The following is a 72,089-nucleotide window of genomic DNA, read 5'->3' on the forward strand; positions in this document are numbered from 1 at the left end:
ATATCGGGATCGGAATGGATTTCCAAAAATTGGAGTAGGTCTGTTGTGTCATTTGCGACCTGTGTGTAAAATTTCAGGTCATTTAGATGAGGTTTGATAAGTTTTTGGATCAATTGCGGAATTTGAAAGTTTTGGAATCCTTAGGCTTGAATCCGATGGTGATTTGGTGTTTCGATGTTAGTTTGAGTGTTCTGAGGGTTTGTGCGAGTTGGAATGATGATATGTGACTTATTTGTGTTTTTGGATGAGGTCCCGGGGGCCTCGAGATGATTTCGGATGGTTATCGGAAAGTTTAAAAATTTGAGAATGCAGCTGAAGCTGTTGGTTCTGTCATAACCGCACCTGCGGTTAGGGGACCATAGGTGCAACGTCCACAAGAGCGAGGAAGCAGCCGCAGATGTGGCCACAAGTGAAAAGGGCAGAAGTCGCAGGTGCGGGTAGGGAGTCGTAGATGCGATTCCAGGGAAATAAGTGTAAACCGCATATACGGTTGGTTAGATCGCAGAAGCGGTACCGCAGGAGCGAGAAACGGACCGCAGGTGCGGAATCCCTGGGTCAGAAAGTATATAAGTTCCCCTTCGCGAAATTTGGGTTGTTTTCCACCATTTTTATCCGGAGTTGAAGCTTTTTAGAGGGTTTTGAAGAGGGAATTAAGGGGTTCTTCATTGAGGTGAGTTTCTTGAATCTAAAACTCGATTCTATGTTGATTTTCAGCTTTTTAAGCATGAAAATTTATGAGAGTAAAGGTGAAAAATTGGGAAGTTAGGGCTTGAAATTGGAGAGGTAAAATTAGAGATTTGAGGGACCATTTGAGGTCCGATTTTGATGTTCTTGGTATGTATGGACTCGTGGGAGGATAAGGATTCTATTGATGTGATTTTTATGGCATTCCGAGTTGTGGGTCCGGGGGTCGGGTTGGACAAATTTTGGAATTTTTTATGTAATTTGATTATTTTCGCATGGGCTTCGTTCCCTTAGCATATATTGATGTTATGATTCTGATTTTGGATAGATTCGACGCGAGTTGAGGCCGAGTCGAGAGGCAAGGGCATCGCGGAGTAGGATTTCATCCGGTTTAAGGTAAGTAACGATTGTAAATCTAGACCTGAGGGTATGAAACCCCGGAATTTCGTACTGTTTTGATAAATGAGGTGACGCACATGCTAGATGACGGGCGTGTGGTCATGCACCCGAAGGGATTGTGACTTGGTCCGTCCCTTGGCGACTGTATAGTTGCATATTTTGGTATACTGTATATGATATCCATGTGTTTTAGCAATGAGTGTGTTAACTTGGGTTGAATGCCATGTTTGGGGCCTTTGGGGAGAACTGTTTAGACCCTTAGGGGTATTTTACTACTTTCCTCATACTGTTTTGATTTAAAAGCATATCCTCAGTCATATTTTACTTGTTCATTATTTAATCTGGTTTCATTAATCTACTTTTTATTATATGAAAACTGTTTGGGCTGAGTTTTTCTGATTTTCACTGAAATGCCCGAGTGGCTGTGAGGTTTAATGACTGAGAGAGGTTGAAAACCTAATGGTGAGGATTATATACATATTATGGATCGGGTTGCATACCGCAGCGATATTTATATATATATATATATATATATAGATCGGGCTGCACGCCGCAGCGATATGTATTGGATCGGGCTTCACGCCACAGCGATATGACACTTGGGTTGTAGGAGCCCCTCCGGAGTCTGTACACCCCTAGTGAGCATAGTCGACTATATATTATGGATCGGGCTGCACGCCACAGCGGTTATGATTATGAGATATCTACTGAGCTAGAGGGTTGAGTGTGAGTACTGATTGACGAAAGTTGAGTCACGAGTGACTAAGAGGCTTGCCCGAGAGGCTATACTTATGAGTGATACTTTGCCCGAGGGGCTTGTTTATGAGATTTTCTATTTTCACTCTTTTTTATAACTAATCCTCTACTGAAAACTGTTGAATAAATGCCTTAAATGATTTTCATTGAAACTAGAGTTTTTACGAGGTATTTGGTTGTTGAACTGCAGATTTTGACTTTGATATTTCTGTTGAGATTCTTGATAAAATATGCATATGATTTTAAATAATCGTCACTGCACTCAGACTTTTTTTACTTTGGTTACTTACTAAGTTAGCATACTCACGTTACTCCATGCACCTTGTGTGCAGATCCAGGTGCTAGAGCATCAGAGTGAGAGCCTTTAGCTCCTTCAGAGTCTTATCCGGAGATTAAGGTAGCTGCACGACATTCGCAGCCCTGGCTCTCTCCTTCCTATCTTAGTACTTTGTATTTCAGACTTATTTTGTATTAAGCAGACAGTGTTGAGTTGTACGTAGTGGCTCATGACTAGTGACACCAGATTCAGGCTGTGTTGATGTATTTTCGTACTTCTTTTCCGCGTATTTCTATTGATATATTAAAAATGAAAGATTTGAGACTTAATCTGTTTTAGAAAAATAAATTTATGAAAAGAACTCGATGTTGTAAATGTTTAATTGGCTTGACTAGTACTGTGATAGGCGCCATCACGACCGGGGTGTTTGGGGTCGTGACAATAAAGCTAGAAGATGAAGAAACACGGAAATAAATAAATAAAGACGAGCTGACGCAAATCCTAAAAAGCTTTATGTTATTGACTTTGCACATCATTTAATTTTTTTATTCATTGATATAAGATTTTAGGGGAAAAGGCCATTATTACCCATGTACTATTGTAAATAGTACACATTTGTCCTCCGTTTCACTTTACGTCCAAAACTCACCCTACCATTAACAAACTTGATGGAATTGCCGCTAACCATGATGGATGGCCAATGTGGCAGCTGATCCACTCCGTTTTTTCCATGTCAGTTGCCAAGTCAGCCTAGTCTCCACTCAACTATTCCCCTTAGTTACGATAAAAGCAACGACCAATTTTAAAAAACCCGCTCCAGTCATTGACCCGCTGGCAGTGAACCCAATTTAACCCCTTAAATAAAATAAGGCAAAATTTAAAGGAAGAAAAAAGAGTTGACCGGAATGAACTTCGGTGAATTCCTAGATCTGTAGAGTCTGAGGAAGTTTGACTGTTAAAGAAGAAGCTAACAATGGTTGGATATATCTCTGGAAAAATTCAACTATGTTGGACAACGGAAAGAACCTCAAAACTCAAAATCCTCTCGCCAACAAATCAATGCTCATTGACAAAAATGGCAAATTCGGCCATTCATAAAACAATCTGATCCATACAACTCAAGTTCCACCCTCTAATAACCTACCCCACAAAAGCTTTGTGCATTTTGTCCTTGAAACCCTTTTGACTCTTCAATTTTCTTTTACCAACGAGCTTCCAACCTGAAGATATGGCCATCACTGTCATTCTAAGTAAAAAAACCAAGCATTTCATCTTGTTTCTTATCCTCTCAACAACCACCCTGGGAAAGGCAATGTCATTTTAATCATCCAATTGAGAGAAATATATTGGAAAACCTATCTGCGATTAACTGGCAACCTGAAAAAAGAGATTCCGGTGACTTCTGGGCAACAAGGCTACCGTTAATGTCTTCCCCATACTCATCGCGATCATGCCTCACTTATACAGTAAATTGTGGCTGAACTTTAGAGAAGAAGATGACCGAAAATCGTTAGTGGATGAAGAACACCAATTAAGGGGTTAACTTTGGTTCACTATTAATGGGTGGCCTAGTCTGGATTGAAAACTTTAAAGCAAACATGAAGAACTCATGGAAGAAGACGAAGTAGGGAGTCCGGATGGGGTGGGGTTGGGGAGATATGTTTTACGTAAAACATTTTAATTGAGTAAATAAGTGACTTGGTAGCTGACATGGAGAAAATGGAGTGTGTCAGCTACCACATTGGCCATCCATTAGGGTTATGGGCAATTCCATCATATTTGTTAACGGTAGGGTGGGTTTTGGACGTAAAGTGAAATGGAGGACAAACGTGTACTATTTACAATAGTATAGGGGTAATAATGGACTTTTTCCCAAGATTTTAATGGGTGAAAATCATCTTGTCACGACCCCAGTTCGCCTTCCGTGAACTATCGTGATGCCACCTAGTCTCTATGACTAGAATAGCCTAACAATTTGCGGAAAAAGGAAACAACAGATAAAAACTAATAGAAACAGCGGATAAACATAATGAAAATGTTTAAGATGTCGCTCGACATATACAAATAGACACTCTCAACTGAAAAGATCTCCCAAAACCCAAAATCTCATGAAATTACAAGCTAAGGATACTATATAGTGCTTTAACTCCAGAATGTCTAAATCAAAGTAAATACAGAAGGGTTGTAACGACAAGAGAGAATGGAGAGGGACTCCTCGGTCTGCAGACGCGGCAGATATACCTCAAAGTCTCTGAAGAATCGCTTTGCATCAAGGATGGTAGGGCTAAGCTGAAGAACCTGGATCTGCACATGAAAAACATGCGTAGAAAGGGCATGAGTACACCACAGCGGTACTCAGTAAGTGCCAAGACTAACCTCGGTCGAGTAGTGACGAGGAAGGTCAGGTCCCTACTGATTATAGCTGAAAATGAGGTAAAAACAGTAGAGAATACGACAATATAATTAAATGCTAATAGTATAAAATAACACAGAATAATAAGAATAACAACAAATACAATGGAGAGAAAATTACAAATAAGAACGTAACTCCACACAGAGATAGCAACCGGGGATCTCCTAGGATACTGTCCTGTAGTCCCCAAATGCAAATATCCAGTGGATCTCCCGGGTGTCGTCTCGTAGTCCAACTTATAGTGCGCGAGGATCTACCGGAATCTCGATCCGTAGTCTCAAATATAAATACCCAATACTGGGGGAATCTATCGGGTGCAGTCCCGTACTTCCAATATAAATGTGCAGGGGGATCTACCGGAATGTCAATCCGTAGTCCCAAATAAACAAGCAAAGGGGATCTACCCGGATATCGCCTGTAGTCCCAAAGTAAACATACAACAGCAACACGAAGAGTATTCAATTATGTCAAATTTCATACCCAGGTAAAACAGGTATTTCTAACCTAGCATGCTGCACAGAATTCAAATAAAGCAGTTTGAGCAAGTAAAGCAATTTAAGTCAATTAGACATGGTTCCCTAAGCTAACGGTGGGTTTAAATTACAAGTAGTATAAATAGGGAAGAAAACACAGTTATAGTTACTTAATAAAAATAAGATTTTCAACAATTAGCACATGTACGCACTCATCACCTCATGTACAAGGCATTTCATATATCAACAGTACTAAATCCTAAGGGGAGTTCCCCCACACAAGGTTAGACAAGCCACTTACCTCGAACCGGCTCAAAAATCAACCTGAAACCACACTCTTGCCTCGAGTACTTGACTCCAAATGGTTATTCAAATCAATTGTATAATATAAATATAACTTCAAGTAACTAATTCCACTAATTAATTCGAAGTTAACACGCAAAATTAAGAAAATTGCCCAAAAAATCCCCGGGCCCACATCTCGAAATTGGGTAAAAGTTACGGATTATGAACCCCCATTCACTCACGAGTCTAACCATACAAAAATTATCCAAATCCGATGTCAAATTCCCAATCAAAACTCGAAAATTAAGCCTATGAACTTTTCCAAATTTTTCCCCAATTTCTCACCCCAAATCCGAAATTAGATGATGAATTCACGTTTAGATTAATGAGATATAAGCAAAAAGGAGTTAGGAATCATTACCCAATTGATATCTCTGAAAATCCCTCAAAATCTCGCTCAAATCTGAGCTCCCAAACTCTAGTTTTGATAACAAGGGCTAATCCCTCGACTTTGACATTTTATAATCTGCCCGGGTAAATCCTTCTTCGCGAACGTGGAAGGCCCATCGTGTTTGAGAAGAACAACTTCACTTGGCCCAGATTTCCTTCATCGCGAACGCGGTAGCAACTTTCGCCCTCCTACGCGAACGTGGGACCCTCTTAGCGAACACGTAGGTATATGACCTTACAGCTTCGCGAACGCGGGAGCATCATCGCAAATGCAAAGCATTAAGCTTCCACCAGCCCCAGCTCCTCTTCGCGAATGCGAGACCCCACTTGTAAATGCGAAGAAGGAAACCAGAACTGGAGACCTGTTGCATTTTCTGCAATTCTCTAAGTCCAAAATGTCCCGTTGAGTATCCGAAACATACCCGAGGCCCCCCGGACCTCAACCAAAGATGTCAACCAATTCTAAAACATCATTCAAACTTGCTCCAGCCTTCAGAATGCTGAAACAACATCAAAACACCAAATTAACATCGGATTCAAGCCTAAGAACTTCAAAAACTCCCAAATTCCGCTTTCGATCAAAAAGTCTATCAAATCTCGTCCAAATGACCTGAAATTTTGCACGCACATCACATTTAATAATATGGAGCTACTTCAACTTACGGAATTCCATTCCGACCCTGATATCAAAATCTCACTATCGAACCGAAAACTTCAAAAATTCAACTTTTGGCATTTCAAGCCTAAATAAGCTACGGACCTCCAAAATATAATATGAACACGCCCCTAAGACTGAAATCATCCAACAAAGCTAACGGGATCAACTGAATTCTATTCCAAGGCCGTCTTTACACTGCTTCCACTACGGTCCAAATTCTAAAGCTTAAGCTCTCTTTTAGGGACTAAGTGTCCCAAAACACTTCGAAACTCAAAACAAATCATCCCGGCAAATCAAAATATCAGGAAAAAAATACGGGAAAATCAGTTAATAGGGGATCGGGGCATAAATTCTTAAATCGACCGGCCGGGTCGTTACATATCTACACCCCTAACTTTGTTTTAAAATCAATTTCTCCCTTCAAACTTTGAACAATTATCATTCTTCTTCTTTTATCCTACACAATATCTATTTTGACCTTGTCATTTTCAATTCTCTCCTCTATGTAATGCTATTTTTTTTAATTTTATATGATATTTCTTATAATTTTACCTATATTATACCTTATTATAAATTATAATTAAATTTAAATTTGTTAAAATTATGGCTAGAATAATCCTTTTATAAATTTATCACAAAATGTACATACTTTTATGATTTTTATTATAACATAACGCGCATTAAGTATATATTTAAGTTACATTTTCTCAGTAGTAAATATATAATCTTTTAGGAATTTATTATAAAATATACTTTTTTTGGGTAAATAAATTTTTTATTACCAAGTAAATTTCGTACAACTCAAAACAAAGAAAAAACAGACTGAAACTAGGCAAATAAGCCCCACCTCCAAAGCAAACCCCAGCACAACATCTCTCCTAAAACTACAAAACTCATCAGCATCCTCCAACAACACACTAGGCTAAAAAAGTATGAATTAAAGTAGAGAGGAAAATTTGATTTTTAAAGTAAAGTTTGAGGGTGTAAATAATTCTTATATATTAAGAAATATAGCTCAAAGTAACAATACAAAACAAAAAGATAAGTAGAATAAGAGAAGAAAAGATAACTTTCTTATTTCATCAAGTGTTCAAGTGTCTTCCATCTCACATTTCATACCTCTATTTATACTATTACATATGAAAGTTACAAAATGATTGTCTTAAACATGACATTAACAATTGAGATCATGAGGAAAGATCATGGGGAGAGGTTATAGAGGTATGAGAGTTACAATCATAATAGTGATAAATAGTGGGAGGTTATTCACATCATGGGTGAAAATAGTGGGAGTAGTGGACATCCACATTAACTATAGGTTTTACAACACTCCCCCTTGGATGTCCAAAAATTGATAATATACCTCGTTAAAACCTTACTAAGAAAAATCATGTGGGAAAAATCTTACTAAGAAAAAAAGAGTACAACACATATCTTACTCCCCCTCATGAAAATATCATTTTATTTCCCGAAGACGGCGCATTCCAATCTTCTGTCTCAACTTCTCAAATGTTGAGGTTGGTAATGCCTTAGTGAACAGATCAACCAAATTTTCATATGAACAAATCTGTTGAACATTAATTTCATCATTTTGTTGAAGATCATGCGTGAAAAAGAACTTTGGTGAAATGTACTTTGTTCTGTATCCTCCTTTCAGTTGAGCAGTTCAAGCAACATTGTCTTCATATAGCGTAGTTGGATTATCTGTTTTCATAGGAAAACCACACATTCCTGAATATGTTGAGTCATTGATCTCAACCAAACACATTCCCGACTAGCCTCATGAATGGCTATTATCTCAGCATGATTTGAAGATGTGGCAGCTATTATTTGTTTCGTTGAACGCTATAATATAGTTGTACTTTCATATGTAAACAAATAACATGTTTGAGATCGGGCTTTATGTGAATCAGACAAATAACCTGCATCGTCATAGCCAATTATTTCTGACTTGAATTCATTAGAATAAAACAATCCCATATATATGGTTCCCCGAAGATATCTAAATATATGCTTAACACCATTCCAATGTCTTCTTGTTGGGGAGGAGCTGAATCTTGTTAATAAGCTTACTGCAAAAGCAATATCTGGTTGAGTATTGTTGACAAGATACATCAGTGCCCTAGTTGCACTAAGATATGGAGTTTCATCACCAACGAGCTCTTCATCATTTTTTTGACGCCAAAATGGATCTTTATTTATGCCAAGCGATCTCACGACCATTGGGGTACTCAATGGATGTGCATTATCCATGTAAAATTGCTTTAAAACCTTTTCAGTGTATGTTGATTGATGAACAAAAATTCCATTTGGTACATGCTCAATTTGGAGGCCAAGACAAAATTTTGACTTACCAAGATTTTTCATTTTAAATTCTTTTTTCAAATACTCTACAGCCTTTGGAAGCTCTTTAGAAGTGACAATGATATTCAAGTCATCAACATACACAACTATGATGACAAATTCAGATCCAGACCTCTTAACAAAAACACAAGGGCAAATAGGGTCATTTTTGTACCCTTCCTTTAGCAAATACTTGCTAAGGCGATTGTACCACATCCTCCCTGATTTCTTCAATCCGTATAAGGATTTCTGAAGCTTTATTGAACAAGTTTCTCTTGAACTTTTATGTGCTTCAGGAACTTCTAATCCTTCAGGGATTTCCATAAAAATTTCATTGTCCAGTGAGCCATATAAGTAGGTTGTGACAACATCCATAAACTGCATATCAAGCTTTTCATGGACTGCCAGATTTATTAGATACCTGAAGGTAATTGCATCTACCACAGGAGAATATGTCTCCATATAATTAATGTCAGGCCTTTGCGAAAACCCTTGTGCCACAAGTCGTGCTTTATATCTTACGACTTCACCTTTCTCATTTTGTTTTCACACAAAAACCCATTTGTACCCCACTGGCTTGACACCTTCAGGCATTTAGACTATTGGTCCGAAAACTTCACGTTTTTCGAGTGAAGCCAATTCCGCTTGAATTGCATTTTTCCATTTTGGCCAATCAATTCTCTATCTATATTCATCGATAGATTTTGGCTCAAGATCCTCATCTTATTGCATTACTTCAACTGCAACGTTATATGCAAAATTATTGTCTACAACAATATTATTCCGATTCCACGTTTTTCTCGTAGAGACATAACTTATTGAGATCTCTTCATTTTCATCATATCCAGGTACTAGAACCTCTTGTGAGGTCTTATCAATTATTATGTCTTTATGCTCATTTTGAGCAATTGCCTCTATGTTATGATCAATTTGATCATTTGCTCCTTTCATTTTTCGGAGATTCTTATCCTTGGAACCAATTGGTCTACCACGTTTAAGGCATAGCCTAGATTCATTTGCATTATCATACTGTCCAACTGGGACATCAATTCGAATTGGAGCATTTATAGTTGGAATATGCGATTTAGTAACCCGTGGAAGGTTAGTAAATGCATATGGCAATTGATTTGCAATATTTTGCATATAAATGATCTTTTGAAATTCTTGTTCACATTGATTTGTATGAGGATCCAAATGAGATAGAGATAATACATTCCAATCTATCTCTTTTTCCAGCTGTTTATTTTCTCCCCTAATGTTGGAAAAACTGATTCATCAAAATGACAATCAGCAAATCTGGCTGTAAACAAATCTCTTGTCAATGGTTCCAGATATTTAATAATAGAAGGAGATTCATAACCAACATATACTCCCAACCTTCTTTGGGGACCCATCTTTGTGCGTTGTGGTGGAGCAATTGGAACATATACTGCATATCCAAAAATTCTTAGATGGGAAATATTTGGCTCCTGACCAAAAGCCAACTGTAATGGGGAGACTTTATGATAATTGGTTGGCCTTATGCGCACAAGTGCTACTGCATGCAAAATAGCATGTCCTCACACTGAAAGGGGAAGTTTTGTCCTCATTAGCAATGGTCTCGCTATTAGTTGGAGGCGTTTAATCAATGATTCTGCTAGACCATTTTGAGTATGAACATGAGCAACCAGATGCTCAACTTTTATTCCAGTGGCCATACAATAATCTGTAAAGGTCTGAGATGTAAATTCACCAGCATTATCAAGACGAAATATCTTAATTGCATAATCTAGAAATTGTGCTCTTAACTTTATTGTTTGGACCAACAATCTCGCAAATGCCATATTACGAGTTGACAATAAGCACATATGTGACCATCTTGTAGATGCCTCTATCAAGACCATAAAATACTTGCATGGTCCACATGGAGGGTGTATAGGACCACATATATCACCTTGTATACGTTCCAGAAATGCAGGGGATTCAATCCTAACTTTAGCTGCTGATGGTTTAATAACCAATTTTCTTTGAGAACAAGCAGCACAAGAGAATTCCTTAAATTGAAGAATCTTCTTGTTCTTCAACGTGTGCCCATTTGAATTCTCTACTGTTCTACTCATCATGTTAGAACCGGGATGGCCCAACCGGTCATTCCAAATGATAAAATCATTAGAAGTAGTAAGCCTTTTGTTTACTATGACATGTGATTCAACCACACCAATGTTTGTGTGGTACAACCCAGAAAAAAATGCGGGTTATTTTTTGTGCACATATTTTTTAGCCGCTTTTATTGTAGTAATATAAAAGTATTCAACATTTCCTTCGTTTGAGGTCTCAACATGGTAGCCATTTTGGCGAATAGCTTTGAAACTCAACAAGTTTCTTTGAGACTTACTACGATACAATGCATTATCAATAGTTAATATCATTCCTCCAGGTAGTAATAAGGCCGCTCTTTCAGAGCCCTCAATTAACTTTGTACTACCGGATATTGTATTAACATAGGTCTTTTTTATAACCAAATAAGAGAAAAAATTTCTTTTCTCTTAATATTGTGTGAGTTGTAGCGCTATCCAAAAGACATAAATCTTTATTACTCATCTTGGATCCAATTGAATACTGGGGAATTTAATTTCTTCGTAAGAAAAGGTACACCATGAGAAATACGAAAAACTAACAACACCAACAACAACATAAGACAACTTAAGTACTACCTGAAAATAAAAACTTTAGAACAAGACAAAAAAAAAACTGAAAATAAAAATAACATAATTGCATTCCCCAATAAAATGATCAAACTTTAGTTTTGATCTCCAAAGAAGTCTTCAACTTCCAAATGAGTAAGATCATAGAGGCCTTGAAAATCATCATCATTCAAAGCAAGATTTGCCTCGGCGTTATCATCATTTTTGTTTGAAGGCCTGCCTCAAAATCATTTTTAAAGGTCAAGTCAGACTCCACTAGGGCATTAGCAGAAGATGCTCCAACATTATTTGTCTTTCTTTTGATGGAGTTTTGATAAAGCCTGACAAAATGCTCAGGTGCACGGCATTCAACTTTTCAATGACCTTTCATGCCACAGTGGTGGTAGTTACCGCTTTTGCCTCTTGAAAGATTGTTTTGAGAACCCATATTGTTCTTTCGTTTTCCATGATCACCACGATGACAATCATTATATCGTCTCTTACCATTGTCATGCTCACGTACATTCATATGGCCATGATTATTATTTTGTCTTTTTTCAGACTTATCGCGTCTAATTGACATATTCGCTTCAGGAAGCGGAGCTGACCCTGTGGGACGGGCTTCATGATTTTTCAGCAAAAGGGTATTATGTTGCTCAGCCACCAGAAGGCGTGAGATCAATTCAGAATACTTTTTAAAACCCCTTTCACGGTATTGCTACTGTAATACCATATTTGAGGCATAAAAATCGTAAGAGTCTTTTCCAATAAATCCTCATCATTCATAACATCCCCACATAATTTCAATTAGGAAGTTATAGGAAATACAATAGAGTTATACTCACTTACGGTCTTAAAATCTTGCAACCGTAAGTGCATCCACTCATATCGAGTCCTTGGCAATACCGTAGCCTTAAGATGATCATACCTTTCCTTCAGACCAGTCCACAATTCAAGTGGATCTTTCACTATTAAATATTCAACCTACAAACCTTCATTCAAATGACGACGAAGGAAAATCATGGCCTTCGCTTTGTCCTAGCTTGATGATGTCACGACCCTAACCCGGACCCGGTCATGGTGGCACCTCTTGTGAAGACAAGGCTATCCAACTATTCTCAATTAGACGTTAAACAATTAATCAACAATAAAATAGCTTAATCCATGATTAATAATACGAAGTAACAGATAATATCAATAAAATGCGGAAGTACAACCCAACACAGCCCTAACCGGGGTGTCACTAGGCATGAGCATCTATAAGTCATAATAAAAGTCTTTTAAGTCTGTAAGCTAGTACAGATGTCTGAAAAGAGATAGAAATGATAAAGGAGTAGAGACACGGGGCTGCAGACGCCAACAACTACCTCTGAACTCCGAATGTCCGCCTGAAGCTGGAGGGATCAGCACTGGGGAGCGGGACTAGCTACACCTGAATCTGCACACAGGGTGCATGGAGTAAAGTGAATACTCCAACTCAGTCAGTAACAAGTGTAAATAACGACTGAAAGTAAGAAAACACGTAAGGCACAAGGCATTCTATAATGAAGCAGTAAAACCCTTTAAAAGCAGTAAACCAGTGAAAAGTTAAGTAAACAATCCTTTGTCAACAAGTAAACAGGTAATTGACAGGCAGTTAAGGTAAAGTAAACAAATAGAAGCTTGCCCTTCGGGCAACATATCAGAATAATACCAGCCCCTCGGGCTCAATCTCACATCACAATGGGTATCCGCGCTCACTGGGAGTGTGTAGACTCCTAGAGGGGCTCCTTACGGCCCAAGCGCAATATCAAGCCATCTCGTGGCATCATCACTAGGCTCTCGGCCTCACATCAATCAAGCCACCTCGTGGCGTACATATCTCAAGCCCCCGGCCTCATAATCAGTATCAAATGTTTCCTCACAACATAGGCCCTCGGCCTCACTCAGTCAAAAATCCTCACAAGCCACTCGGGCAATAGTAAAGCAGTGATTCTCAGCCCAAACATTATTTAAAAATATCATTTAAGTATTAAAACTGAGTGAACATGGCTGAGTACGAAAACAGTGGAAAATAACATGACTGAGTTCAAGTATAAAGTAAAAACAGTAAGGAAATACCAGTAAAAATCCCCGAAGGGTTCAAATAGTTGGCACAAGGCCCAAAGATGGAATTCAGCCCAAATAATGATGATAACAAATAGATTTCAGTCCAATACGCGGTAAAATCATCAGTCGGGACAGACCAAGTCACAATCCCTAAGAGTGCACGACCCCACGCTCATCATCGAGCGTGTGCCTCACCTCAATATAGCACTACGATGTGCAATCTGGGGTTTCAAACCCTCAAAACATCATTTACAAACATTACTCACCTCGAACCGGCTAAATCGCTAGCTCGCGACGCCTTTGCCCCTCGAATCGGCCTCCACGCACATCGAATCTATCCAAAATCAGAATGAGGACGTCAAAATATGCTAAGGGAATGAAGCCCAAGCGAAAACAATCAATAAAGGGCACAAATCCCGAAATTACCAAAACCCGACCCCCGAGCCCACGTCTTAAAATTCATAAATTTTTACACCAATAAATTCCTTATCCTCCACGAGTTCATACATATCAAAAGTTCTCAAATCCGACCGCAAATGGTCCTCCAAATCCCCAATCAAAAGTCCAAACTAAGCCCTAGTTCTTCAATTTTTTTAGCTTAATTTCCATGATTTTCTAAGTGTAATTCACATAAATAATCAAGTTTTTAGCCAAAATTCTTACCTCTAAACGTTTCCCCCTTGAATCCCTCTTCAATCTCCTTCAAATATCTCCAAAAATGACCAATTATGGAGGAAATAAGCCCCAAAATCGCGGACAAGACGAGTTTAAAAACCTTCTGCCCAGGCTTTATTCCTTCTTTGCGGACGCGGTCAAACCCTCGTGTTCGCGAAGCACAGATTTACTTTGACCAATTTTTCTCCTACGCGATCGCGACCAAGCCCTCGCGAACACGATGCTTTACCCAGACTAACCTTCGAGAACGCACTACCTCTCCCGCGAACGCGATGAACAACTTTACCTCTACCCAGCTGACCCAAATTCCTCTACGCGAACGCGAAGCCATTCTCGCGAACGCGATGCTTCACTTCCCAGCCCTCCGCGAATGCAAAGCCCTTCTCGCGAACGCGAAGGCCAAAAATCCACTAATTTCCACTTACTCTTCGCGAATGCGAGGGTAACTCGCGAACGCGTAGAGTAAAAACCTGCAACTTCTGCAATTTTCTAGACTCCAAAATGATCCGATTGACCACCCGAGGCCCCCGGGACCTCAACCAAAGGCATGAACACATCCTAATACCTTATTGAAACTTGTTCCAATCATCCAAACACCTCAAATAACATCAAATCACCCAAAACACATCGGATTCAAGCCAAACTTTCTAAAATCTTCCAAATTACGCTTTCGATCAAAAACCCAACCAAACCACGTCTGAATGACCTGAAATTTTGCACACAACCCAAATGACACAACGGAGCTACTGCTACTCTCAAAATTCTATTCCGACCCCTATATCAAAATCTCGCCTACCAACCAGAAATCGCCAAAATATCAACTTCGCAAATTCAAGCCTAAAACTACTCCAAACCTCCAAAACCTATTCCGATCACACACCTAAGTCATAAATCACCTCCCAAAGCTAACCAAACCATCGGAACTCACATCCGAGCCCTCTAACACATAAGTCTACATCCGGTTGACTTTTCCAACCTAACTTTCCTTAAAAAAGACTAAGTGTCTCAGCCTTCACCAAAATCATTCCGGATTCGATCCGACCAACCCGATTCCACAAAACATGGATAACGAAGCATAAAGAAGCAGAAATGGGGAAAACGGAGCAGTAACTCATGAGACGACTGGACGGGTCGTCACATCATCCCCAACTTAAACAAACGTTCGTCCTCGAACCTGTCAAGAAACATACCTGAAGCCTCAAACGGGTGAGGATATTTGCTCCGCATCTCCCGCTCAGTCTCCCAAGTAGCCTTCTCCACGGGCTGACCTCTCCACTGCACTTTCACTAAAGCTATATCCTTTGACCTCAACTTTCAAACCTGACGACCCAAAATAGCTAATGGCTTCATATCATAAGTCAACTCATCATCCAACTGAACCGTGATGAAATCCAAAACATGAGACGGATCTCCAATATACTTCCAGGGCATAGAAACATGAAATATCGGGTGCACACTCGACAAGCTGGGTGGCAAAGCAAGCTCATAAGCCACCTCCCCAATCCTCCGAAGCACCTTAAAAGGCCCAATGAACCGCAGACTCAGTTTCCCTTTCTTCCCAAATCTCATAACACCCTTCATGGGCGAAACCTTCAACAGAACCTTCTCACCGACCATGTAGGACACATCTCGAACCTTCCTGCTCTTTTGCCTTGACTGCGTTGTACGAAGTCTCTCCTGAATCACCTTCACTTTATCTAAAGTATCCTACACCAAATAAATCCCCAATAGCCTAACCTCGTCGGGCTCGAACCAACCAATTGGATATCTACACCGCCTCCCACATAAAGCCTCATATGAAGCCATTTGAATATTAGACTGGTAGTTGTTGTTATAAGCAAACTATGCAAGCGGTAGAAATTGATCCCATGACCCTCCGAAATCAATGACACAAGCACGCAACATGTCCTCCAATATCTGAATAGTGCACTCGGACTGCCCGTCCGTCTAAGGGTAAAAAGTTGTGCTCAACTCAACCTGAGTACCCAACTCTCGCTACACAGACCTCCAAAACTGCAAAGTAAACTGAGTGCCCCTATCTGAAATGATGGAAATTGGGACACCATGCAAATGAACAATCTCCCGGATATAGATCTCTACCATCCGCTTTGAAGAATATGTAGTACACATAGGAATGAAGTGCGCATATTTGGTCAGCCGATCCACAATCACCCAAATAGCATCGAACTTTCTCAAAGTCCGTGGAAGTCCAAACAACAAAGTCCATAGTGATCCTTTCCCACTTCCACTCGGGAATATCCATCTGCTAAAGCAAGCCCCCGGTCTCTGATGCTCATATTTCACCTGCTGACAATTGAGACACCGAGCTACAAATCCCACAATGTCTTTCTTCTTTCTCTGCCACCAATAGTGCTGTCTCAGATCTTGATACATCTTCGCGGCACCCAAATGAATGGAATACCGCAAGCTATGGGCCTCCTCAAGAATCAACTCCCAAAGCCCATCCACATTGGGCACACAGATCTGGCCCTATGGTCACATCTCTAGCATCATCATGCTGAACTTTGTCCTTAAGGACAAGCAAGTGCGGATCATCATACTAGAGCTCTCTGATGCGATCATATGAGGAAGACCAAGAAACCACACAAGCCAATACCCGACTGGGCTCCGAAATATCTAGCCTCACGAACCGATTGTCCAAGGCCTGAACATCAACTGCAAGAGGTCTCTCCCCAACTGGAACATACGCCAAACTCCCCATACTCACTGCCTTTCAGCTCAAGGCATCGGCCACCACATTGGCCTTTCCCGGATGGTACAATATAGTGATATCATAATCCTTAAGCAACTCCAACCATCTCTGTTGCCTCAAATTAAGATCCTTCTGCTTGAACAAGTGCTGGAGGCTATGATGATCAGTAAACACTTTGCAAGACACACCATACAAGTAATGTCTCCAAATCTTCAGCGCATGAACTATGGCAGCCAACTCTAACTCATGAACGGCGTAGTTCTTCTCATGAGGCTTCAACTGACGAGAAGCATAAGCAATAACTCTATCCTCCTGCATCAATCACAACCAATCCCAACTCTCGAAGCATTACAATACACGGTATATGAACCTGAGGCTGATGGCAAAACCAACACTGGAGCTATGGTCAAAGCTTTCTTGAGCTTCTGAAAGTTCTCCTCACACTCGTTCGACCATACAAATGAAGCACCCTTCTGAGTCAACTTGGTCAAGGGCGATGTGATATGAGAATCCCTGAACAAACCAGCGATAATAGCCTGCCAAAGCAAGAAAGCTGTGAATCTTTGTGGCTGAGGATAGTCTGGGCCAACTCTAAACCGCCTCTATCTTCTTCGGATCAACCTGTATACCCTCGCTGGCCACCACGTTCCCCAAGAAAGCCAATGAACCGAGCCAAAACTCACACTTGGAGAATTATGCATAAAGCTTATCCTCCTTCAATCTCTGCAACACAACTCTCAAATGCTCTGCGTGCTCCTCCTAACTACGCGAGTACACCAGAATATCATCAATGAAGACTATGACAAACGAATCAAGATAAGGCCGGAACACGTTGTTCATCAAATGCATGAACACTGTTGGGGCATTGGTCTGCCCAAACGACATCACCAAGAACTCATAATGACCATATCGGGTCCTGAAAGCTGTCTTAAGAATATCCGAATCCTTGATCTTCAACTGGTGATAGCCTGAACGGTGATCAATCTTGGAGAACACTTTCGCTCCCTGAAGCTGGTCGAATAAATCATCAATGCAAGGCAATGGATACTTGTTCTAAATTGTTACTTTGTTCAATTGCCTATAATCAATACACATTCTCATTGTGCCATCCTTCTTTTTCACAAACAGAACCGGCGTACCCCAAGGTGACACACTAGGCCGAATGAACCCTTTATTAAGGAGTTCCTGAAGCTGTTCTTTTAATTCCTTCAGCTCTGCTAGTTCCATACGATACGATAGAATAGAAATGGGCTAAGTGACTGGCACCAGGTCAATACCAAAATCAATATCCCTATCCGAAGGCATGCCCGACAGGTATGCAGGAAACACATCAGGAAAATCCCTCACAACTGGAATAGAATCAATACTGGGAGTCTCAGTACCGACATTCCGCACAAAGGCTAGATACGAAAGACAATCCTTCCCAACCATACGTTGGGCTTTCAAGAATGAGATCACTCTACTGGGAACATAATCAGTCACACCTCATCACTCGATCCGTGGCACACCCGGTATAGCTAATGTAACTGTCTTAGCATGACAGTCCAGAATAGCACGACACGGAGATAACCAATCCATGCCCAAAATGACATCAAAATCCACCATTCTTAATAATAATAGATCCACTCGGGTCTCCAAACCCCCAATAGCCACCACACACGACCGGTACACATGGTCTACAACAACAGTATCGTCTACCGGGGTAGATACATGAACAGGTAAAGTAAGGAACTCACGGGGCGTACCCAAATAACAAGCAAAATACGAGGATACATAAGAAAAGGTAGAACCGGGATCAAATAATACAGAGGCATCTCTGCGGCAGACTGAAACAATATATGTAATGACAGCATCTGAAGCAATAGCATCGGGTCTACTTGGAAGTGCATAGAAACAGGCCTGACCGCCCCCTGATCGACCTTCCCCTCTGGGGCGACCCCTGGCTGACTGCCCCCACCCCTAGCTGATTGAGCGGGTAGTGGTAAAGAAACTGGCGCTAAAGCCGATGACTGGCCTCTCTGGTGAGATGAACTAGCAAAACGACGAGGACACTAGCTCCACATGTGACCCATCTCGCCATACTCATAACAACTCCCAGGTGCTGGAGAAGGGGACTGAAGGGAACCCCTCGCACCAGAGTGACTAGCAAATGCACTCGACATAGAAGAGCCTTGAACTGATGGAGCACGAGTCGAACTCTGAGCTGGAAGGGCACTAAGTGATGACTGGCCCTAATGAGAACTGTGAGAACCATGACCTGCCGATGCCCCACGATAACCTAGACGAGCTGGCTGAGTAGACCTGAATGGACGGCCTCTGCCGTGCTGAAACTGACTCCTCAAATGAGCACCACTATAGCTACCAGATCCTCGAGGCCTTTTGGCCTCCCTCTCCTCTCGCTCCTAGCGACGAACAGACTCAATCTCACAGGCGATATCCACAACCTCCTCGAAAGTAGCACCAGTCACCCTCTCCCTGGCCATGAGAATACGGAGCTGATAAGTAAGATCATCAACAAACCTCCTAATCCTCGCTCTATCTGTCGGGACCAACCAGATGGCATGACGAGCCAACTCAGAGAACCTCAACTCATACTGCGACACGGTCATCTCCCCCTGACGCAACCACTCAAACTACCTACGCAGCTCCTCTCTACGAGATTGCGACACATACTTCTCCAGAAAGAGAACGGAGAACTGTTGGCAGGTAAGGGGTGTTGCACCAACAGGCCTACGCCTCTCAAAATCCTCCCACCAAGTGAAAGCAGCTCCTGAAAACTGGTAGGTGGTAAAAGCGACCCCGCTGGTCTCCAGAATACCCGTTGTACGAAGCATCCTCTGACACTTGTCCAAAAAGCCCTGGGCATCCTCGCCCTCTACACCGCTAAAGGTCGGAGTCTGAAGTCTACCAAATCTCTCCAACCTACGCTGCTCATCCTCCGGCATGGCAAGAACTACGTAGTCCTGAGTAGCTACAACCGGCTGGGTTAGATGTGCCCCCAGCGTCTGGAGTCCCTGCACGACCTACTCAGGTGTGCGAGCGGTAGGAGTCTGATTGCCTCCCCCAGCCTGAGAAGTAACTGCGGCTGTAGTGGATGAAATCGCCTGAGCTAGGCTAGTGCAAACTGATAAGATTTGAGCCAAGGCCTCCTAAAGACCCGGAATCACGATGGGTACAGCTGGTGCCTGAGCTGGTGCTGCTGGAGCATCCATAGCTGGAACCTGGTCCTGAGCTGGGGCAGCTGGTGGATCTGCAGGTGCTGCCCTAGCTGCTCTGCCTCTACCACGACTGCGTCCTCGGCCTCTGGTGGCCACAGCTAGTGGCACTAGTGGTCTTCCATCCTGTCCAGTAGCGCATGTCCTCACCATCTATGAGAGAATAGAATAACAGAAGTTTAGTACTCGGATCAACAAGTTCGTACGACAAGAGTTTCAAGAATATGAAGTTTTTCCTAAAGATTCTGCAGCCTCTCGAGGATAAACACAGACGTCTCTGTACCGATCCGCGAGACTCTACTAAACCTGCTCATGAGTCGTGAGACCTATGTAACCTAGTCTCTGATACCAACTTGTCACGACCCTAACCCGGACCCGGTCGTGATGGCGCCTCTCGTGAAGACAAGGCCAACCAACTATTCCCAATTCGACGTTAAACAGTTAATCAACAATAAAATAGCCTAAACCATGATTAATAATACGAAGTAGAAGATAATATCAATAAAATACGGAAGTACAACCCAACACAGCCCTAACCGGGGTGTCACTAGTCATGAGCATCTATAAGTCATAATACAAGTCTGCTAAGTCTGTAAGCTAGTGCAGATGTCTGAAAAGAGATAGAAATGATAAAGGAGTAGAGACACGGGGCTGCGGACGCCAACAACTACCTCGTGAACTCCGAATGTTCGCCTGAAGCTGGAGGGATCAGCACTCGGGAGCGGGACCAGCTACGCCTGAATCTGCACACAAGGTGCAGGGAGTAAGTGAGTACTCCAACTTAGTGAGTAACAAATGTAAATAACGACTAAAAGTAAGAAAACACGTAAGGCACAAGGCATTCTAAAATGAAGCAGTAAAACCCTTTAAAAGCAGTAAACCAGTGAAAAGTTAAGTAAACAATCCTTTGTCAACAAGTAAACAGGTAATTGACAGGCAGTTAAGGTAAAGTAAATAAATAGAAGTTCACCCCTCGGGCACAGTATCAACAAATCTACCCCTCGGGCAACATCTCAGAACAGTACCAGCCCCTGGGGCTCAATCTCATATCACAACGGGTACCCGCGCTCACTGGGGTGTGCAGACTCCTAGAGGGGCCCCTTACGGCCCAAGCGCAATATCAAGCCATCTCGTGGCATCATCACTAGGCTCTCAGCCTCATATCAATCAAGCCACCTCGTGGCGTACATATCTCAGGCCCTCAGCCTCATAATCAGTATCAAATGTTTCCTCACAACATAGGCCCTCGGCCTCACTTAGTCAAAAATCCTCACAAGCCACTCGGGCAATAGTAAAGCAGTGTTTCTCAGCCCAAACATCATTTACAAATATCATTTAAATATTAAAACTGAGTGAACATGGCTGAGTACGAAAACAATGGAAAATAACATGACTGAGTTCAAGTATAAAGTCAAAACAGTGAGAAAATACCATTAAAAATTCTCAAAGGGTTCAAATAGTTGGCAAAAGGCCCAAAGATGGCATTCAGCCCAAATAATGATGATAACAAATAGATTCCAGTCCAATATGCGGTAAAATCATCAGTCGGGATGGACCAAGTCACAATCCCCAATAGTGCATGACCCCACGCTCGTCATCAAGCGTGTGCCTCACCTCAATATAGCACTACGATGTGAAATCCGGTGTTTCAAACCCTCAGAACATCATTTACAATTATTACTTACCTCGAACCGGCTAAATCTCTAGCTCGCGACGCCTTTGCCCCTCGAATCGGCCTCCACGCGCGTCGAATCTATCCAAAATCAGAACGAGGACATCAAAAAATGCTAAGCGAACGAAGCCCAAGCGAAAACAATCAATAAAGGGCACAAATCCCAAAATTACCAAAACCCGACCCCCGGACCCACGTCTCGAAATTTAGAAAATTTTACACCAATAGATTCTTTATCTTCCCACGAGTTCATACATATCAAAAGTTCTCAAATCCGACCCCAAATGATCCTCTTAATCCCCAATCAAAAGTCCAAATTTTCAAGCCCTAGTTCTTCAAAAAAAAATTAGCTTAATTTCCATGATTTTCTAGGTGGAATTCACATAATAATCGAGTTTTTAGCCAAAATTCTTACCTCCAAATGTTTCCCGCTTGAATCCCTCTTCAATCTCCTTCAAATATCTCCAAAAATGACCAACTATGGAGGAAATAAGCCCCAAAATCGCAGACAAGACGAGTTTAAAAACCTTCTGCCCAAGCATTTATTCCTTCTTCACGAACGCGGTCAAACCCTTGTGTTCGCGAAGCACAGATTTACTTTGACCAATTTTTCTCCTACGCGATCGCGACCAAGCCCTCGCGAACGCGATGCTTTACCCAGACAAACCTTCGCGAACGCATTACCTCTCCCGCGAACGCGATGAACAACTTGACCTCAACCCAGCTGACCCAAATTCCTCTACGCGAACGCGAAGCCATTCTCGCGAACGCAATGCTTCACTTCCCAGCCCTCCGCGAACGCGAAGGCCAAAATTCCACTGACTCTTCGCGAACGCGAGAGTCCACTCGCGAACGCGAAGAGTAAAAACTTGCAACAGCTGAACCTACAACTTTTGCAATTTTCTAAACTCCAAAATGATCTGATTGACCACCCGAAACTTACCCGAGGCCCCCGAGACCTTAACCAAAGGCACGAAATCATCCTAATACCTTATTAAAACTTGTTCCAACCATCCAAACACCTCAAATAATATCAAATCACCCAAAACACATCGGATTCAAGCCAAACTTTCTAAAATCTTCCAAATTACGCTTTCGATAAAAAACTCAACCAAACCGCGTCCGAATGACCTGAAATTTTGCACACACATCTCAAATGACACAACGAAGCTATTGCAACTCTCAGAATTCCATTCCGACCCCTATATCAAAATCTCGCCTACCAACCGGAAATCGCCAAAATATCAACTTTGCCAATTCAAGCCTAAAACTACTTCAAATCTCCAAAACCCATTCTGATCACACACCTAAGTCATAAATCACCTCCCGAAGCTAACGAACCATCGGAACTCACATCCGAGCCTTCTAATACATAAGTCAACATCCGGTTGACTTTTCCAATCTAACTTTCCTTAAAAGAGACTAAGTGTCTCAGCCTTCACCAAAATCATTCCGGATTCGATCTGACCAACCCGATACCACAAAACACGGATAATGAAGCATAAAGAAGCATAATTGGAAAAACGGAGCGGTAACTCATGAGACGACTGGCCGGGTCGTCACAGATGCGTCATTACCCTGAGTAATGGTGTCACTAAGGCCTTTAACGGCTAAGTGAATCTCAGCATCGAGAACAAAATGATAGGTAATTCTTTTTAGAAATGTCAAGTGCCACAAATTCAAGCTTTGACAAATTCGACATCATGAAAACTATCAAAGAAGATAAATAATTAGAAATCATTAGTATAATAGCGTAAAGAATCTTAAAAATTGACATAATATCAAATTTATGATCTATATACAGTAAAGTGATAATTCCATAAAAAAGAATGCTATTTTTTTCTTCAAATTATTATTATATCTTTGATGTTAACTAGAACAAAAATATTTTCTAACTTTAACACAATTTTAAAAGTCGAATAGCATAAAACAAGTATTCTTCTCTCAATTAATTCTATTAACATGAAAATTAGCATGACAATCATGCAAATATCTTAAAATAAAGAAACATAGAATTCTTTATTTTTACACATATCTAGAGATGAGAAATTATAAAACTGCATATTAAAGATACTAATCATGAAATCAAAATATACAACGAAGAAAACAAAATGAACAAATATATATGAACAACGAAAAGAGCTCGACTTCGTGCTGATAACGTATTAAGAAATGTAGCTCAAAGTAATAATATAAAACAAGAAGATAAGTAGATTAAGAGAAGAAGAGATAACTTTCTTATTTCATCAAATGTTCAAGTGTCTTCCATCTCACATTTCATGCCTCTATTTATACTATTACATATGAATGTAACAAAATGATTGTCTTAAACATGACATTAACAATTGAGATCATGGGGAAGATCATGGGGAGGGGTTATGGAGGTGTGAGAGTTACAATTATAATAGTAGTGAGAGGTTATTCACATCATGGGTGAAAATAGTAGGAGTAGTGGATATCCACATTAAGTATAGGCTTTACAACATAATAAATTTTTTTTCCTTAAATAATTCAACTACCCCGTTAGGGTGTGTTTGGTATGAATGAAAACATTTTCCGGAAAATATTTTCCAATTTTCCCATGTTTGGTTGACTTAAATGTTTTGGAAAACATTTTCCTTATGAAGTCGAAAATATTTTCCTTATCAAGAGAAGGGAAAATATTTTCCAAAACTCCTTCTTAACCTTCCCCACCCTCACCAACCCACCCCACCCCCTTTCCAAAAAAAGGTTTTTTTTTTCAAATTTCAGTTTTTCCGTTATCACCCACCCTACTACCCCTCCACCCCACCGCACTCCCAACCACCGCAAAAAAAAAATACTTTTTTTACCTTAATTTTCATTTTTGTGTCCAGCCCGTCCAGCCCGCCCGATAAACACCTTTACCCCCAACCCCACAAAAAAGAAATTTTACTTTCTTTTTGTAATTTAAATTTCTATTTTTTTTGTTTTACTGTCCCCCACCCCCAGCCCTGCTCCCCCTCCCAGAAATACCCCTGGAAAAAATATTTTTTAAATATATTTTTCAGTTTTAATTTTTTAATTTATCGGTTTAAAGGCTCAAAATTTTACAAGTTCCAAAATTATGAGTTCAGAGGTTTATGTGTTTGGAAGTTTACGGGTTTAGAAATTATAAAGTTTACGGGTTTAAAATTCCGCAATTTTGAAAGTTTAGCGGTTCGAAAGTTTATGAAATTTGTGGGTCAGGAAGGTTATTGGTTTGAAAGTTTATGACTTCATGTTTATTATATCTAAATTATTTATGAATACTCTTGAGAAATCATTTTCCTTAATTTGCGTACCAAACATCGAAAAATGAATAAGATTATACTTGTTTTCCATAAAAACATTTTCCGTTATACCAAAGACACCCTTAAACACTAAATTTTTTTCCTTAAAACTGCTCTCGCTTATTCGTCGCTGCTTGGCTTCCTTGCTTGTCACCTCTTCTTTTATTTCCCCTTCACCCCTTTCATCGGTTACGTGAATTCTGCACTCAAATATGCCTACTTCGTTCAACGGAATTTTAGGGTTTCAATGATCAGCATTGCCATTTTTCTCCTCATTTATCCGTTCTTTTGCATTTTCAAACTGAATTTCCCGAATTTGCTCTACATTTCGCTCAATTCTCATCGTCTACCCACCGAATCCGCTCTCTCGAAATTCTAACTGATCGCCCAAGGTGAACTCTGGTAATGTCGTTATGCTATCCATTTCTTCAATTAATTTTATTTTTTTAACTTTTTAAATGATTTTAATTTTCTGAAAAGAAAATTTTATTTTTGAATTTTATTATAAGCGATTCATCGATGTATAACTCATCAATTGTTTCGTCAATTTCACAATTTATGTGTGACTTTAGTAGTGGCATTGTGCCAAATGTGCAGTTCATGATCAATGTACTTGACATACCAATTTTTCTGGGAACACTCACTGATTTTTATTTAGTTTTTTCATTCACGTATTGCTACATATCAAGACATGCATTATGGATTTCCTTTATAAAATATCACATTTTTTGTTGGATAAGTGAAACTTTTCATCATTGATATTCTTTTTTGCTGAGAACGGATACTTGTGGTATTTTATTCGACAAAATGTTGGGAATTTAATATGGATGTATTGTTCATACAGGATTAGATAAATAGAAATAATCACATCCGCAAGAAGGTTCAAGTAGCACACATCACGGGTAAAATAAGATAAGGTTCACTTGACATGGTTTGGTCATGTCCTGCGTCGACCTCCAGATACACCGGTTTATCGGTGTGAAACAATGATGAGTGAAGGTGTTAAAAGAAGATGACGTAGACTTAAAATTATGTGGAAGGAGGTTATCTCTAAGGGCCTGCAACTTCTTGGGATCCACATAGACTTAGCAAAAATAGGGTATAATATTGGCGATACATATTAGTTGTGGAAATGTTTAGACATTAGAACTTTTGTTGTAGGTTTTAAGCTTTCTAGAAGTGGTTTAACCTTTCAGAGATTTATACATTTACGAAATATGTAGAACTTCTAGTACTTTTATTTGTACTTGCATAATATTGGCATGAGATGATTTTAATGGAGTAACGTGGTCAGTGAGGATTCATATAGCTAACCCCAACTTGTTTGGGCTGAGGCATAGTTGCAGTAACATTTGTAGTAGTAGTAGTAGTAGTAATTGATGTTGTAAGTTCTAATTTTGCCTTACATTAGGTTTTCAAGAGTATTACTTGGGGTAGGGTTCCCATGGGTTGATAACCAACGTAACATGGTCTAACTATGATGAATCCTCCGAATACTCGACAGAGCAGAATGGACACAAAGAATTTTATAACCTATTCCAACTAATTTGGGACTAAGTTGTTGATTAACAGATTGATTGAATCCGGGAAACTTCCTCAATTTTATTTTACTTTTTTGGGTGACACTCTTATCAAAGTTTTTTCACTCATAAACCGATATTCTATTACATGTAATGCGCTTAACATTTAACAAAGCATTTGTAATATCCTCTTAGCAAAGGGGTCCACACTACACGAGTCTATGGGTCGAGGTTACTTCTACATTATTAGGAAAATTTTGATTTTCATAATCCAGAAGTTAGCTTGTTATCATGACCTTGCCACACTTGAGTCCTGACGACTTCCTTTTGTTACCCATTTCCTTCGTGTCTTACATTTCCGTGATGTTACAACTTTAAGGCTAGCGTTCTATAAAGAATAATGGACGTTAGGCTGCTAAGTTATATATGCTAATGAAGGACCAATCTTTTGTTCATGGTAAGTCTAGAAAAGAGCTTTAACTCTGATTTCTGTGAATGCAATATGAGCTTAATTGCAATCTTTTAGCTAGTAAGCTCTATCAAGTTCAGATCTGTTGATGCCAAAATTTTCTCAACTCATATACATGTACAAAATGCAACTATTAATGATGAAAGAAACGTGTAAATGGTCGCCCGTTCACTTTAATTATTTACTTATCCCATGAAAAGGGACTTGTAACTTGCAAGGCTAGGAGTGCTTACTGCAGCCATGAGGTGGAAGTCCCCTATTTTAAGTCTTATTATGCTCTTTATTCTGCATCTAGTATTTTTTGTCCTTCCTTTGCGTCAAGAATTATAGGTTGTTCACTTAGTACATAACTTAATCAAACATAGTTTTCTAGCATAAAATTTGAAAGTACATAACTTAATCAAACATAGTTTTCTAGCATAAAATTCGTCAAATTTACTGGAAAGTTATCTTTTTAAAATGCAGATTTTTAAAGCTCGATGGTATGTCCTCTTGGAAGTGGGAGAATGAAAGCCTTGGCAAGGCTTCTTGTAGCTAAAAATATCCAACAAGCAGCTTCAGGTGAATAATACAACTCAATTTAGATGGTTTTATGTGCTTCTATGTGCATTTAGTTGTGCCTATCATGTTCGCAATAAATCTTGACCTGGTCCAGTGTACTCCTCGTTGTCTTATATCCTTCTATTTGCTTTTCCCACTAAATCTTTTTTTCTTTTGTTTTTGAGATTATTTCCTCTATTTCTCACTGCCTTCTTTCCTTGGCAGACGAAGCAGGCCGCCTTAAATTTGCTGCTCAGTACATTCAAAGAGAATTGAGAGAGGCAGATGAATCAAATTTGATTGATGAAGAAGGTATCTATGTACTCTAGCTTTTGCACCTCTGGTCCAGATACTTGATGGGGAAGATGAGAAAAAGTTCATGGTGATCTTGGCTTGATTTACATGCTTTATTGATAAAGATATACCTTTTCATCTAGATTCACAATTTAACACTTAGGGGTAAATACTAGTTTAAGAAATCTCGGTGCAGCAAGCTTTGAAGTTTCAGGTGTATCATTTGGTTTACCATTTAACTCATCTACTGTTTGCTCTTATTCTTCAATTACATTGACATGCTCTTTTTGCAGATATGCACATTTTTGGTTTGAGGCCACTTACTGATCCTTTGCATTTGGTAAGGTCCAGAAAGTGCACCTGTTAGTTCTGGAATAAGATCACCGTACTTGTTGATATCATTGTAAAATTTTATTGCTAGACAAGTTCTCATCCCATAATTGCTTCACATTTGTGCGCACAGTTTAGAAGAGAGTACGGGTTTTTTTTTTTTTTTTTTTCTAAGTCAGTATTAAAAAAACATGAAAAATAGCATGATAACAATATAAAATGCAGTACCATACATGTTTTCTTTAACCTCGGATATAGCTAAATAAGCTTCATCTGCAGGGCTGTGCATGGACTGCCATATGTTTTAAGGCAGAAATTGGGTCACAAGTAGTTGTACCGCTACTTATAACACTCAGCTATGACTTTTGTCTGAATGTGTCTGAGGAGAAACTGCTGAAGAAACCACATCCTTCAGCATCTACTCTGATAAATTACCCATCTTATGTGGAATAAAAAATCAGAGAATCTTGGAGGAACTTCTGTTTCATGTTTTGCTTGAAAAGGTAGTAAAGGAAAAAAACAACAACTGCGCTTGCTCTGTTGATAAAATGTATTGATGGACTAAAGTAGAAAGGGCTGGTTTGGCAGGGTTATGCTACTTTGGCAAGTGATTACCCTAGGACTTGATGTGATGATATTCGTGGGAATAGTAGAACAAGTGAGTCCTTTGGACTTTGATATCTTGATTGAGTTCACACATATGAAGAGATATTAGTTACTGTATTACAACACCAACACCAACAACAAACCCAGTGAAATCCCACAAGTAGGGTCTGGGGAGGATAGTGTGTACGCTGACTTACCCTTACCTTGTGAAGATAGAGAGGCAGGTTCCGATAGACCCTCGGCTCAAGTGTTACTGTATTATAGAATTTTAAATTTAGAAATTGAAGATAGTATTTTAAAATTCTGAGAAGTTACGAATAAATTGAAGATATTCTTTTGGCTGCTGCGGTGCTGCCATTAGAAGAAATTAGACCTTTAAATTAAGGCGAGGGGCAAAGGTATATGTTAATATGAAGTTATAACAACAACTGTAAAAGGGAGACAAAATTCTTGTTCAGTCAATCAATTAGATTTCAATCCCAAAATAATTCGGGTTGACAATATAAATCCTCCACAACTATTCTGTTCTATTTGAGTCCACAATACAAAATGTATGGTACTTCTCAAAATTTACATTTATGTTGAAGTCTCTAACCAGAGTAAAAATGATGTTGGTAAGAACTTACTTTAATTTTAACAACTACTACGCCTGATTCCTACTTCTAGTATCGTATATATAGATCCTTTATGTCTATTTTATCTTCTACTCTTAACTAATCCGCCTTTTGAGAAAGTCATTTCTAACAATTCTCATCCATGTGCTTATTAAGTCTACCTTATTCAATGTTTGCGCCTTCAATCATCTTAATGGATTAGAAAAGTTAAATTTGGAAGGGGAGGAATGCAAGGTGTTTTGAAGATATAAGTAGCCCTGTACAGAAGATCAAAATGAATTGCATTCTTCTTTTTAGTTTTTGGTGTAAAGCAGAATGTATAGATTACCAGGATTCAATCATAGAAGTCTTAGGCTCCTTGTAAGAAGAACAAGGAAGTTTAATTTTTGTTTTTGTCTTAGCTCTTCTTGATGTAATCTTGGTTCCAGTACAAAATTTGTGCTGATGATTTATTAATATATCGGATCTCTTACCATCTAAAAAAAAGGTTAAATTATGGCTCCTAATCAATAATCCTATCAGCAAAGGTGAGCGGACTTTTTATTGCTAAAGACTTACTTGGAGTTCAAATTTGAGACTTTTGTTTTTTATTTCGGTTTTAGAAACCAAATTGTTTTGTTTTGTTGTTGGAGAACAATTAGCGCATTAGGATCTGAAAGAATTGGTTTTGTGTTTGTTTGGAGGAACTAGTGTTGGGTTTGTCTTTTGAATTTCTCATTAAAGCTATAAATCATGTTTGAGGTTTTCCTACGGATGAGATTAATTCATTGGAACCAACTAAATATCTTTCTGTTTTTTCTTTTCGTTAAGTGTGTGTATACACGGAGAGAGAGATATAGTATATATATATATATATATATATATATATATGTTGAAAAAAGTTGTTCTTAAAAAGCAAAGATCATGAAGAAGTTGGGAGAGGGGTGATTGAAAAGCCAGAATGTGATGAAACACACACTCGTCAACACTTTGTGGTACCTTTTTTGTTCTACCCAACAGGTGGGTTCCACATCGTTTTGTTTGCTCAAAACATGATTGTTTAAGAATCAGATTTTGTTCAAATGGATCCTTGATGACGATGCTAGTAAAATGTTGTCTCTAGACATTGTTACTGGACGAGAATATCATTAATTCCAAACACTATTTTTGAATTTAATGCCACTCAGTTACCAATAGTCTATTTTTCAAAATTTATGATACCCCTTTTTTGGTAAAACCTAAGGGTTCCTCCACAAAGTTCGTTCACGGAGGGTGAGTCAGGGCCTAGGGTCAGGCCAAATGGCGTAGTCGATGGACAACATGTGAATATTCCTGTACTAACCTTTGTTGCTCGCGAGGGGCGGAGGAGGCTAGATTAGCCGAAAGATAGTTATCGGTTCAAGACCGTAAGGTGTCCCTGCTTTTTCAGGGTAAGACGGGGCAGAGAAAATGCCTCGAGCCAATGTTCGTATATCCGGCGCTACGACAACAGGTTGGTTTTGATGTCGAAATATTCAAAAAAGTAGTTGAAAAAATATTAAAAATGAAGTAGTTAGTTAAAATGTTGTTGCATCAAATTTAAAGTAATAGAGTTGTTATAGTTTATATTAGTTTGAATTCTTGGAGGGAAAAAGTTTTCCATTTCTGGAAATAGGAGAACCTTTTTTTAGGCAGAGTAAAAGTAGGCCAGTCCTCTTACTCAAAAAAAATAAAAATAAAATCTTATTGGAATGGAAAGAGTGCCCAATAACTCTCTCACTGCCCTTAACTTTGTTGCTTGTCCTCATAATGGCAGTATTTGCTTTAATTTTGGTCTCCTTCCGAACGTATTCTGTAAGTCTAGCAGCAAAGAGTTTACTCTGAACTCGTACAAGGACATATGGTTGACATCTGTTAGGAATTTTCTCCTATAATAGATTTAACACTGATAAAAAAGAATATTTGACATATATAACCAGGTGATGATAACCTCATGAGGACTTACATGATTGCTGCATGATGATAATTCCTAATGCACTGCATTTGTAGTCTCATGTATGTGGAGTAATTGATTCTTGAATATTTGTTTTAAAGGTATGCTGCAATGCTTGTAAGAAGCCAATAAAGGCCAGCCAATACGTTGCCCACACAGGTTTTTTCTGTTTTTAATAATTTAAAACATCTTGTGTTCTAGTGTTGCTATAGTTGTACATCAGTTGCTCTGCATAGTTTTATTTCTGCACTTTAATAGATGTTTTTTTCTTTCTATTTACATTTGCATGGACTTTAAATGTTTTATCTTTTAAAGTAACTCCAAAATGCTATTCTTAATGCCACAATTACAATGTAATGGATTTTATGGGATTCTTCATTTCTTTTATAGATCATATTCTCCTTTCATTGTATGTCGATGTCTGGAGCCCTTGGAGACCCTTACTTAGCCAATCTGGTATAAGTATATTCTCAAAATGCTTGTGTGACCAACCGTATTGAGTTCTTTAAGCATCTCATCTAGAAGTTTCAAACTGTCTGAGAAGATACTTTATTTGTTTAATCATTACTGTAACACTATCTCCAACAGTCCGACTTTTGTGCTTGGTTCCCTCTCTGGCATCCCTTGTTTGCTCTTGGATTGGAATAAGCGATAATCCTTGTTGTGGAAGCAGACCTTGTCATTCTTCTCCTTCAATCCCAGTGGATAAGTACACTAGGGCTGGAATACTCTTTTATCATGTCTGTGGATTACTTGGTCGATTGCCTGATTGCGCTAGTCTCATAGCCATCTCTTTCCATGAGGGGAATGCTTGGGACTGGATCAAGTGAGGTGCATCAAAGACGAGGAAGACAAGATATTGGTGGAGGAGGGAGTGGAGTACCCAGAAATTATAAACCCCTTTAGAGACTCTTCACAATTGTTATGTGCAAATGAATGCTCTAACTAATTACATCTTTTTTATGTTTCTACCATATCTTGTCTGGAATTTTGTTCCATTTCCTAAATGAATTACAGTAACTGTTCGTAATGACAAAAAAGAATGTCTCATCGTTGAAGCACATGCTAGCTAGGTCCTATGTTAGAAAGAGAGGGGAAGCATGATGATAACTGGGATATCCTAATTTGTCGACGTGATACAGAGAGTCAACATGAAATTAGTTTTTTTATTTATGGTAATGGGGCCAACTTACACGCACCTCAATTATTCCATCAGGTGCCTGCTATATCCCACCAACACATGTATCGGGTAACTATGCCCACCAAGGTTTAGGCAGATGCGAAGAAATCACCTGGTATTTTGTCTTTAGTGGGATTTTAATCCTAGCCTCTAAGGTTTGCACCCACTCCATTGATCACTTGCCTACAGCCCTGGATACATCAACATGTAAAGTTAATTTACTGGACGAGAAACCAAATGCCGTCATTGATAAGCAACAAGGTAGGGGTAAGGTTTGTGTACGCACTATCCTCCCCAAAAAAAGAACTATGTTCTCTGTTAAATGACAGTAGTTCATCCTTATTACCCTGTCCTTTTTTAACTAGTTACACAAGGTGGACTGTGTCCATCTCGCCTTACCATCTCAATCTTTTCTAGTTTTAACATAAATGTGTTCTGTTAGATTTTATCTTAAAACTCTTGCTGATGTGTTGATTTTCTATTTGAGCTTTCAAGCTTGACAAAAACCATCTTGACAGTTGCCTGTGTTTTGAGAATAATGTCACATTGTCCTTCCCTAGTAGATCATTAGAAAATGTGGAAGATCTCTAGGCTTAGAGATGTACCCTAAATTATTGAATATTGTAACAAAACGGGTTCAAACTAATGGTGGCGAAATGGTTAAAAGAAAACAGTTATCCACCCATATTATCCATTAACAAATGGGCTGGATAATGAACTTTTTAAAAACGGGTCAAATATGGATAAGAAACATATTATCCACTTAGAAAATGGATAACCAAACCAATGATAACTAGTGGGTTTAATTTTTACATTTGTAAAGCCTCAAATTGGGGTTCCTTGAGTTTGGGAGACTAGGAATTCTCTCAAAAGTAATCATATTTAATAAGCCATGGATATCCATATTATCCGCCGGTTAATCCGTTTTTTATCCGTATTAAATATGGGTCGGGTCGGATAATTTATCCGTTTTGTGTATTACTCGATTTCGAACCGCGCATATCCGACCGACTTGCCCGTTTTTCACACCTAGTTCAAACAGAGCCAAATTTATAATGAGGATTGCCAACCCTAAGTAACTTGTGGTTGAGACGTAGTAGTAGCTTCTCTCCGATGCTTCTCCTTACATTCTTTGATATATAAACAGTATCTTTTTATTCTCCTCGTGGACTAATCAACCTCAATATTTGGATGGTTGATGCACGCGGAAAGACCCTTAAATTGCCGAGTAGGCTGAGTCTTTGCACAATCCATATTAACTTCTCCAAAGTTAAAAAAAGATAATATCACCATGGCTGATTTTTGTCTTAACTTAGTCTGGAAAGTGATGACCAGCCTTAAACCTACTCTGTCTTTTGCCTTCTCTATCCTCCAATTTTTCAAATGAATATACCTCATTTTGTTTAATGCGTAAAGTTTTATCTTTTCAGAGCTTTGTAAGTCATTATACTCCGCAGAAGATATTGTTTTGGAGGTCAATGGTGGTGCAACACACAAGAAACGTCCAAGGAAAGAGAGAAAAAAGTCACTAACTGCATCTTCTAGTATCCTTTACCTATATGAGCATTGTCTTTTGTTGTCTCATGCTCTTGAAGAAAAGTTCATGATATCATCGCTGCAGTTTTCTGTAAGCTTAGATCTGATGGCATACTTAAAGTTGGTGTTAGGGTGTATAACTTCTCTTTTGCTGCTTAATAATGATTTGCTATCTTTAAATTCCTATAGACCAACCTAGATCAGTCAGAAAGCAAGCCAAACTTGAATTGTTAGAAAGTGATTTTGCTGCATTGCCATGCTGTTCAGAGGAGCATCTTTCAACTGTTTCCTTTCTTGAAGATAAAAGTATCATCCTCCTTTTGCTCATGTTCTTTGTTCTCCTTATGATCCTTATAGTTCCTTATTTTACTGACGATTCATAGGATTTAGCTTAGTTGTATTCTCGTTGGTTTTTTACTTTCAAACTTGATGCTTCTTTGGTACTGTTATTATGTTCCTCACTCTGTTCGATGAATTAAAATCATTTTTAGTGGAAGTTTATACTCCCTTATTTCATTTTATATGCCACTTTTTTCTTTTTAGTTTGTTCCAAAATAAGCTTTAACTTCCCATTTTACCGTTAATAACATTATCTTATAGCTATGGAAATATTGTGGAATCCTTTAAGACCACAAGTTCCAATGGTACTATTGATATGTGTCAGAAGTCTTTCTCTCTTTCATAAACTCCGTACCTTGTCAAACACCATCATATAAAGTGAAACGGAGGAAGAAGCTCTTTTTCAATGCTAGGAGAAAGTGTTCCCTTTTTTAATGCTACAATGTAGGTGGGAGAGGGTTGCGAAACTTTAATTCTAGGAGCTTCTATTTCTTAGGAGGTGCTTCACCAAATGAAAATGATTATGCAGTTCCAAGGAGCTTGATATTTAGCAATTTTGCAAAAACTACCTCTTGGTATGGTTCTTATGCTGGTTTCTGGTTCATTTCCCTACAACTGCAGGAATTTCATCACACTTAAATGTGGCCACCATGAGAAGTTGTTCCATGGTTACTCCTGGACTTGTAGATTGCTCAGAAGGTGTAATCTCACACCAGGAAAAACATTCCAAAATGTAGGCACTTATCCTTGGTGTAGGCAATCTCATGCATTTTCTTCTCCATCTTTCTGAATGCGTAATTCCAACTGTTTTTTGATGTTTAGTTATTACAATTATTTGGAATCAAACGGTTGTTAAAATTGGAGAATATTGTGTATTGACAGGAAAACCATTAAACCTATTGATGATGCCTCATATATGAAGAAAATTCAATATTATTATTTCATTTTAAAGATTGAGATATATGCTTGCTTTATAGGGTAGTTCAGGTCGTTTTAATTTACCAGTTGATTAGTTCCTAAACTGTAAATACATATATGCACTGGGAAAAGTCATATACAGGTCAAATTAAGTGCTTAATTTCTTTGAATTTTGTTGGGATATCCTTTTTCTTGATTTTAATGGCATTTTTCTTCATTTTGTAGTTTTGGTGCAGCAAATATTGTTACTAAGAGTTGGCCGGCAAATTCGGGAGAGGGTATTCCCTGTAAGGACAGATTTATATTTATTCATATATTTACTTCCTGTATAGTTGGAATGAAGATATTTGGTACTTCCATTTTTTGGCGTTAGCATAGGTAAAAATATCTGAAATCCGCCTCTATTCAACACTCACCTTCTTTTGTTGTACCAGGATATATCTTGTTAGGCTTTACTCCGTACATATTGTTTTGTACCAGGATATATCTTGTTAGGCTTTGCTCCGTACATATTGTGTGGAAATAAATGTCTTATTCAAGATTTCATTATCGAACTTTTTGAGTGGTAACAAGAGTACTTCCTGTAATAAATTCGGTGTTTTCTTTGGGTGCCTTATTCTTGGGGTGAAGGGTTGCAAAAGACAGATTTACCTCCTGAAGGCGGTTCACATAGTTAGCTAGCACATGGGAAAACTCTCTATACTTAGGAGAAAATAGAGGGCATTCATGTTGGGGTCTGTTCTCATTGTTTAAAGTGGCTCATCTGTAGCTTCTATTTTTAAGTTTCAGGTGAAGAGCATCAAGAAAGGTCAAGTGCAGGCAGTGACAATACTGGTAGTCCTGCTATCGCAGTTAAAATTCCCACTCAAGTCCAAAAATTTCGTTTGAAGGTTGAAGGTAGTATTCACATTTTTCCTTCAGTTACTCATAGCGACCCCAGATTCATATTAGAAAGACAAGCTCCTAAACTTCTGTAGTCAAAAGAATTTCCAAAGTCACTTTTTTTAATGCTCATGGTGATTTCTTCTTTTAGTAATTTTCTACAGTGTCTTTTTTCTTAACTTCTAATGCTAATGTTTACATGGTACTGCTTGTATGCTGTTGACCTCCAGATGTTCCAAATCCACTTGCAACTAAGATGTATTATTCTCAAAGACAACATCGTCTCAAATCAGCTCTCAGCTATCTGTATCGTGAGGGATCATGTAATGACAGTGGCAGCGAGTTTGCCTGTCCAAAAGTATTAAAAAGTAATGTTATGCCAGCTGACATATTGTATCATAGCAACAACTCCCATATACAAATTGATTACCAGCAAGAGAAGGTTTGACCTCTTTCTTTTTTCTTTCGGAAGAGGTAGTTATATTTGCTTCATCATTTCTATTTCGGATAATTACCATTCATCAAATTCATGCACCAAAATTTGTTGTAATTGGAAAAAGTGGTAAGTTACTAAGAAAACTTTCTTCCTATGTTTTATAGAAATCTTTGTCATGTGGAGCTTTATATGCCAATAGAAATTAAAGGGAACTTCAAGTAATTCTTATTTCCATTTTTATTCTTATGTTTTATTGGATAGAGATGACCTTACATGGTCGCTAAGGCTTCATATAGCCAACCCGAACTTGTTTGGGATTGAGGCATAGAAGTAGTTATTACTAGAGTTTACTTCCTATAGAAAATCCTGTAATATTGATAGAATATGAATGAAAACACACTGCTTCTAGTGCCTATAATTGCATTTCATATTCTAGTGCTTCTTTTCTCCTTCAGTGTTAAAAAGTTGCTAAGTTCTTAAGCTAGTTAAAGCCCAAGTGGAGCTTCTCCTTGCTTAGTTGGTGCTTTAGTGCTTTTGCATGCTCCTATTTGCCAGTGGGTTGTGAGTTTATCAGGGCGGCATTGGACAACTATATATATCTGGCAGTATGATGTATTAGTTTTTAACAAAGAGTTGTGAATGAATTATTTTGTGATTAGGTATATGGAATTAGAATTTAGTGTAAAAAAGAAACTAGTCACTAAAAACTTAAGCCGGTAATCTTTACATCTGGATGATAAATTTAAAATGTGTCGTGAACTTGATCTGCTTGATTTCTTTTTCATATATTTATTTTACTTAATTGTTGTTTTTACAATTAACTCAAAACAACAACAACAACATGCCTAGTGTTAATCCCACAAGTGAGACAATTAACTCAAAAGTAATAATTACTTGAGCAGAAGATTTTTTTTGGTTATCAAAAAATTCTTCTGTTCAAATAATTATTTACTTTTGTAGTTATTTTTTCTTGCATTCTTATTTCCATATTTTCTGTTCATCAGTGTTTTTCTTCACGGAAGCCCATTTAACTGTGGTTTGCACTCAAACACAAGCAAACTTTAGTTCTTTTTTGTGCTTTTCGCCTTTAAGAACTGTGATCTCCATTTGAAATTGCAACGACAGATGAACTTATCTTCATTTAGCATGCAACCAACAGTTTTTCATTGCAAGTGCTCCTTCAATGAACCCTCTTGATCTTTAGATGTCAGATTGTCTGCTAATTATTTCCTGGGGATGCAACAAGGAGGAAAACTGTAGAGTACTTAATTCACAAAAAAAGAGAGGAGGAAAACTATGGAATTTCGTTACCAAACTGGCTGTAAATATTTAGTTACAAAAAGCAAACGGGCCAGAAGGTAGTGTTGCCTTTTGCAGCGTGTTCTTGTCTTTTTCTCGTGGGTTTCAGTATAATAAATCCGTCCTCAGTTCTTTCTTCATCTATTAGGGTGTGAACCCTTCATTGAACCTGTTGAAAATGGTTACAGTTAAATCTTCTACTAATAGCTTTTCCGGGTTCTTTTAATTGCGGTGATGGCTGTTTTATCCTGATAACAAATTTTTGTCTTTGTCAATTACAGGATGTAAAACATTTATACTGCTTCTGATCCAGTTGACCTGGTCCTTGTTCTATCCCCTAGACCTAAAACCTTAATTCAATTCTATTTCCTAGTAGCTTGGCGTCTCAGGATGTTTGAGGTTGTTGTTGTTGCTCATCTTATGGGTGCGACGTCTTTTTTTCTTCCCTTTTCTGGTGTAGAATTTGTGGTTGAGTTGGGACTTATTCATATTCAATTCACAGTTGCAGAGATTCTTTTTCCATAGCCGAGATAATTTGTCCTGAAATCAGATACTGATTAAATCACATTGGTGAGGATAATCCCATACCCTTTGAAAATGTTGGTGTCAGTTACCTGGTTAGTACTCGAATGAGGCTTCCGTTCTTTTTCTTTTCAGTATGGTGAAGTTTAAAAGCTTAAATCACAAGAATGCTTTAGTGAATTTGAAACTTTCAAGCGTAAATAAAGGATTAATACATTTTCTTGAAGGAATCAAATTTCTTTAAATCCTTTATGCATGTAAAGGATTTAAATAAATGTTTCAATTCTTTAACTCTTTGGATTGAAGAGGATCAACATCTTTTCTTAGCCTATCAGATTCTTTTTTCTTTTTTCTTTTAGCTTTTCCGTATTTAAAATCTTTAAATTTTTTGGTTTTATGATCTTCCTTGTGTAAAGTCTTCCTTTTTTTCCGGTGTATATGTGAGTAAAATGCCTCAATCCTACATTTCTGGTGCTTGTCTGAATAATGAAGGATATCTTTTTTGAGATGTTACTGATCTTTGTATTTCTATGGTGGATTCATATAGCTCAGTAGTTTGGGATTATGGTGTAGTTGATTTGAATTGATTGATATTGATATTTGTATCTGACCCCAACTAGATGGTTATTGAAGCTTTGTTGATTTATATTGATCTTGGTCATTTTCTGGCGGCAAATGCTAGTGTTGGCTCGTGGGACAGGCACACGAGCATTCCCTTCCGCTGGTCCGAAAGCCGAATGTACTTCAAATGGTTGATTCCGGAGTATGTCCGCCACCTATGAACATCGCATCCCAGTTTCCTGTGAATAATATCCTAACAATCACCTCCATTGGCGTGACGAACAGCAACTATAATTCGATTTCTAATTCATTTGCAGGCCACTCAGGTATTGGTCTATCCAGGTCTGTTTGTTCTCTTTTTGATGGATGCTATATTCATATCCAGGTCTGTTTATTCAATAATTAGGTTTCAAAGATAACCAAGATAATAGAGTTTCTATTCCATCCACGATATACCTCTTAAATTGCGTGAAAAAGCGAAAAGTGGTGTTGCAGTTAAAGAGGAATATTGCTATGCAGTCGTAACTAGGTTGCTTGGTTAGATAACGAAGTTTGGCATTTATCTCTGAGATCTTAAAATGCTCTTGTATTCCCTCTGAAATTGTACTTTCTAGTTTGGACACCATTGTGTTAGGAGTTGCAATTTATTGCGGCTATCTGAAATGACTAGAGAAATCTATGGCCTCTATTTTGGCTTCACTAACAAATACCATGTTTCTGTAGGCAAGCAGCTACAACCTAAGCAGCAGGCTGAGGGAAATTCCGCAGTTGTACAGAATTATTAAGGGAACTTTGTAAGGTAGGATACATCCACTGACTGACTGTGCTAAATGGTAGAACTATTCCATCCTAAGCTTCTCCATTAGATTCGAGAGTTGACTCCCAAGCTTCTCCACTAGATTGGAGAGTTGACTCCCTTATGGAAGACGGTACAGTAGTTCTTCCTGTGGTTTAGACTCTGGTACATGAAGGTTCCTTTCTTCTCTGACTCACAAAGCTAACTGCCAATTGTACACAATCTTCCATACACAACGTCCTTGAGAAGGCAGACCCTAATGACTTTCAGATATCTTTTTGGATAATCTTTTTGTACAAAGAATGCCAATCACTAATGACACTCACTTTCGTTAATGTCCATAGTCTTGTTAAATCCTGGGAAGTATCATGATATCTCTTATAATTGCCTTGATATTTCATTATTGTTTTGGCTTTGTTTAGATGTTCTATGTATCATAATTTGGAAAAAGGAAATACGAACTCACTGATAGGGAATTTTTGGCTGACACTATTGGCAAGTTTGGTCTTTATGTTCCTAACTCCTAAGTAATCAATAAGTGGCAACCTATGAGTGCACCAATTTGGAATCCAGCTGCTAGGGATACTCATATTTTGTATTGCTATCAGATGTATGGTAGTAAGTGGCTTTGTGCTGCTAGTCAAAAACAAAAATTTGTTCTAGTGGAAGATTGCATTATAATAGGAGTTGCAAATACTAGTTGTTATGATAATAAAAGATATAGATGGGTTCATGCCCCCGGAGGTCCATTTCCAGGAATTGCATTTGTAGCCTGGTGAAAAGGATGTGAAACTGAAAAACTAGATACTTAAAAGAAAAACCTGTATTTTGAATAACTTCACTGGGTTTTTGAACAAAAATCTAGTCCTGTACACTCCTAAAAACAGATGATTCTTTCTATTTCTGTTTAGTTGCCTAAGGTTTATGACAAATCTTTGCTCTCAAGAGTGGTGGCATCTTTTTTTGACACGCTCACATTAACTGAGCTTTAATCAGCACTTTCAAAGTGTATTTTTATTATTATTATTTTATAAGGGGTATTACAATCTACAGGAATATCCAAAAATTAATTTGAAAAAACGAATTAGTTAGTCCAAGTTAGCTGTGAAGATTGATCGAATTAAGCTTGATAATGTCAAACAAAATTAAATTAGAGGGTGCACGCATCAAGATGTTTAAGATTCTTCTAGAAAGACACCACGATTCTCTACTTGCTAGAGCCTAGGAGTAGATATTTTGTATGGCCTCCTCTACACTACTGCCCGTAGATATTTAAGTAGATAATATTCAAAATATCTACTTGAAAACGCAAAGATATTATGGTAATGGGGAAATCAATACCCATTAAATACCTTAAACCACCCCTAAACTTGACTCATATTATTAGTATCCTCCTCGAACTATGCTCGGATGTGGCAAAAAGTGTGGGTGCACTCACCTGCCACGTGGATTTTTCTATCTATGTGGTATTTTTTTTAAAATAAAATATTTTTTACCTTTTTAAGAATATTACTTTTTACATAATTTTTTTCGAAATACAATTTATAATAAAACTTAGATAGAACTACATTATTTAGGCTAAATATTTTTATTTGGCAAAAAATAATAAAGTTTTAGTTAATCTTTTTTTGAATTTTACCTGAAAATAAAGATTTATACAATTAAAATAAATAGTCAAGGCATCTAAAAAGTTATAAAATACATAGTTTGAAAAAAATGCCACATAGACAGAAAAATCCACGTGGTAGGCGAGTGCACCCACACTTTTTGCCACATCAACGTTTAGGAGGTAATGGCCCTCAAAAGGCCAAGTTGAAGGGGTAATTAAAACCGAGCATAGTTCGGGAAGGATACTAATAATCTGAGCCAAGTTTAGGGGTGATTTAAGGTATTTTGTCTTTCCCTTCTTCCAGGATCAAATGCGAAAATGAGACCTCCCTTTCGGTCCCCCCACAAAGGGGGAGGGAGTCGACTGAACATCTCAGCCATTGGCGGGAATTTCGCCCGCATCCGATCCCCAATTTCTCACATGTAGGCATACGAAAAGTTGAATTATATACGCATGATGAGAACGACCAAACAAGTAGAGACCTTAGGATAAGTCAAAATCCGTAATTATATTTACGTGCAGTTTATTTGATTTAGTACAATATTTATTTGATCATTATAACCAAATTTTGTATATTATTCTTTTCTTTATTTTTTTGGTTTTTCATCTTGTTTGGCCAAAAAAGTATGAGACCTTTTTTGCTAAACTAATTAAATAAGAAGATGGGGATAATATGAATAGAAAAATATAGCTGAGTATAAATGTTGGCAGTGATTATGACCAGATTTAATAGCATAAAAAAATATGCATTAAGTAACATTAAATGACAATAAAATATAAATAAAGGAAAAGATTCACTCAATCTTGAGCGAGACGAATCCTCTTTCATTTGATAAAGGTGAATGATAGACAAATACAAGAACCTTAGGACCCTTTTTGGATCTGATGAAGGTATGGGATCACAAATCTTCTCATCTCTTTAGAGATGTGTGTTTACATATTTTCTAGAGAGAGGGAGAGGGGGAGAGAGCCCCTTTTGGGGAAGTCCTCTATTTTTATTTATAAGGGGTATCCCTAGAAAACCCTAAAAACGGTACAATTAGAGGGAATATTCAGTAGAATATTCCCTTTGAAGATTCTAAAGCAAACTAGTTGTTTCATCACTATCCGACCTCGGCCAATTGATGACTGTACGACTTCGGCCTGTCCAACCTCGACCTTATTGATGATTGTCCGACTTCGTCATGTCCGACTTCGGCCTTATTGATGACTGTCCGACCTCGGCCAATTGATGATTGTCCGACTTCGACCTGTCCGACCTCGGTCTTAATTATGACTGTCCGACCTCGGTCAATTGCCTCCGCATGTCGAATTTCTCTGACCTAATTTTTACTCATACAGTTAGTCCCTCCGCTTATCGAGGTCGTCTTTTGGTCGAGCTCGGTGAGCGGACTTCATTAATCGTAGTTCGAGAAATTCGAATGGGGAGGTTGACTGGTGTGGATCGCGGCTGAGGGTGTCGCTCTTAGGTCAAAAGTGGTATCCCCTCTCACTTATCCAACACCAGAGATAGCAGCTGCAGCATATGATGTTGCTGCTTTGGCATTAAAAGGTCCTGATACCCCCATTGAATTTCCCGGACTCAATGTGTTCATATACTATGCCAGCTTCCCTAACAGCAGCAGACATTCGCGCCGCAGCTGCAAATGCTACTGCTGTTAGAGCACCGCAGCTGGAAAGCGGAGATGCGCGGCGTCAAGCAGAGTGCCAACCTGAAATTGGAGATGAAGGAGTAATGGGGCAAGAGTTTTTTGATGAAGAGGAAGCGTTTGGCATGCCAAGATTGTTGGTTGACATGGCAGAGGCAATGCTTATGAGCCTTCCTAGGATTAAGACAACGCCTTACGATGAGTTGCCTGAATATTCTGATGCATCATATACTCTCTGGAGTTACCCTTAATTATCAATAATCAAACATGTAACATGCATTAGCTTGAAAAAAAAGGTATCAATAATCAAGGCACTCTCTTGGTGTGCCATGTACATCAGTTGAATAGTGTGACCACTAAATTATATAGGTGCGGTTGTGTCATGGACTCAAATCGTAGGGGAGACCAGAACTTCTCTCACTCTCATTTTCTTGTATTCCTAATATAATTCGGATGCTAACAGTGATTATCGTCTCATTTTCACGTTGCCCTATTCGAACGAGGTCTAGTTGTGAATCAAGTTCGACCTAGGTCGTATGAGAGTTAAATTCGAGTGAAGTCGAATTATTCCTTTTGGCGATGGCCTTTGGCCGTAGGGGTGTTATTTCGAGCTAAGGCCGAAATGTTAACTAGTTGTAATTCGAGCGAGGTCGAATTTTTTCTTTTGGCGATGGCCTTTGGCCGTAGGGGTGTTATTTCGAGCTATGACCGAAATGTTAATCCGTTGTAATTCGAGCGAGGTCGAATTCTTTTAGCGATGTCTCTTGGCCTTGGGGTGTTATTTCGAGCTAAGGACGAAATGTTAACCCGTTGTAATTCGAGCGAGGTCGAATTCTTCTTTTTGGCGATGTCTCTTGGCTGTAGGGGTGTTACTTCGAGCTAAGGCCGAAATGTTAACCCGTTGTAATTTGAACGAAGTCGAATACTTCTTTTTTGCGATGCCCTTGGCCGTAGGGGATATGTAACGAAGGATAAGCCCGGCAATAGAAACATTAGTAAAACTCAAAATGCCCTCACTTTACAGCTTAGCTCAAGTGATCTTGTCATCATGATAGCATAAGCCACAGCAATAACCTGAGTTGAAATAACCTCAATGCAACACACATAAGTGAATATGTAATATAACAAATGGTGAAGGGATAATAAACTCGATCAGACTGTTAACATCAATACACTGTCCACACCATGTAAAAATATGTATTTTCATATGTGATATGTGGAATTTCAATATACTTTTCATACTTAAGTGTTGTTATAGACTCATGTACAGTTAACGGCACAAGCTGGGTTCTTCACCTCGCTTAGGTGCCGCTTAAATGTGTGCACTGAAGCCGTGCAATAAGGCACTACAATCTGCAGCTTGTAGCTAATAACCACTGTTTTGAAGAGGGCATCACCAAATGTACAAAATAATATTAATTGTTAAAGCAATAATCAGTTACTGGAGAATTTTGGGTGTTCCTGGGGGAGTCCCAGTTTTGCTTAGCTTTTGTGTTTCTTGGGTGAGTCCCAATTTACTAAATTTTGCTTGCATTGGAGAGTACGACGTGTTTTCTGGGTGATTGCTCCTGCTTCTATTCCACTTAAAAAAATAGTCAGTTAAAACAAAATGAAAGCGTCCGTTACCTCGATTTGATCAGTCGACGAGTGGAGAGGAGTCACCCCGTTCCCTTCTCCGGTTATGCTTTTAGTGACCGCTACCAATTATCCGTTTTAGCAAAGTTATATGTCTACTAATAAACTAATCTCACATTCGAGTCCCACAGCACGTGGGCGATAGTAGACTACACATGTGTCACCCGGTGTATGAGGGTTAATTCAATGAGTAGGTGGCCAAAAGTAATATTTCTTTCTGGAAGAGCTAGGATGACATAAAGTATTCAATCCATGTTAAGGTTCCCACGATTAGATATTTGCTCGGAAGTTCCCCAGCACATGGTGCAAGATATGTTATCTTTTTCCTATGCATGTCAACGTCTGTGACATAGATGAGACGCAAAAACAGGCTTTTCCGGGGAAGGACGGAATGAGATGGCAGGAATATAAATCACTATGCATAATACTTAACGAGGGGTCCGAACCCGACTGTCGTTGTTTTGGAATCAAAATACATAAATAAATGATAAAAAAAAGGTGACAATTTTATATATAGTGTCACAATACTTGGCGATATACATTAACGTTAACTGTGCCGTTAATGTATAGCGCCAAGTATTGTGGCACTATACTGAAAAAGCTGACACGCCCAGGTATAGCGCCAAAATACCTAGCGCTATACATAAATTTTTATATATAGCGCCTGGTATTTTGGCGCTATGCTCCTTTTTCCTGGCCCCACCAATAATTCCTGGCTTCAATGATTCAAAAGCCTATAGTGCCAACTTTTTGGGCGCTATATATATATATATATAAAAAAAAAATTCCGGCTAGCTATTCCCTATATAAAGAGGTTAGGATTGTATAGAAATTCATTCAAAAAAATTTTTAACTCCTATTGAAATATTTGTTGTTGTTAAATTCTCCAGGATTTTTTTATTATGTCTGAAGAGCGTAGAATAAGAGTTTCATTATATTGGGGGTGAGGTTGTGATGGAGAATAACTCCGTGGGCTACAGTTTACCTGCTCAATGTCATGTTAAATTGCCACTTACAATGGAGTACGATGAATTGATATCGTTGTTATTCAAAAAAAATGAGTGTGAGGAAACGTTCAGTGATACTTAAAGTAACCGGAAGATATCCGTATTCCGTCACTCCGCAGGGGGTTGCTTTTTACTCGGAGTTTAACATCGACGATGATGAAACTTTGAGTGATTTTCTGAGGACTCTGGACGAATGCGGGAATTTCTTGTAATCACAATGTTGGAGATGTACGTGAAGGTCGAAGACGTTCCAAAAAACGAGGTTGTGTGTAGTAGAGATAACCCCCAATCATCGGGTGGTTATTTTAGAGCAGTTTTTGCCGGACAGGTTCCGGATGAAAGAGTTTTCCTTGATTTAAACTTATCACCGCCAGCGAATGAGCAGCGAGAAAATAATTTATACCCTGCTTTCCATAATTCACAAGACGAGTAGTAAACTTCAATTTTCATTTGTGTTAATTATGTATATTTTTGGCGTATTGAATTTGTATTAACGCTCATATATTTAATAGGGGGTACCGGCCGGATATGAATTTTACAAGTGGCCCATCCGGTAGTCATCACCTAATCGAAAATGTCCATCATGGAATTTCATCACATTACGACTTGTAAGTGAAGTGATATAGCCATATGGAAAGCATTTATTAATTCAGTAGCTTATATTTTTATTAGTTGTGCAATGAAAACGAGCAAGTTGAACCACCCGTACTCACTCAATTGACCGAAAATGATGTATTACATCGGGATATGGCAGATGCACAGAGTGAGGAACAGAACAGTAATTACGATAACAATGCCGATGAATCCGGAGACGAGACACCCTTTCCTTGTGAGGATGGTGATGAGCAGGATGAGGAGGAAGGACCTGATTTGAAGAGAGATCCCCCTAGACGAAGATTGTACGAGTTCGAAGTGTCGTTTCATTCAAGGGAGATTCCTTACATTGATAACTTGCCAACCGTGCCGGATGTGGAAGCTCTCACAAGGGATTTTGATGAAATCCGGACAGCAATGTGTGATGAGTCTAGACCAACGGTGCTTGCAAAGGGGGTGTTTTTTCCTGATAAAGTGCGCTTAAGCAGGGCTTGTAAAATGCACAACGTAAAAGAGTGTCGTGAGATGCAGGTACGGGAGTCAAGTACGATGGTATATAAGGCTGTTTGCCGCAGGTGGTTTTGGCCATGTAATTGAATGTTGCGTGCGACCAAGAAGAAGACAGGCATGTGGAAAGTGGGTAAATACATTTCCACCCACACATGCGAAATGGACACCTTCAACGGGAATCACTTCAACTTGGATATTGACTTGATTTCTCTTGTACTTATTCCGCACCTCGAAGCGTCCATAAGGTATACAATCAAATAGTGCATTACATCAGTCCACCAGGAATATGTCCATACCATTACGAAAAGAAAGGCATTTCTCGGGCGCAAACGAGCGTTTGAAATTGTCTACGGTAATTGGGATAAGTCATTTGCATCTCTGCCAAAGTACATGGCCGCAGTGCAGCACTTTAACCCCGGGACAGTTGTTGAATGGAAGCTTGAGCAGAGTCCGGGAACACCAGAATACACATTTAATTACGTGTTCTGGGCGTTTAAGCCAGCAATTGATGGTTTTTCGCATTGCCAGCCCGTAATATCCATAGATGGAACTCATGTCTATGGAAAGTACGATATCAAACTATTGATAGTCATGGCAGTGGATGCTAATGGACAGATATTTCCTCTAGCTTTTGATGTTTGTACCAATGAAAGCACAGAGACGTGGACGCTATTTTTGAACCACCTGAAAGAGCACGTTGTCAAACAGCGTTCAGGTATTTATCTAATATCTGATCGACACGGTGGTATATTAAGTTCTGTGGAGAACTTGCCTGCATGGAGGTGGGAGAAGAAAAATGGAAAACACAATGGAATTGTGAAGCACAAAAGGAACGTAAAAAAAATATAAACTGGAACTTGCGGAGGTGAAGGCTAAACTAAAAGAGGTAGAAGAAGAAAAAGAACAACTGGAAGAACGATATAAGTGGTTGGAGCGGAGAATAAATGGCAACCGGGGCTAAACATTGGCATGTATGTGTTTAGTGTATTTTTCATATTTCATGTATTTTTATTATGTTGGCCTGCTATATTTGTGTTTGTGCTGTAGTAATGTTTTCCTTGTTTGTTGTACGAAATTTTATTTTAATTGAAGTGGAAGTTAAGTTTAAGTGCTTATGTTGTACTAAATTTTATTTTAATTGAAGTGGAAGTTAAGTTTAAGTGCTTGTGTTGTTCTAAATTTTATTTTATGAAACTGTCAAACGAATGGAGAACTAAAAAAAGTAATGGGCATATTCGATTAAATATTGTTGTTAATGTAGTAAAAATATTATTTACACCATGTCAATGTGTCCCGCATCCGGTGTGTCTCAATGCAGCCGCTGGCCTGAGGCGCATCCCCTCCCGCCCGGGTACGCTATCAGGATCATCATCATCAAGTCGTCTCCTTATAGCCGGATGCGGCGCAGGATGACATGTATCGGTGGTGCTGTCAGCTCCAGTAGAAGGCTACATAATAATATGAAACTTAGTATAGAAAACTACATAACAATTCACAATAATTTATACTGTCTTACCATCATCGTGTCTAGATCCTGAATGTAGTCATCTGTCACTGCAACGCATGAAGCCTTAAAAAGGAAATTAATAAAGTTAAAGAAAATAAATAAGTTACAGTTAAAACAAATTCAAATTCAATACTAATAAACTCATACCTGCGCATGTGATGTGGAGCCATAACTCAGTCGGCGCCCACTATAAAAATCTCGGGTCGGTCGATCCTCAACAGTGGTAGACGGGCCTGGGAAGTATCTACCCCAATTCACTCCTTGAATATCTGAGCCCGTGATCAATAATTGACCTGATGGGGTCACCTGCGATGGCACTAGAGTGCGATAAATTGCAAGGCTGTAAGACGGCATGTCCGTCTCATGCATGCCACCTGCCATATCAGCAGCAACATCATCAGTAGGAGCCTCAACGCCCCCTTGCTGGGGACCACCTCCTCTCCGCCCACGACCACGTTGTTCGGCACCACCAGCTCATCGGGCACCACCAGCTCGTGGGATACCACGACCTCGATAGTACTGCGTTGGGTCCATATAATCAGCCTCGTGTGCCAAATGTTGATCCGATCGGGCTCGCTGCAGTGTCTGCACAGCCACATCCATGAATCGATGACTATACTCTTGCATGGCCACAAGATCGTGGACATGACTCTACATCTGCTGCCCCATATGATAGACGGTATGCAATCCAATCGCCTGCACAAAGTAAAAAATATAAACTACATATTTGGCACTAAATTACAGGTATATAATTAATAATAATAGAAAACATACCATGGCCTCGTGTCCCCCGGTGTATGGGACGTACCGACCGTGTGCCTGATGAACTGGGTTCCCGATAAAAAGTCGGGAAACAGTGTGGTACCATGCCATATAACGTTGAATAGGAAAGTGTTGCGGAGGTGGGGTCAAGTCCCCTCGCCTGTCCCAAGTACCCAACTGCTCGTTAAGCCATGCCATAAATGTGTCTTCCGCTCTGGACCGATCATCCCTCTCATAATGTAAAGCATGCCATGCAGGCGGAGTCGGTATAGGCTGCGGCAGGCCAAACTGATGAAATACCCGCTCGTAGGCATGATGCTCGACAATATCGAGGCATATGAGCGGGACAGAAGCCCCCCAAATATGTCGGCCAAACGTGCAATACGATGGCAGGGTACCTATCACCTCATCGTTGTATGGCGTCCAGATGAACTATCAAATAAGAACACAAACCGTTAGTATACGCAACACTAAGTTAATCTATAACAGGTAAGTTTAGTTAGATATTCACATGTGCGTCCTCTAGCATATCCAACACATCCAGAGGGGGAGATTATGATGGGCATCATACTCTCGTGTAAGAGTACGACGCATAACCCACTTACAGGCTAGAGGGAGTTGCGGAATTTTACATTAGCCGGTAGTTGTGGTAGAGGTGGCCGAAACTGCAGAAATCGCTCCCAGACCCAAACCTAACATACAAAGTTGACGTAAAGTATAAGATTAACTATAACTAGGTAGAATTGTAACTAATAGACATATTATTTGATTATGTTGTCACCTGTAGAAGCGGCAGAAAGCCACCAACGTCTCTCTATGTGCCGATGCAAGTCTGGCACATCTGCTTGTACAGATATGAGATGACAGCACCACCCCAACTGTAGATGGATGTATCCTCGAACCGGGCAATATGATGCAGAAAACGTAGGCTCACTAGGTTCCCCGAAGTGTTCGGGAGCAAGACCCCCTCCCCCCCCCAAATAGAAGGAGCAACAACAACCTCGTATATCGTTGTACATCCACCTCCACTGACTGTGATAGTATGGTGGATCCGCACCAGGTGGTCTCTAATGGGGACCAACTGTATACGACTGGACCCAGACGCTACCTCCTCGTCATCCGGCATGAAACCCGTGAGCATGTGCAACATATCCCAATATGCCTGTCGCGAATAATATCTCATGGTCGCAGGTAGTAAAACTGGCAAGCCATCAGCGGACAGGCCATATAAAATCTCAGCGTCCTGGAGTGTGATGGTGGCCTCGCTGATGGGCAAATGGAAAGTGTGTGTCTCCAGTCGCCACCGCTCAATCAAGGTCGTGATCAAAGCATAGTCGAGCTGTATCCGGCCAATCCTAATAATCCTATATAATCCCATCTCCTCCAGGTAATGGACCACGCGGGGATGTAGAACGCGGGGAGGACTCAAAAACTCTCACAATAGATCCATTCTCCTGGCCCGGAAAGTCTGCGTAAGCATTTGTCCGTCCCATATAATACTCGGATCTATGTTGGAGCTGTAGGGCTAATAGATCCAACGTCCGAGGGCCGGGATATATAGTCATGTCATGTCATCAACTGTAAATTCATATTTTTTAATAACTTAATTGTACAAATTATATATATATATATATATACCTATGGGTTCCGGGCTCGATATTTTGAGGCCCAGTGGCACCAAACTATCATTAATAATTATGTGTTTTTTTTATAATTTAAATTCGTATTTTTAATAACTTAATTGTACAAATTACTAATTATGTATGTTGATACAATTATTAACTTAATTGTACAAAGTTTGCATTTTCAACTACTAGTATAAGATACTTAAACAAAAAGATTCTAAGCTAAAATACTACACATTACTATGCTACAAGGCTCTAAATTTTACTATGCTAAAAGGGTCTACGTTTTGCTACGCTAAAAAGGTCTAGATTTTACTACGCTAAAAAATAATCTAAAATAAACATAAACAACAAATAAATTTAATTGCAAATAAAACACAAAACGACATGAAAACACATATATATAAATCAGGATATATTTTTATAAAACACTAATATGAAATTCGGATAAATTTAACATGCTAGTTTCGAAAAAAACACAAACCGAAATAAAACACATACAAATCAAATAATATGCACTATTATAAAAGTTTCAACTTAAAATAAACCGAAATACCTCGATTTAAAATTTTCGGAAAGCAAATAGATTGAAATTTTGACTTCGGAAGTGTGCATCAACAATAATACGAAGCTCTACTCGAATGTGGGACCTACGTTCTACAACTTTTATGCGACGGGGGGGCCCAAATTTTTTTTTTAAACTCGTGGCCAGCGGTATGGGGGGACCAAGAAGAAAGAAGAGTAAAATATTGAGGAAGAGAACTAGAACGACGATGAAGAAGACGATTCTGTTGTTAAAAATTTATGTATAGCGCCAGGTATTTTGGCGTTATACCTGGGCGTGTCAGGTTTTTCAGTATAGCGCCAGGTATTTTGGCGCTATACCTGGGCGTGTCATCTTTTTCAGTATAATGCCACAATACTTGGCGCTATACATTAACGACACAGTTAACGTTAATGTATAGCGCCAAGTATTGTGGCACTATATATAAAATTGTCACCCTTTTTTAATCATTTATTTATGTATTTTGAGTCCAAAAGAACCACAATTGGGTTCCGGACTCCTTAATGAGGTAGATGCTTCAAGAGTCCGAAACCTTTTTAATCATTTTTTGGACAAAAAATACTTTTGTACTACTTAAAAAAAAGTTACATAAATGAGTAAAACGCAGTATTATACTGCGAATTACTTTAACAGAAATTTTGCCGTTAAAGTAATTCGCAGTATAGTACTGCGTTTTTGTTTAAATTTTTTTTTTTGTAAATCGCAGTATTATACTACGTTTTACTAAGATGTTGGGCCCAACTATATTTTATTAAAGGTGTTCGCAGTATTATACTGCGTTTTACTTAAAACGCAGTATAATACTGCGAACAGCTTCAATAAAATATAGCCCCTTCTTCTTCCTTGGACCACTGAACCGAAGGAAACCAAAAACCTTCGATTCTGCTGGTCCCCCCCCCCCCCCCCCCCCCCCCCGTCAAACTTCAAAAAAAAAAATTGGGCCCCACCCGTCACCTAAAGAGCAAGGAGTGTAGGTCTCACATACAAGACAAGCTTTGGATTCCTTCTTTTGGGTGCAAAAATTCGATTTCAATCAAATTTAAAAAACTTAAATCGAGGTATTTCAATTTTGTTTATGCCGAAACTCGTATAGTACATGCATATTTGTATTGTTTAATGTGTTTCCATGTTAATTTGTGTTATGTTTGTGTTTAAATTTATATCTTATTTATACCCGGATTGATTTATTAGCTTTGGTACAAAAAATTGTTAAATTTGATAAATTATTTGTATTGTTAAAAAATTAATATTATTTATTTTGTTTGTTGTTCATATTTGTATTTTATGTTAGTTATTTTTATATGTAATAGTGACCTTTTAGCGTAGTAAAATAAATAACCTTTTAGCGTAGTAAAATATAGAGCCTTTTAGTGTAGTAAAATATAGAGCATGTTAGTGTTGTAAAATATAGAGCCTTTTAGCGTAGTAAAATGCAGAGCCTTTTAGCATAGAGTCTATGTAGTTTAAGTTTGTAGTAACTGCAAACTCTATCCAATTACACTTTACAAAATTAATTATTTAATTTATAACAATAAACTTACAAAAGTAACAAATTCCTATATGTTGTAAGATTAACTCAAATATCGAGCCTGGAACTCATACATATTTATTCAGTCCAATTGTAAACATAATTAATTATTTAATTTATTAAGCTAGCACACACAATTGTAAAAATGTTAAAATTGACACGAATAATAATTAAGGATAACTCGGTGCTACCGGGCCTCAAAAAATGAGCCTGGAACCCATACATAATTATTCAGTCCAATTGTAAACATAATTAATTATTTAATTTATTAAGCTAACACACACAATTTTAAAAATATTGAAATTGACACGCATAATAATTAAGGATAACTCGGTGCTACCGGGCCTTAAAAATCGAGCCTGGAACCCATACATAATTATTCAGTCCAATTGTAAACATAATTAATTATTTAATTTATTAAGCTAACACACACAATTCTAAAAATGTTGAAATTGACACGCATAATAATTAAGGATAACTCGGTGCTACCGGGCCTTAAAAATCGAGCCTGGAACCCATACATAATTATTCAGTAAAATTGTAAACATAATTAATTATTTAATTTATTAAGCTAACACACACAATTCTAAAAATGTTGAAATTGGCACGCATAATAATTAAGGATAACTCGGTGCTATCGGGCCTTAAAACTCGAGCCTGGAATCCATACATAATTATTCAGTCCAATTGTAAATATAATTAATTATTTAATTTATTAAGCTAACACACACAATTCTAAAAATGTTGAAATTGACATGCATAATAATTAAGGATAACTCGGTGCTATCGGGTGTCACACCTCCTTTTTCCGCACCCGAGAGGGTACAAGGGAGTTTTTTCCAATTAAAGGACAATCGAAACGGTATTTGTTTATTTATTTCAGAGTCGCCACCTGGGAGATTTAGGGTGTCCCAAGTCACCAGTTTTAATCCCGAATCGAGGAAAAGAATGACTCCATATTACAGTCTGCGTACCAGAAATCCGGATAAGGAATTCTGTTAACCCGGGAGAAGGTGTTAGGCATTCCCGAGTTCCGTGGTTCTAGCACGGTCGCTCAACTGTTATATTTGGCTTGATTATCTGATTTTTTATATATTGAACTTATGTGCAAATTTTAATTTTTTACTGCTTTCATTACTATATTTTACGAGAATTGCAACGTCGTGAAAACATATCTCGAACCACGTTACATCAATGCACCCGTGGTTGTTTGACATATCTCGACTCGGTTGAGATTTGGATTTAGGTCACATAAATGTGCACCCGAGTTAAGGAAAATAAATTATTAAAGGCGTGCCTAACGTAACTAGCGTATTGTTATTTTGGGGAAGGCCGTAAAATTAGCTAAACGGCCTGTCCCGGATTCTAAGTGTTTTAATATATACGCATTTAGAGGGCCCCGCAGCTTGTGCATTTTTGTTCGTCGAGGCTCGTCTCATTCATTATTTAAAAAAAGATTTGCAACGTCATGGAAATGCATCTCAGACCACGTCACAATCAATGTACCCATGATTAGAGACACATTTCGATTCCGTTGAGATTTGGATTTGGGTCACATAAATGTGCACCCGAGTTTAGGGAGATAACATTATTAAATACGGGCCTAAAGCGACTAGCGTATCATTATTTTGGGTAGGGCCGTGAAATTTGCTAAACGGCCCGTCCCGGAATCTAAGTATTTATTATGATATATATATCTATGAGGGCCCCGCAATTTGTCTCTTTTATTTGGCGAGGCTCGTGTCATTTTTATTTATTTATTGATAAGGCTAAGATAACCACATTTTTGCTACTTTGCGAGGTCGTGGGTTGTAGATTGAACTTATTTGAGGAAACGAGTATTTTTCCGCGGAATTAAAATTACTACTATAATTTTAACATTACTACTACATGTATAAATAATTATTAAGACAAACTAAGATAATTAACACCTTTCAGAATGTGTACAAACACCTATTGTGACAAATATTTGGATAACAACAATCTAAACATGAACAAGCAAAAATGTCAAATAACTACTCAAAGCGACTGACACAAAGGAAGAGACATTCAAGGCCAAATTTCAATACCATACGGAGTTAATTAACAAAATAGCCATTCGCAAACATCATGTATATATGTCTCGCTCAATTCGCGTACTATCCGCATGAACTAGGATGGTATTCCAAAACATCACATATACATATTACTAACAGCAAATATGAAGGACACGGACGACCTACTTGAGATTAACGTCCGATGCGTTGGTCTTGCGACGAAACCTCGGACAACGACCTCGACATACCGGACCTCGACGAACCAGAGACGACCTCGATGGAAACAGAAAGCTCGGACCCAAAGCTATCAACGACCAGAGATTGTTGGTTGCGGCTGTATTTTTCAACGCGTCCGACTGATACGAGAAGATGGAGCAGAAGGGATCGTTTGGATAGTGACGACGCAGCAGGAGCTGGGCGTCGTTTGTGGTGGTGTTCGGACGTAGGCTGGGGAACAGTGACAACGAGGGGGGAAGCTGGTGGTCGATGGACGTTGGTGGTGGCATTTTGGACGTGAGGGAGTAGGGGGCAGTGATTAATGGCTGGAGCTCGGATGTGAGCTGGGGAACAGTGACAACGAAGGGGGGAAGCTGGTGGTCGACGGACGTTGGTGGTGGCGTTTTGGACGTGAGGGAGTAGAGGGGCAGTGATTAATGGCTGGAGCTCGGACGTGAGCTGGGGAACAGCGACAACGAGGGGGGGAAGATGGTGGTTGGGACAGAGGGAGTGCGACTGGTTTGGGTTTGTTTGAGGACGGAGCAGCTGTGGAGGGTCGTTTGAGCAGTTGACGGAGGTGGTGTTTGGACGGTGTCGAGGGGTTGTTGATGGTGATTTTGGGGTAGTGTTCGTTAGGGTTTTGTTTGGACGGGAAAGGCGTCAGCTCCTGGGGTTCCGACGAGGGTCTTTTACAGTAGGGTTTTTCTTTGTTCTCCCTTTTGAGGAAAGGAGGAAGAAGATGAACAGTGTCCAGCATCCAAAAATCTGTCCACCTCCTCTTTGTGCCTTGTGTTTGCCCGTGCATTTGTAGCACTTGCCAAGGAAAATGAGCCCCACGCGTGGTGGGGTTCGAGACTTGTGTCCCCCACGCGTGGTGGGGTTCCCCGTGTGTCGTGTTCCGTCCGTGTTCCCCACACGTGGTGGACTCGGATTATTATGGGCTAGGTCCGAAAATTAGGCCTAAAACCGGGTAGTTTGAACCCGAATATTATTCTTTTGCCCGGATCCGAGAAATAGGTACACGACGTTGCTCAACTGATTATGTAAGCAAAATAGCTACTAAAATAAGACTAATTATTTAAAACAAAACTATATTATTATTTTTTAATATTTTTTCGAGATTAAAATAGCTACGAAATATTAATAAAACTATTTTTTTTGTAATTTTCGTTTTTATATAAAGATAAAATATAAAGTAATATTTTTGTATTTTTCAAAGTTTAAAATGACTACAAAACATTAATAGAACTATATTTTTTTAGTAATTTTTGAAATTATGTAAAGTACAAAATAAGGTACTACTTTTTTTTTGTATTTTTCAACTTTATGAGAAATACATAAACTAAAATTTATATATATATTTTTGTAATTTTTCTTTTGCGACGAAATAAAGTAAAAATGGTTAAAATGGCTATATTAGACCCAATTTCACATATTCATGCTAAAAATGTGAAAATTCTCGGGGAGGGTCAAAAATCAGGTGTCTACAACTGCCCCTCTTTGACTGGAAACACGAAGAGTTTTCCGACAAAGAACGACTAGACATGTTTTTGACCCGACCATTATTTGGACGGACTACACTAAGGAAAGGAAGGGAATGTGACCGAGCCCTGGTATCTGAGCTACCTACATATCCTTGGTTATACAGGAATCAGGCCACGTGTAGTTCGGAAATGAGAGAGATGGTAAAGTGTACCGAGGTGGAGAGCCGATCGAGGTGCCGTTCCGTTGAGGTTCCGATCCGCGGTCCTGTCATTACAACAAAAATGAAAACTGAAAAAGACTAAGTTAGCCTATCAGCTACTAGTTACAAGGATTCCTTTCTTTAAGTCTTCTGAAACTTGATCTTGAGTCTTGAATGGTGCTTCATACAGACTTTGGATTTGAACCTTGATACTTGCTAGTTGTAGGTGCTAGTTCTTGAGCAGACCACATTTGTTCTCCACTTCCGTATTTTGGGTTCTTTTTTTTTCTTTTTTTTTTTGTGTGTGCTTGCCTTTTTTCTCTTCTTGTTTTTGTTTTTGTGACCAGCTTCTGTTGATCATCCCAGACTATTGACTCGCATTCTTGATGCGAGCTTCTACTATTTCTAACTTGGATTGAATGCTGGGGATTTCTGTTGTAACCTTCTGCTTTCCAGTGGGTCACTGCTTGATCTTGAAAAATGTTCCTCTGTTCTACAGGCGGACTCCTGACTTCATCATCTTGAATTTAACCACCTCCGTTCTACAGGCGGGCTCCTGGATTCTTCAACTTAAATTTAACAACCTCCGTTCTCCAGGCGGGCTCCTGACAACCAAAACAAACAAAACAAACAAAATTTCCTAACCCAGTTTGTACTGGGAAGAGTTGTGAGTCGTTAGCAAAATTGTAACTCACTTACACTACTGATGCAATGATGAGAGTAAACTAAACACTAGGCTAGGATGTGCATCTCCTACGAGTAAAACCAAAACTCTTGCTAGCAAATGTGTCTGCTAAAATAAAAACCTCAATGACTCAAACTAGAAAGTGCTTCTTCTATGGTTGAATCGGAATGAGCTAAACTAGGAAGTGCGTCTCCTAAGGGTGAAAACTTCAGGGACTAGAACTAGGAAGTGCGTCTCCTATGAATAAAATCTCGATTTAGGAAGTGCGTCTCCTAAAAAACTTGAAAGACCTTGATTAGGAAGTGCGTCTCCTACGGGTAAACTTCAAAAAACCGGATTAGGAATTATGTCTCCTATGGTCGAACTTAAAATGAATCAAACTAGGAAGTGCATCTCCTAAGGGTGAAATCTCAATTCCGGAAGTGCGTCTCCTGAAATAAAGTATAACCTGAAAAAGCCAAACTAGGAAGTGCGTCTCCTAAAGCAAAAGTATAACCTGAGTGAACCAGACTAGGAAGTGTGTCTCCTAATAATGAAAACTTAATTCAGGAAGTGCGTTTCCTATGGGTGAAACCTTAATGATTTTGAACTAGGAAGTGCGTCTCCTATGAATGAAAATAATTTAGGAAGTGTGTCTCCTATGTGTGAAATCTTAATTTAGGAAGTGCATCTCCTATGGGGTAAAAGTAAACTTAGGAAGTGCGTCTCCTATGGGCAAAACTAAACTTTAAGGAAGTGTGTCTCCTATTGGGTACAATAAACTTAGGAAGTGCGTCTCCTGTGGGTACAATAAACTTAGGAAGTGCGTCTCCTGTGGGTACAATAAACTTAGGAAGTGCGTCTCCTATTGGGAAAAACTGTTCTTAGGAAGTGCGTCTCCTATTGGTAAAACTTGCTTAGGAAGTGCGTCTCCTATGGGTGCAACTATACTTAGGAAGTGCGTCTCCTATTGGTGAGTTTATTCTTAGGAAGTGCGTCTCCTATTGGCGAAACTATTCTTAGGAAGTGCGTCTCCTTAGGAAGTGCGTCTCCTATTGGTGAAACTTATCTTAGGAAGTGCGTTTCCTTAGGAAGTGCGTCTCCTATTGGTGAAATTATTCTTAGGAAGTGCGTCTCCTTAGGAAGTGTGTCTCCTATTGGTGAAACTTATCTTAGGAAGTGCGTCTCCTTAGGAAGTGCGTCTCCTATTGGTGAAATTATTCTTAGGAAGTGCGTCTCCTATTGGTGAAACTTATCTTAGGAAGTGCGTCTCCTACTGGTGAAACTATTCTTAGGAAGTGCGTCTCCTACTGGTGAAACTATTCTTAGGAAGTGCGTCTCCTGTTGGTAAATCTTAACTTAGGATGTGCGTCTCCTACTAGTAAAACTTATCTGAGGAAGTGCGTCTCCTATTGGTGAAACTTACTTAGGAAGTGCGTCTCTTTAGGAAGTGCGTCTCCTATTGGTGAAACTTATCTTAGGAAGTGCGTCTCCTACTGGTGAAACTATTCTTAGGAAGTGCGCCTCCTATTGGTAAAACTTACTTAGGAAGTGCGTCTCCTTAGGAAGTGCGTCTCCTATTGGTGAAATTATTTTTAGGAAGTGCGTCTCCTCTGGGTGAAACTATCTTAGGAAGTACGTCTCCTACTGGTGAAACTTATCTTAGGAAGTGCGTCTCCTGTTGGTAAATCTTAACTTAGGATGTGCGTCTCCTACTGGTGAAACTTATCTGAGGAAGTGCGTCTCCTATTGGTGAAACTTACTTAGAAAGTGCGTCTCCTTAGGAAGTGCGTCTCCTATTGGTGAAACTTATCTTAGGAAGTGCGTCTCCTACTGGTGAAACTATTCTTAGGAAGTGCGTCTCCTGTTGGTAAAACTTACTTAGGAAGTGCGTCTCCTTAGGAAGTGCGTCTCCTATTGGTGAAATTATTTTTAGGAAGTGCGTCTCCTCTGGGTGAAACTTATCTTAGGAAGTGCGTCTCCTACTGGTAAAACTTAACTTAGGATGTGCGTCTCCTCTTGGTGAATCTTATCTTAGGAAGTGCGTCTCCTACTGGTGAAACTTATCATAGGAAGTGCGTCTTCTATTGGTGAAACTTACTTAGGAAGTGCGTCTCCTTAGGAAGTGCGTCTCCTATTGGTGAAACTTATCTTAGGAAGTGCGTCTCCTACTGGTGAAACTATTCTTAGGAAGTGCGTCTCCTGTTGGTAAATCTTTGCTTAGGAAGTGCGTCTCCTTAGGAAGTGCGTCTCCTATTGGTGAAATTATTTTTAGGAAGTGCGTCTCCTCTGGGTGAAACTTATCTTAGGAAGTGCGTCTCCTACTAGTGAAACTTAACTTAGGATTTGCGTCTCCTCTTCTGAAACCTGTTGGGAGCGACACTGGCCCTTTGCCTTTCCAAACATAAGTTTCAATCTTTTTGTTCGGTCTGCTGAGGATTCAGCTTCCCTTATTAAAACTTGGGGATAACACTGGTTCAAAGATCAGCTCCCTTGAGATTGGTGTTATCTTTCTTCTTCTCCAAATGGGTACCTGACTTCCAGAAAATTTTCTAAATGGAAGGAAAATTTTCTGCCCCAGTTTGACAATATCCTTTGTGGCATGCATTTTTGTCATCAATGCCATTTCATTTACCTATTTCAAACAAAATTTGTTAGTTTAAAACATGGTGGTTGGTTGTGATACTCCTACTGGGATGGCTTTCCCTTTCTCCTTCCTTGCTCTGCGCTCCTCAACTTGTTGGGGATGATATTAATTGCTGACACTGGCCCATCCCTTTTATCAATCTCATCTTGATGGGGATACCCTTCTTGACACGGGTTTTGCGCCTGTTCCTTGTACCACTTGGATGTACTAGTTGATGGCCTATTTTGAAGTCATTTCCCACTGGTTCTGACCAAACAGACTCTACTAGGGAATTTTTCTATGAAAGGAAAAAGATAAAAAGAAACAAAATAAAAGACAAAGGAAAAGATGACTCTTTAACTATAAATAAAAATCTATCAAACGCAGATACCGACTCTATTGGTCATGACATGCACATGTGGCCTATCCGCTGCCGTCAATCGTCTCTCAAGACCCTCCCTTGACGATTCCCCATCTGATTCCCAATCTTATTCGACTTGTAGTGCCCAAAGGGTTTTCACTATCAAGCCTCTCTCATTTTGGTTTTCTCTCAGCTTTCATCGCCTTATGGTGCCTGTGAAGGTTTTCACCAATAAGACTCTCTCATTTGTATCACTTTCCAGCTGGGGATTTGGAGTGTTGCCGGTATGACTCTTTTTGTTGGAGATTAGAGTCCTTTCTGCTGCGGAACAGAATGTTATGTTCGCCGGTAAGACTCTTCATTTGTCTGACTTGGCATCTTTTGAAGACTGATCAGAAGGTCTTTCTTTGGACCGTAATGTGGGTTTTGGATAGGGCTAGAAAGAAAGGGTATTAAAGGCTCAAAAGTGCATCGATTCTGGGTTATTAATTACAACTTTCGGAACCAGATTTATTTACAACGAACGCAACCTCTGCCCCAGTTTCTTGCTTGGAGATATCTTAATTGATTTTTTTTTTCATTTTTCAAAACTATGACCGAGCCGTGAAGCGCCTACGTATCCTCTTTGAGGAATCAGGTCAAACGTAGTTCCCAATTCCTCTTTTTCATTTGACTTTCCTTTGTTTTTTTTTGTTTTTTTTATCATTTTTCTTTTCTTTTCTTTTCTTTTTTTTTTCTCTTTTTTTTCGTTTTGTTGTTTTCTTTCTTTCTCTTTTTTTTTCGTTGCTACTGATTCCGAACGAGGGGTATGAAAGAAAATAAATGAGGCTCAAAAGGGGTAACGAAGGATAAAGTGTTTAGGTAGCAGAACAAAATGCCTTCGTCATTCCAGTCTTCAAAACATGCCAAGTGCAAACAACACAATTAAACAATAGATTTATAGTCTCTTCCGATGGTGCTGTGCTTGACAATTATGTTAAACATTTGCTTTTCCCTTTTGTCATTTCTAAAGCACCGTTGGGCGACACTCTCATTATCATGAATGACCCTTATGCCAATTTGGCGAATCTTGCTTTTAACGATTTTCTTCATATTTTACTTGTCCCAGTTCCATATGACTCGAGCTCTGAATAATCTCAACCGTCCTTATTTCCTTTAAATGGTCTGATCACCTTTTCGGGGTTTTATGATTAACTTTAAGATTAGGCCCAAACTGTGTGCGCATGTCATGTCACTAGAATCGACGTTGAATAAAAATGATAAAAGGGCTAAACAAAAGAAAATTGGAAATAATAAAAGACCGTATTTTGCATTAGACTACCGGTGAAAAGGTTTGAATAACAAAACAAAACAAACCAGAACAAAATCCTAAACAACCCTGACAAAACTTAAACAGACCGCTATGACAAAACGGAAAGATAAGCGGCAAGATATTGACACAAAACAATCCGAATTACAATCCTAATGATCCGAACAACAGAAATGACAACAGAATAAGCCACCACAAGCTTCTCTCTTGTTAACCAAGGAACAGAGCGTCCTTCCACTTTATCAAGATTGGCATCTTAGCCACCGAGCTTTGCATCGATACTACCAGGACCATTACCAGCTTCAATATCATCAACATCGGTCAACAAGTTCTCAAGAGGATTCGCGTGCTCCCTGTCACTGTCATCGATCACAATTGCCCCTTCCTGAATCATTCTTTCTATTTCCTTTTTCAAAGAACGACAGTCTTCAATGTTATGTCCTTGGACATTAGAGTGATACATGCATCGTACAGCAGGATCGAATCCTTTTGCATATGGGTCTGGAGTATAGCCAAGGAGCGGCTCAATCAGTCCTGAAAGCTTTAGCTTTTCAAACAAACTTGCGTAGGACTCCCCAATTGGCGTGAAATTGTTTCCTTGCCTTTGTTTTCCCCCATGCCCCTGTTTTCTAGGGTCGTTGGGTGCTTGGAAACGATGTGAAGGCAAGAATGCATTACGTGGTGTTGGCTCTCGCCAGCGGGGGTGACCTGATGGTTGACCCTGCGACCGAACCTTGTTCGGAGGATAATACTGAGGCGGATTATATGGAGCTCGGGGGAAGGCTTGGGCATGATGGTCTGAAAAGAGTGGCTCTGATGGTGGGTAGTAGGGTTGTGGAAGGTTGTATGGAGTGTGTGGATAATTTGGATGACTGGGCCTGGGCTGGTAGTGAGGGGAAGGACCTCTGAATTTGGACCCAGTACCTGCTTCCACTGATGCGACCTCGAGCGCACCTCCCGCGCCGCTCTGAATAGCCTGGGTCGTTGCCTTGAGCGCTGAGTAATTTAGGATTTTGTCAGACCTTAGGCCCTCCTCTATCATGACCCCTATCTTTACCACTTCATTGAAGGATTTCCCAACCGTTGTCACCAAGTGACCAAAGTAAGTTGGATCCAGTGTTTGCAAGAAATAGTCCACCATTTCTCCCTCTTTCATGGGAGGATCAACTCTGGCCGCTTGTTCTCTCCAGCGGAAACCAAACTCACGAAAACTTTCCCCAGGCTTCTTTCCAGTCCTCAGCAATGTGAGACGGTCAGGGACTATCTCGAGATTGTATTGAAAATGACCTGCGAAAGCCTGCGCCAGATCATCCCAAGTGTACCATCTGCTGGAATCCTGCCTGGTATACCATTCTAGTGCCGATCCACTCAGACTTTGGCCGAAATAAGCTATCAGCAGCTCATCTTTGCCACCTGCCCCTCTCATTTTGCTACAGAATCCCCGCAAATGCGCCATGGGATCACCGTGCCCTTCATATAAATCAAACTTAGGCATCTTGAACCCAGCCGGGAGTTGGACCTCCGGGAAAGGGCATAGATCCTTATAGGCCACGCTGACTTGGTTGCCCAATCCGTGCAGGTTCCTGAAGGACTGCTCCAGGCTCTTGAACTTCCTCGTCACCTCATCTTGTTCGGGGATTTTAACCGGCTTTTCAATCTCTGCCGGTACCTCTAAGTGCGGGTTGTAGGTATGGGGTTCTGGTGCATGAAATGTGGGCTCAGGGGGATAGTATTGCGTATCAGGAGACTGAAACAATGGCTCACTGGTCGTTCTTTGCAGGGTGGCTGATGTGGGTCCCACAAAAGTGGGAACATTTGGTGTTGGGAGAGGTTGATGGGGTGGTGGAGCTTGGGAATCATGGGGGCTTCTCTCCTGATGATAACGGTGATTCGGGAGGCTTGTTGAAGGGCCGGAGTGAGGGTATTCCGGCATGTGCCCCAATGGCTCAGGGCTCTTTTGTGCTTTGGCTAGAGCTAGCTGCATTGCATTCATCTCTAGTCCCATCCTTTCTATCTTTTCCATCGCTTCCTTTAACAATTGGCTCGTCGGCCTTTCTTCCTCGGTACTATTCTCTGAAGTAGTCATGTTTGTTGTTATCGGTCCTTTGGATCTAGTTTGGTAAGGGTGTGTTGCCAGAATTCTTTAACAACTAACTGTTTGAGATTCGGAAAACAACAAACTTGTTAGCATTTAGAGTTTAACAGATTTGATAACAACACATTGAGGATGCAATGCCCCTAGGCAGTTAACCGTTTCTAACATGCTTTGCTTCAAACAACATGCGTCATCCCAGCTTGCTTATTTGCCCCTTTGAAGTACTTTGGGAACCCCTGTATTTTATTCTATTTTGTATTTTCTTTTTCTTTATTAATGGCGGTCGAATCTTATGGAGATTGCCTACGTATCATGACCCCGCATGAATCAGACCTTGCGTAGTTCGGACCAAATGAAAGGTAACAACAATGAGACACATTTTTTCTTTATCAATTTTTACAATAAAACAAACTGGGTTTCAAAGGTTGGAAGATGACCAACAAACTCAAAAATAAAACAACCCACATATTCTAGTCAAAAGATTTATAACCTCAAAACAAAAAAGGCCAGCTTCCTTTCCTCGTTTGACAAATGCAACCAAACGGCTATTTTTGCAAATGTGGCCCCTTCCAAATCTCAAATGAATTTTGAGGCCGGGGAGGATTATTTTCTGACACTTTACCAACTTGTCCATTCTTTTACGAAAATAACCTTTCGACAACTGAAAGATACTCTAAGGCTATTTCGGCAAGAACGGTTTAAGACGCGGCCAAAGCTGGCTCGGCTTATTCAAACGGAATTCACCTGACCGCCGACTCTTTGTTTTTTTTTCTTTTCAAATTACAATAAAAACCTGGTGTTGCAAACACGACCCTTCAGCGCCTCGGGGACGAAGATTTATAGGGCTGTGTGGGTCAACTAAACCAAAAATCCTAAACATGACCCAAAGGTGGCTGTTTATGCGAAGTCAGCCTTCCGGCGTCCCCTTCGGGAACATTCGGCTATGTCTTGATAAAACAGCGTCACCCGACTTCTTAGAAATTTGACATATATGTTTTTGCTATTTTTTTGTAAAAGGGGAAGTTGGACATCACCCGACTTATTTATGACAAAATTAAAAATCTTGACATGTTTTTTTTGTTTTTTTTTATATATTTGTTTTTGGCTTTTTAGCAAAAGGGTGGTTGGACCCGATGAGGGTTGCCTACGTATCTCACATGCGGTGAGAATCAAACCCGCGTAGTTCGGGCAAATAAACTATTTTTGAGAAGACCCTTTTCCATTTTCTATTCTTTTTTTTATATATAACAAACAAACAAACTATTATTCTTCATTCATAACAAACAAACTAAATAACGTAAAACATAAAACATTCCTTCTTTTTTCATTTGTTTTTCTTATTCTAAAGAAAATGTTTTTTTTTTTTTTTGGAATTTTTACCTTTAATAAAAGAAATGCTTAAAAAAAATATTTTTTTGAATTTTGAATTTTCTTTTCAATCTTGAAGGAAGAAGGAAAGTATTTTCGGATTTTTCTATATATATATATATATATATATATATATATATTTTAAATAATTAAAAAGACTTTCTAAAGAAGTTAATAATAGAAAATATTTTTGGATTTTTTGTTTTAAAAATTGGGGGTCTAAAAACTTTCTAGACTTTTGGCAAAACAAATATTTTTGCAACAAGTAAAGACATATATATATTGTTTTGAAAAAAAAAGAAAAACTTTTGGATTTATATATATATACTTGCGACATATATATACTTACGACAAATAATGAAAGACTCTTTTTATTTTTTTTTATTTTTTGCATTTTCATAAGCAAATAAATAATAAAAAAACCATTTTTAAAAATAAGACTCTTTTTCATTTTCATTTGCTTTAAATAAAACAGAACGACGACTCTTTTTTTTCCTTTGCTTTTAATAAAACAAACTAATAAGACATTTTTTCCATTTTCTCAAAATTTCGGCAGAGTTTTGATACTACTCGGACATTGGTTTTTTTTTATTCTAAAAGTAAGTAGTTATATCTCTACACTGTCATTTTCTCATCTTTTCACGATTTTCTAATTTGTGGAAAATGATGACAACATACAAAATCTTTTTGAATTTTCCAATGCTCTTTTTTATTTATTATTATTTTGTTATTATTTTTAAAAATGTGGCATAGGGGACATAGGGAATTCCAAGACTTCTTGGATTCCACAAATGTTCCCCATGTGCTTTTTCCCCAAAATGAAGCGTGAGGGACATAGAGGATTCCAAGTCTTCTTGGATTCCACAATGTTCCCCATGTGCTTAATTAATATAATAGCATGTTTACCTAAAAAATCGTGCAACTTTCTTATTTAACGTGATCAGCATGATAAAGAGTGTCATTTGTCCGCAAATATCATTGGTCCGCCAAACGACCCATTCACCCTTGAATAAATACAACATGTAGCACTTAGGATGCCAAAAGATGGTCTATTATTTTCAGGTTGCTTGTCCTAGACGGACCCAACCCCTGTGTTGAGTCCCCTAAGTCAAATGCACATGATGCAAATAAACGTTCCTACTAGGGATCCGGCATGTGGCTTTGTTATACTAGGTTCAAAAACCTGGGTCGGTGTTCTAGACAGTGTACCCGAGCGGACAACTCGAGCTGAGGAAGGAGCTCCTTTCCGGGAACCAAAAGGCCAGCCGGCTTAGAAACTTTCCGAGCCTCTTTTATTTAGGGTACGACACTAACAGAATAGGGAGTCTCAACCAGTAAGCACATCCCCCGAGGTAAGAAGAGAAGGGTTTCGGCACAGTTTATATACAGTTCAAATAATATCAAAGCGGTAAAAACATCATTTAGCACATTGAGTCCAAACATGTAACAAAATCAGATAAAACCAAATATAACAATTCATCTAAGCTCGAATTTCTAACCCCGAACCAGTGGTTCTGGGTAAATAATCCCCAGCAGAGTCGCCAGAGCTGTCACACCTCCTTTTTCTGCACCCGAGAGGGTACAAGGGAGTTTTTTCCAATTAAAGGACAATCGAAACGGGATTTGTTTATTTATTTCAGAGTCGCCACCTGGGAGATTTAGGGTGTCCCAAGTCACCAGTTTTAATCCCGAATCGAGGAAAAGAATGACTCCATATTATAGTCTGCGTACCAGAAATCCGGATAAGGAATTCTGTTAACCCGGGAGAAGGTGTTAGGCATTCCCGAGTTCTGTGGTTCTAGCACGGTCGCTCAACTGTTATATTTGGCTTGATTATCTGATTTTTTATATATTGAACTTATGTGCAAATTTTAATTTTTTACTGCTTTCATTACTATATTTTACGAGAATTGCAACGTCGTGAAAACATATCTCGAACCACGTTACATCAATGCACCCGTGGTTGTTTGACATATCTCGACTCGATTGAGATTTGGATTAAGGTCACATAAATGTGCACCCGAGTTAAGGAAAATAAATTATTAAAGGCGTGCCTAACGTAACTAGCGTATTGTTATTTTGGGGAAGGCCGTAAAATTAGCTAAACGGCCTGTCCCGGATTCTAAGTGTTTTAATATATACGCATTTAGAGGGCCCCGCAGCTTGTGCATTTTTGTTCGTCGAGGCTCGTCTCATTCATTATTTAAAAAAAGATTTGCAACGTCATGGAAATGCATCTCAGACCACGTCACAATCAATGTACCCGTGATTAGAGACACATTTCGATTCCGTTGAGATTTGGATTTGGGTCACATAAATGTGCACCCGAGTTTAGGGAGATAACATTATTAAATACGGGCCTAAAGCGACTAGCGTATCATTATTTTGGGTAGGGCCGTGAAATTTGCTAAACGGCCCGTCCCGGAATCTAAGTATTTATTATGATATATATATCTATGAGGGCCCCGCAATTTGTCTCTTTTATTTGGCGAGGCTCGTCTCATTTTTATTTATTTATTGATAAGGCTAAGATAAGCACATTTTTGCTACTTTGCGAGGTCGTGGGTTGTAGATTGAACTTATTTGAGGAAACGAGTATTTTTCCGCGGAATTAAAATTACTACTATAATTTTAACATTACTACTACATGTATAAACAATTATTAAGACAAACTAAGATAATTAACACCTTTCAGAATGTGTACAAACACCTATTGTGACAAATATTTGGATAACAACAATCTAAACATGAACAAGCAAAAATGTCAAATAACTACTCAAAGCGACTAACACAAAGGAAGAGACATTCAAGGCCAAATTTCAATACCATACGGAGTTAATTAACAAAATAGCCATTCGCAAACATCATGTATATATGTCTCGCTCAATTCGCGTACTATCCGCATGAACTAGGATGGTATTCCAAAACATCACATATACATATTACTAACAGCAAATATGAAGGACACGAACAGAGATGACCTACTTGAGATTAATGTCCGATGCGTTGGTCCTGCGACGAAACCTCGGACAACGACCTCGACGTACCGGACCTCGACGAACCAGAGACGACCTCGATGGAAACAGAAAGCTCGGACCCAAAGCTATCAACGACCAGAGATTGTTGGTTGCGGCTGTATTTTTCAACGCGTCCGACTGATACGAGAAGATGGAGCAGAAGGGATCGTTTGGACAGTGACGACGCAGCAGGAGCTGGGCGTCGTTTGTGGTGGTGTTCGGACGTAGGCTGGGGAACAGTGACAACGAGGGGGGGAAGCTGTTGGTCGACGGACATTGGTGGTGGCGTTTTGGACGTGAGGGAGTAGGGGCAATGATTAATGGCTGGAGCTCGGACGTGAGCTGGGGAACAGTGACAACGAAGGGGGGAAGCTGGTGGTCGACGGACGTTGGTGGTGGCGTTTTGGACGTGAGGGAGTAGGGGGGCAGTGATTAATGGCTGGAGCTCGGACGTGAGCTGGGGAACAGTGACAACGAGGGGGGGAAGCTGGTGGTTGGGACAGAGGGAGTGCGACTGGTTTGGGTTTGTTTGAGGACGGAGCAGCTGTGGATGGTCGTTTGAGCAGTTGACGGAGGTGGTGTTTGGACGGTGTCGAGGGGTTGTTGATGGTGGTTTTGGGGTAGTGTTCGTTAGGGTTTTTGTTTGGACGGGAAAGGCGTCGGCTCCTGGGGTTCCGACGAGGGTCTTTTACAGTAGGGTTTTTCTTTGTTCTCCCTTTTGAGGAAAGGAGGAAGAAGATGAACAGTGTCCAGCATCCAAAAATATGTCCACCTCCTCTTTGTGCCTTGTGTTTGCCCGTGCATTTGTAGCACTTGCCAAGGAAAATGAGCCCCACGCGTGGTGGGGTTCGAGACTTGTGTCCCCCACGCGTGGTGGGGTTCCCCATGTGTCGTGTTCCGTCCGTGTTCCCCACGCGTGGTGGACTCGGATTATTATGGGCTAGGTCCGAAAATTAGGCCTAAAACCGGGTAGTTTGAACCCGAATATTATTCTTTTGCCCGGATCCGAGAAATAGGTACACGACGTTGCTCAACTGATTATGTAAGAAAAATAGCTACTAAAATAAGACTAATTATTTAAAACAAAACTATATTATTATTTTTTAATATTTTTTCGAGATTAAAATAGCTACGAAATATTAATAAAACTATTTTTTTGTAATTTTCGTTTTTATATAAAGATAAAATATAAAGTAATATTTTTGTATTTTTCAAAGTTTAAAATGACTACAAAACATTAATAGAACTATATTTTTTTAGTAATTTTCGAAATTATGTAAAGTACAAAATAAGGTACTACTTTTTTTTTATATTTTTCAACTTTATGAGAAATACATAAACTAAAATTTATATATATATTTTCGTAATTTTTCTTTTGCGACGAAATAAAGTAAAAATGGTTAAAATGGCTATATTAGACCCAATTTCACATATTCACGCTAAAAATGTGAAAATTCTCGGGGAGGGTCAAAAATCAGGTGTCTACATCGGGCCTCAAATATCGAGCCCGGAACCCATACATAATTAATCAGTCCAATTTTAAACATAATTAATTATTTAATTTATTAAGCTAACACACACAATTAATTTTGTTTAAATTATAGTAGACGACATACACTTTCCTCCGCCTGCGCATCCCGGACCTGCCGAGGATCAGCTACTAGCGTTGCAGGGCGACCATAGGTCCTCATTTGTATGGGAGGGACAGCTATCGATGCAGCCTCTCCGCCCCAGGAGACCTGACAATTTATGGGAGTTCATCGGGGAGCATCCTTTCCATGCCGGCGTAGTCGCGCGCCTACAGGCTACGGGCTTCTATACGATTTTTGAGCTTGGACGGATGCAGGTTGATTGGTCTCTCATCACGGCCTTTGTAAAGCGGTGGCGACCGGAGACGCACACTTTTCACTTGCCCACTGGAGAGGCCACCATCACGCTGGAGGATGTTCAGGTTTTGTACGGGCTGTGCATAGATGGACGGGCCGTAGCACTGCCCCAGTACATTAGATCCATGACGCGTGCACAATTTTTGGATATGATGATGCATTTTACTGGTTATAGACCTCAGGGTGACGCTGGGGGCAGTCGCGTTGCTTTGTCAGCCATTAGAGATCATATGGCGTTTTTGTACCCAGACATTACCGGCGAGACGGAGGATCTCCATATTGAGAGGTACATACGGTTGGCGCTGCTCCTGCTTTTCGGGTGTGTCTTGTTCCCGAACACTTCGGGGAGTAAAGTGAGTATGCGCTTTCTCTATCATCTTCAGGAGTTGGATGGTTTACCCTAGTACAGTTGGGGTACTGCTGTTCTCGCATGCCTGTATAGGAGCATGTGCCAGGCGAGCATGGGCCCAGCGGTGGACATATGTGGGTTTCTGCCCCTCCTACAGGTGACAACATTTTTGAATACTCTGTTCATTTCTCCGAATTCTATATGGTTGAAATGACTCATAAATTTTACATCAACCTTTTATCTTAGGTTTGGGCTTGGCAGTGGATCATGCCGTTGCAGCCACCTCTTCCAACACTTGCGCCTGGTGAGGCTTATCCGTTTCTCCCTCTAGCTTCTAGGTGGATTCTCCGGCGTGGGAACTACCGAGGGACCGATGCTCATCATAATCTCCCCCTTATCAGGGATGTGCTAGATATGCTGGTGGACAGACAGGTAGATATGTACCTACACTTACTTGTTTAAATTGAGTTATGTTGCGCATACTCACTTTTATGTTATTATTTGGCAGTTCATCTGGACGCCATACAGTGACGAGTTGGTAGCTCAGCTGCCCTTTTATTGCTCAGACAATCGAATGCTTTGGAGCACCTCCATCCCGATGATCTTCTTCGATATTGTTGAGTATCATGCCACAGAGCGTGTGCTTCGCCAGTTTCACCGTCCCCAACCTATACCTAGGGATCCTGGATGGGTGGCTATACACTATCAGCGGGATGACCGTGCCAGGCTGGACGATATATATGTGGGATGGTTGGAGCAGCAAGTCCTTATTTGGGAGGAGCACCGAGCTGACCGTATTCTGCCAGCACCTACATTTACCCCGGAGGCCACTATTCATATGTATGCATCATGGTACCGCCGTCACACCCAACTGATCATCGGGAACCCCATTCATGTACTTGGCGAGCTCTACAGACCATACGCCGGGAGATACGAGGCACTGGTTTTTGGCTTATTAATATCGTATAATTGTTATATTGTGTTATTTAATTAATGTTTTAAATATTTCACAGGCTATTGGGCATCATCACCTCTACCAGTTGGGATAGGAGATGCAGCAGCATACCGACATCCCTGCAGTCATTGACTATGGTCGGCGGGTGGCACAGTTGGCTCGTCGGACCCTGTTTCAGGCGAGAGATGCCGTGAGGTTGGACCACGAGGCTCAGTATGCGGCGCCAGAGGACTACCATCGGGGTAGGGGTGTCCCACAAGGCAGGGGTAGGGCACAAGGGAGGTGTGCCCCACGAGGTAGGGGTGCTCCACGGGGTCGCGGGGGACGGCGAGGAGGTGGTCCCCAGCAAGGGGGCTTTGAGGCACCTGTCGACCCACCTGTTGAGGGACATGATGATGACTTTGGAGTTTTGGCGCTTGGAGATGATCAGCCGGGTTATATACCTCGGCAAGATGAGCCTTCCAGCAGCATGCCTTCGTACAGCCTTCAGCTATCTCTGCCAGCATCGCAGGTCACCCCATCAGAAGCATTGTCGATCACAGGTACATTCGACGGGGATGTAGACCAGTACTTTGCATGCCCATCTATCGCAGCTGAGGATCGACCCAACCGGGACATGGATGGCGGGCGCAGGTTGAGTTATGCCTCATCCCCGGTGGTTGATGCGGATTTATCACAGGCGCAG

At 39.6% G+C, this 72,089-nt stretch overlaps 3 protein-coding genes across 10 annotated transcripts; all 3 read left to right on the plus strand.

Moving 5' to 3' along the window:
• Nucleotides 1–25,170: 25,170 nt before the first annotated feature.
• LOC104240240 (uncharacterized) lies at nucleotides 25,171–40,334 on the plus strand. 8 transcript variants are annotated; one of them, XR_714377.2, is made up of 13 exons: nucleotides 25,171–25,456; nucleotides 27,509–27,604; nucleotides 27,809–27,895; nucleotides 28,171–28,217; nucleotides 31,480–31,537; nucleotides 33,989–34,102; nucleotides 34,284–34,400; nucleotides 35,055–35,166; nucleotides 35,577–35,638; nucleotides 36,135–36,248; nucleotides 36,464–36,675; nucleotides 38,250–38,585; nucleotides 39,173–39,337. XR_714377.2 is itself a non-coding variant. In XM_070152353.1 (13 exons), exons 2-13 carry the CDS (start codon nucleotides 27,523–27,525, stop codon nucleotides 39,791–39,793), a joined length of 1,245 nt encoding a protein of 414 aa, XP_070008454.1. In that variant the 5' UTR covers nucleotides 25,172–25,456; nucleotides 27,509–27,522; the 3' UTR covers nucleotides 39,794–40,334. The 8 variants fall into 8 exon arrangements, 6 of the variants coding, with proteins under 6 accessions (XP_009793332.1, XP_070008454.1, XP_009793327.1 ...); XR_714378.2 differs by having other exon boundaries at nucleotides 38,250–38,392; nucleotides 38,471–39,337; XM_070152353.1 differs by lacking the exon at nucleotides 38,250–38,585 and adding an exon at nucleotides 39,775–40,334 and having other exon boundaries at nucleotides 25,172–25,456; nucleotides 39,173–39,393.
• A 2,722-nt stretch (nucleotides 40,335–43,056) lies between these two features.
• On the plus strand, nucleotides 43,057–43,356 carry LOC104240244 (ethylene-responsive transcription factor ERF027-like). The gene has a single exon (XM_009795033.1). It carries the CDS (start codon nucleotides 43,057–43,059, stop codon nucleotides 43,354–43,356), a length of 300 nt encoding a protein of 99 aa, XP_009793335.1.
• Nucleotides 43,357–69,928: 26,572 nt separating this feature from the next.
• LOC138870041 (serine/threonine-protein phosphatase 7 long form homolog) lies at nucleotides 69,929–71,498 on the plus strand. Its single transcript, XM_070147546.1, has 5 exons — nucleotides 69,929–70,386; nucleotides 70,543–70,606; nucleotides 70,696–70,881; nucleotides 70,958–71,344; nucleotides 71,463–71,498. Exons 1-5 carry the CDS (start codon nucleotides 69,929–69,931, stop codon nucleotides 71,496–71,498), a joined length of 1,131 nt encoding a protein of 376 aa, XP_070003647.1.
• Nucleotides 71,499–72,089: the final 591 nt, after the last annotated feature.

Source organism: Nicotiana sylvestris, chromosome 1, assembly GCF_000393655.2.
Source record: "Nicotiana sylvestris chromosome 1, ASM39365v2, whole genome shotgun sequence".
Lineage (NCBI taxonomy): Eukaryota > Viridiplantae > Streptophyta > Magnoliopsida > Solanales > Solanaceae > Nicotiana > Nicotiana sylvestris.

Bases quoted from the DNA above. Each gene is read 5' to 3' on its own strand.
- LOC104240240 (XM_009795025.2), top strand. From the start codon at position 27,523: ATGGTATGTCCTCTTGGAAGTGGGAGAATGAAAGCCTTGGCAAGGCTT. The intron at 35,167-35,576 runs GTAGGCACTTAT...TTCATTTTGTAG, and splicing joins CAGGAAAAACATTCCAAAAT to TTTTGGTGCAGCAAATATTG. The intron at 39,378-39,774 runs GTATTGGTCTAT...ATGTTTCTGTAG, and splicing joins TTCATTTGCAGGCCACTCAG to GCAAGCAGCTACAACCTAAG.
- LOC104240244 (XM_009795033.1), top strand. From the start codon at position 43,057: ATGCCAGCTTCCCTAACAGCAGCAGACATTCGCGCCGCAGCTGCAAAT.
- LOC138870041 (XM_070147546.1), top strand. From the start codon at position 69,929: ATGCAGCCTCTCCGCCCCAGGAGACCTGACAATTTATGGGAGTTCATC. The intron at 70,607-70,695 runs GTGACAACATTT...CTTTTATCTTAG, and splicing joins GGTTTCTGCCCCTCCTACAG to GTTTGGGCTTGGCAGTGGAT. The intron at 71,345-71,462 runs GTACTTGGCGAG...AATATTTCACAG, and splicing joins TCATCGGGAACCCCATTCAT to GCTATTGGGCATCATCACCT.